At 43.4% G+C, this 71,757-nt stretch overlaps 1 protein-coding gene across 1 annotated transcript; it reads left to right on the top strand.

Moving 5' to 3' along the window:
* Positions 1–15,797: 15,797 nt before the first annotated feature.
* KDR (kinase insert domain receptor) lies at positions 15,798–45,405 on the top strand. Its single transcript, XM_086611338.1, has 30 exons — positions 15,798–15,849; positions 17,083–17,173; positions 17,674–17,870; positions 18,675–18,799; positions 19,113–19,281; positions 20,533–20,672; positions 20,880–21,048; positions 22,434–22,545; positions 22,639–22,802; positions 23,648–23,804; positions 24,899–25,019; positions 25,612–25,720; positions 26,460–26,804; positions 27,765–27,911; positions 28,063–28,194; positions 29,811–29,917; positions 30,318–30,453; positions 30,713–30,817; positions 32,053–32,166; positions 33,202–33,290; positions 35,006–35,162; positions 36,633–36,733; positions 38,076–38,198; positions 38,338–38,449; positions 38,842–38,941; positions 39,056–39,161; positions 40,969–41,120; positions 44,023–44,119; positions 44,228–44,316; positions 45,186–45,405. Exons 1-30 carry the CDS (start codon positions 15,798–15,800, stop codon positions 45,403–45,405), a joined length of 4,038 nt encoding a protein of 1,345 aa, XP_086467464.1.
* The last annotated feature ends 26,352 nt before the right edge of the window (positions 45,406–71,757 follow it).

Below are 71,757 nucleotides of genomic sequence, written 5' to 3'. Positions count from 1 at the left end.
GGTACAAATGCTTCAGTGGGATGGGTAAACTGTGGAGCTGCCAGATCTGCTGTTATGCCATGTCATCTCCCAAAGTAAATTTCTTCCAGGTTAAGACAGTCCCCAAATATCGTCTCCAAAATCTGATACAAAGATTTTCCTGCATCAGAAACTAAACTGTCTATCGCTGGATGTTGATGTTCATTTGGAAGAAAATGAGCTCTCTGTTCCTACTGCATAAAAAGCCCTGCCACACTTAAGATTAAATCTTTCTCTTCCCCAACTGATAAAAGTAATGAGTTCAGGTAGATGCTTGATGAAAGCCAACCATTAAGAATGAAATCTGACCTGTTCATACCGAAGAAATCTAGATTAACTCCAATGATAGAAATAACCTTACCGTATATTAAAACCAATTGTAGCTGAATTCCTGCCCTGAAACCACAACTTTTTAAGTTGTGGTTCTTCTTTTTATAAAAACAACAGATTTCTACAGGCAGTGCAAACACTTCATGATAGATGGAAGTCAATGTCCTTCTTTCCTTGGGTCCTTTCTCACATATAATACTGACCATGTTTTATTAAGAAAATAGGTCCGATATCAGCTCAAGGGTGAAATTCTTTTTACTGGCTGGTGGAAGTGTCTGAGGACAGTAGACACTGCACCCAGAAGATCGTATTTCAGATGCAGAATTACTTGGTGTTTCTTCTTTCATCACACTAAGCCAAATTAATTATTGACTTCAGAGAAATTAAGGGTTACTGATCTTGAGTTACTACCAGCAGAATAAATCTATCAGAAACATTGGGGATTTTTTTCTGTGTCTTTTGGTGCTCTTGGAGGGAGTTAGTTTTAAGCGGCATTTTAGACATGCTAACATTAACCAGTGAAGAATGTTCATGCAGAGTTTTCCAGTCTGCATCAGTGCAAAGGAGGACAGACCGGACTGATAGAAGCGTAATTCCTTTGGAAGCACTGTAGTTTCTTTCTGGAAGGCACTGGCCTTTTGTTCGGCTATGACGTGCGGTAAATAAATCCAAAAAAAAGCTTTGGTGTTCGGCACCTGAAGTACATCTGAACATAGTAATGCATTAACACATCAGGTTTCTGAGCAGCAGAACTAGCAGACGTTAGTTTCCCATGGACTTGTGTCCTCTCAGCAATCCGTGCAGCATGACCCCTGCTCCCATGCCTATTTCCATGTCTACTGGGCTGGACTGGTACCTGTGCTGCCAGTAGTTTGGAGCCAGGAACAAAGTGGCTGGCAGGCTGATATGTGTATGCCCTTTACCAATCTGGCTGCTGTCAGAGAGATTACCTGTTCCCTAGAGGGACAGAGTCTTTCTTCTCGGTCTAGCTGCCAGTTTCCACAAACTCAGTTATTTGTGATATTTCTAACCCCCGTTCAACTTTAACAGAAGTTGGTCAATGAATTAAAAAGCTCCTAAGGAGAGTGGGACTTACAGATGGACAAATAATGTGACGGCACAGTTTATTTCATTAGGACAACAGGCTAAATCTCCATAAGTATGGAATCTCTCCAAGAGAATCTCTCCCAAGAAGTTGACCTGTTTCGTTTGCTCCCCAGTTTGAACTGGGTGTGGAAGAAACAGCAAGTCCGCACATATTAGACCACTTCCAGTCCTGCCTAGGGAAGAGATCTGGCTGTGAGCAGTAGAATTTCTCAGTCAGAGCAGTGAGGTTTGGTTAGAGGTTCCCTGTTCCCACCTGGCCCAAAAGAGACACAGAACGATCTTTGATTTGAAAATGTTCTTGATGCCCAATTTGGATTCCTTCTGTGTTCGGCTGATTCATTTGTAAAACTCATTTTGTCCACATGTAGCCACAAGAACACAGAAGATGCTCTCAGCATCAAGAGAGAAGCAGTCCTAGTCCCTGTGCCTTGGTGATAGGGTTGGAGGGGCTGGAACTTGTGATTATTTCTAGGCAAAGGAGCATTTTGTGGTGAAGCTACCATGAAAATATTCTGGGCTCCCATGGCTTTCCAAAGTCACCAAGCAGCCAGAGAATGTTGTGCTACTCCTTGCTCTGCCTTGTCCTCTTGGGGAACACAGCACTGGGGACTCATCTGGGAGGACCCATCTCCACTGCTCAATCACTGTCCTTCAATGGTGCAGGCAACCCACAGCAAACGAGCAGTGATTTCATTTGTGTTAGCACCAGGATAGCAGCTATCCCATGAGATGAATCAATAAAGGGTGAGAAAAAGATCATGCTGAACTCTAATGGGACCAAAGAGGCTTTTTCATCCAAGCCTGAACATTTGGGGACAGATACATTTCTCCTCGTGGCTTGGCCATTTTAGCCTCAAATTACCTCCATGATGATGGTTCCTGCTCACCTTCCAGCCACAGCTATTCTCTTCTGTTTTCTCAGAAGAAGTATCTCATAAGAGAGATGCCTATGCTGAAAAAAAAATACCAGAAAAAAAAAGTGCGATTGAGGATATTGGACAAAGTGCAAATAATTTTTTTTTTTTTTCTGGCATTCGTGACGCTGGCATGTCCCTTAGAAGGAGAGGACAGAAGCGTTCAGAGGAAGGGAGCTCTGCTCTTTCACGCGTACTGTCACTGCCATGTGCCATTTCGAAAAGGCCAAGGTCCCCATCCCCATGAGGCATTCATCGTCCCACCCAAAAAGGCAGCAAGCACAGCGCTAAGTGTTTGTTGATTCCTTTTTCTACCGTCCAGCTATCCCTGCTGCACCTCGCAGTGGGAACACTGCTTTGTTTTCCAGTCGCAAGGACGGGTTGAGCCCAAACACGTTCCCGTCACACAGCCATCGTACGGGCCGGTGAAAATAACGAGCCCTGGCCACGGGGAAGGTACAGGATGTGGTTGTGCTAGCAGAGCCGGTGTGCAGGTGGCCAGCCCTCTCGGCAGAGGAGCCAAGGGTCAGGAAACATGCGGAGCTAAAGGGGCGGAAGAGAAAGTAGTGAGCCCTGACTCGGTTTTCCTGATGACATGCATATCCAAGAGGAAAGCTAGAGGCTACTTTCGCTGACTGCACCAGACAAGTGCTGTAAACCCCACTACTTATCTCTGCTCTCCTGGCTGGCTGGGGCCATGCTCAGTAGGTCAAATGGATTAAGGATGGGAAGCAGAATGGAAAGTCCTTTAACAGCTTTTAATCAGGACCTGTCATTTTTTTTTTTTTCCCCTACTACCTAGAAACCATATACCTATATTTTCCCACTTATTTCCTTTAATAACTGCATAATGTTATTATATCTCAGTAGGTGTGTTATTCTCCTAGCATATTTTGACATCTATACCTTGGGTTTGCCTGAAATATTTTTGCACCAGTTGAATCAAAATATTTTCACAGGTTCGGGTGAAAAAAAAATACCTAGTGACTAAAATGATGACAAGAGGGTTGCAAACCCACAGTTAAAACTGTGTGAATAAAGTAAATGAAATTATGGAAGAGTCAGAGGGAAAGGAATGAGGAGACAGAGGATTACTGAACATAGTGAATGTTCATGCATCTGTGGATGTTAGAGAGGTTCATTCTTCACTGACTCCAGCTGCTGCATTTTCTGGGTAAAAAAAAATAAGTGATTTTCAAGAATTTAGAAATGGCTGTTCTATACTTAGATTCTTAGTTTTTATAAAACAAATATACATGTATTTCCAAATCATCTAAAATAAAATAAGTCTTATTGGCAGGTATGAGTGACCCTGAGCTCAATGTCTTCCTTCCTTGAAGTGCTCAGTTACCTTTTTCTTGGCACACAACAGTCAGCAGATGTCAAAGAATAAGGAGGTGTGTGGTGCCAGCACTTCAGTGCTGGCAGAGTATTTCCTGCAATAAAGAGTCTAATTTCAGGCTATGGAGAATTCCTGCTGACTCTTATCCCATGGTATTTTATGAATGAAAGTCCGAAAACAGACAATCTGTTGTCCATGACAATCCTATAAGGTTTTCACCCTAAGCGATTGCTTGAACCACTCATTTCTTATGGCGATAGTTGTGGCTTCAGGAGAAAGTCCTTCCTGCCAGTTGAAGCCTGGAAATTTGGCACTGCTGTCTACTTTTGCACTTGCGTAGCTTGAACTCACTATTCCCATCTCACCTCTTCTCCATTGCCCAACATGACTCTGCTAGTCTCAGCTGGAAATGCTACTGGAGAAAGTGACACCGCAGAGGACAGCCTGGCAGTGCTGTATCACGTGGCCTCCTGTGTCACCAGTTTTCCTGATCTGTGGTGTTTTTTTATCCAGAACTTGCCTGGAAAATGCGATCTCAACAACAGAAAGGAACAGGGTTGGGCACTCCCCCAGGGTGCTCCCTCAGCTCAGGATGGGTCTCTAGGAAACCCTCCAGCTCCTCCCAAGGGTCTGGGCTTTCCTTAGAGCTTCCTTGGCCTTGTTAGCCTTAATCAGCTCCCTCTGAGTCTGGGCAGGAGGAAAGGAGCATCCTCATTGCTTGCTGTGAGCGTTACAGGGAGGGGTCACCTTATTTACTCCCGCAACCAAAAGGATGGGAACGATAATGCATTTCTTACAAGTGTTGAATCAGCAATTTAGTGAAATGAAAGAAATCAGCTATGTTTACTGTGTGGTTAATAAATGCTACACCAGTAGAATTCCAGTATGTATATATACATACACGTATATGCAGATATTATAACCCCTGTATATATAGGTATACAATTATTTTTTGCCTTTTTGGAATAATCTCAACACAGTGCTAAGGCTGCTATTATGTATGATCCAAAAATCCTCCTGGACAACGTGCAGGCTCTGAGCCCTTCACCAACTTTTCACCATCTGGCTCTAACTTCAGCCAGGCTCAAGCTGCTAGTAAATATTCCTCTTCTCTTCTAGTAGAATTTGTACTTAAATAACAAAGAATGGTGTCCCAGTGGGCTCCCTGTGTTGCCTGAGGTTTTCAAAGGTCAGACTACACGTCCTAATATTTCCTTTTGGCCTTAATGACGATTCTATGAATTTTGTGCATGGCTTGTTTGGGCATCCCCCTCTAGAAAACAAAGTGGAATGTATTTTTTAATCTTGGCTGGTGACAGGCCAGTGCCTGGTCACTTCCTTTCCTTTCCTGTTGATGCTTTTCTTCTGGGAGTCACAGTGCCACACATCAGTTACTAAATGTTCAGAGGATTCCTTTTGCTACAGTCGCAGCAGAAAACAGTGAGAAGGTGGTATGATATTTGCTATGATGTTTCTGCTTGGATGAGAGGTGCGAGAAAATAGCCACATGTTAAAAAAAAAAAAAGTGTAATGGATCAGTTTACTTGTTCACAAAGGCAAACTATGTAGAAAACTGGGGTTTGAGTTAGGGTTTCTGGTTTAGGGGTGAAGACTCTGGTTGTGAGAACTGAGGTAGTCTGCTTCCCCAGGCTGTTGGAAGGTGATTAGCACCCCTGTAAACAGAGGAATTTGATCAGCAAATAAGCTGAGACATTCTCCCTGTCCCTTTTCAAACCTGATTGATTTGTGTCCTGAAAGGGGAGTCTGAACAGAAACTGAGCTTGCTACTAGAGGAATACTTATTTTCTTTAGGACAAATGATGGCCAATATCTCATAGAAGTGGGCCTGAAGTAAAACACAGAAAGAGATTAACAGGTGAATAGGCAATTAGTTGCGATTAACTTTTACATTTTGTATTAAAAGGGTTTTTGGGATGTGGGTGTTAAAAATCAATTTGTGTGTTATGACTTTAAAACAATTAATCACATTTAAGACAATAACTGCAAATAAATTTTGACTATAGCATACTTGAAACAAGGCTTCCTCAGTGCTGAGAAAAAAAATATTTCTTTGCAGGTACTGTGAAAGCCAGATGTACTAGTACCTCAAAAACTGCTTCTGTAGCAGCCCTTGCTGCGCCCTTTTCTGCATCTTGTGGCTCCTTATGATCTTACACTCCTACATCGTGGGGACCCTAGATTATCTTAGAATCATAGAATCATAGAATGATTAGGGTTGGAAGGGACCTCAAAGATCATCTAGTTCCAACCCCCCTGCCATGGGCAGGGAAACCCTCCACTACACCAGGTTGCCCAAAGCCTCATCCAACATGGCCTTGAACACTTCCAGGGATGGGGCATCCACAACTTCTCTGGGCAACCTGTTCCAGTGCCTCACCACTCTCATAGTGAAAAATTTCTTTCTTATATCTAACCTAAATCTGCCCTCTTTCAGTTTAAATCCATTGCCCCTTGTCCTATCACTACACGCCCTTGTAAAAAGTCCTCTCCAGCTTTCCTGTAGGCCCCCTTTAGGTACTGGACAGCTGCTATAAGATCACCCCGGAGCCTTCTCTTCTCCAGGCTGAACAGCCCCAACTCGCTCAGCCTGTGTTCATAGCAGAGGTGCTCCAGCCCTCGGATCATCTTCGTGGCCCTCCTCTGGACTCGTTCCAGTAGCTCCATGTCCTTCTTGTGTTGGGGACTCCAGAGCTGAACACAGTATTCCAGGTGGGGTCTCACAAGAGCAGAGTAGAGGGGCAGAATCACTTCGCTCGACCTACTGGCCACGCTTCTTTTGATACAGCCCAGGGTACGGTTGGCTTTCTGGGCTGCCAGCGCACATTGCCGGCTCATGTTGAGCTTCTCATCCACCAGCACTCCCAAGTCCTTTTCCTCAGGGCTGCTCTCAATCCATTCTCCGCCCAGCCTCTACTTGTGCTTGGCATTGCCCCGACCCACGTGCAGGACCTTGCACTTGGCCTTGTTGAACTTCATGAGGTTCTCACAGGCCCATCTCTCCAGCCTGTCAAGGTCCCTCTGGATGGCATCCCTTCCCTCCAGCGTGTCCACAACACCACACAACTTGGTGTCATCTGCAAACTTGCTGAGGGTGCACTCAATCCCACTGTCCATGTCTCCAACAAAGATGTTAAATAGCACTGGTCCCAGTACCGACCCCACAAGACTATTCAGTTACCATTCAGTTCTCCTGGCTGTGAAAATATTTGAGAAGAAAAATAATTATCTGGAAGGAACCAGTTTAGACATTTCCCCAAATGCTGTTTAAATGGACTGGCAAGCCTTAGCTGAGAAGGAAGTCATAGAATCATAGAATACCATGTTGGAAGGGATCTCAAGGATCATCTAGTCCAAGCTCTCCTGGCAAAAGCATGTCTAGAGAAGATGTCCCAGCACCCTGTCCACATGAATCTTAAAAATGTCCAATGTTGAGGAATCCACCACTTCCCTGGGGAGATTATTCCAATGGCTGATTGTTATCATTGTGAAAAGTCTTCCTCTTGTGTCCAATCAGAATGTTCCCAGGAGTAACTTGTACCCATTACCCCTCCTCTCTTCCGGTGACTCCTTGTAAAAGGGGAGTCTCCATCTTCTTTGTAGCCACCCTTTAAATGCTGGAACATGTTGATAAGGTCTCCCCTAAGCCTTCTTTTCTCAAGACTGAATGAACCCAGTTCTCTCAGCCTTTCCTTAGATGGCAGGCTTCCCAGTCCTTTGATCCTCTTTGTGGCCTTTCTCTGAACCCTTTCCAGCCTGACCACATCTTTTTTGTATGGCAGGGACCAAACCTGAACACAGTATTTTAGTTGTGGACTGACAAGTGCTGAGTAGAGTGGGATAATGACTTCATCATCGCTGCTGGTGATGCCGTTGTTGATGCAACCTAGCATCCTGTTGGCTTTCTTTGCCGCAGCAGCACCATGCTCACCAATACTGAGCTGCTTGTCCACCAGGATACCCAGGTCCCTTTCCACAGAGCTACTTCCCAGTTGGGTAGATCCCAGCCTGTGCTGCACTCCTGGATTATGTTTGTCCAGGTGCAAGACCTTACATTTGTCCTTGTGGAACTTTGTAAGGTTCTTGTTAGCCCACTCTTCCAGCCTATCCAGGTTTTCCTGCAGGGTGGCTCTCCCTTCCGAAGCGTTCACTTCCCTGCTCGGTTTGATATTATCAGCAAATTTCATCAGGGCACGCTTGATCCCATCATTCAGCTCGCTTATGACGACATTCAACAGCGTTGGGCCCAGGTCATGCACTATCAACACACGCACTCTACACTGCTATTTGCAGTGATTTGGGAAAGTCGTTTTACATCATTTCAAATCATCACTATAAAGCACTGCTCATACTTCAGCAACCATTGACATATTTCAGAAGTCTCCATCAACTTGTGCCCTGAGGTCTTTCCTAGGAGTTCCTACCTGGAACTAGGGCTGTGTGAATAATGATTTGGAAATCAGTGGTATTTTTCAGTTTAGTTGCTGAACACAAAAAAAAGACAACAAATCCACTCACTCCAAGATACTTTCCAAAAAAAAAAAAGAAGAAAAAGTATTGTCTCGGACTGATCATGTTAGTTCTCTCTGCTGAAAAGAAATAGAAATACTGAATTGTTGTAGGCTGGATGAAATGTTATGCTTGACCCCATAAAGAAGTGCTCCATTTTGAGGCTGTTTTATTAAAGAACAGGAAACAACAAATTGTATTCCTATCAATCATGAATATGTGGGACCTGAATAAACCTGAGAAGACTATCTAGTACTTACTGCTATTGTAAGCCAGAATTAAATTTCATCCCTGACAGAGATCTATCAGACCCAATCTTAAACACCTCAACCGATGCCAGTCGCAGACTCCCCAGACAGCCTTATTCAGTGCTTAACTGCCCTGAGAGTCAGAAAATGTTCTACATTATCTGAGATAAATTTCCTGTCCAGAAAATTAGACTGATTATTTCCTCTCTTACCCTTCGTGGCTATGGGGATAGTTGATCAGAGACCTCCAGCTTTTCCCCACTGGAAGGCTGTTAGCACACCCATCTGTCTGATCTCCTCTTCTTCTATATTGAACAGTCTCAAATCTTTCAGCTTTTTCTCACAGGCTGGGTTTTCACAATTTCTGACAACACTTCTCTCTCCTTTGAGTTGCCTACAGTTTCAACTTCTAACCCTGTCCAGTGAAATGCTGGCAGTTTTTTCCAGTTGGTGTGATCTGTAAATTTTAGGCTGGTTTCCTAGGGAAATAGAACATACCTAATCATGTTTTATGTCTGCCTGTTTATTTTTTCTGTCTACTTGACTCATAATTTTTTAACCCTTCTGCCAGTTTCAAGCAAACGTTGACAGTGGTCAATTATCTCTAAGATATTATTTCATTTAAAAAGTGGTAGGATGTAGGAGAGACATCTTATTAGAGCCCTCACCAGTGAAAGGCAGCAGCATGATAAAACCCTTAGCAGACAGCGAGGCGACTCCATGGTAGAAAGGTGCTACAAATGACCCCAAAACCTTCAGCTGGAGATTGTTCCTTAAGAGATACAGGGGACACAACCTCCCTGGGAGCTGGGGTGAATTGCTTCTACTCCTAGTACAATGACTCGTAAGAATAAATTGGATAGGCTATCTCCCTGTCAGACACATTAATAATTTTTCATTATTTCTTAACAAACCAGTGATGTGTATTTTTGGCAGACTGTTTCCCAAACAGTTAGGCTTCCATCACTGTGGAAATTCACCTGTGGGAAGCCTGGCTTCAGGTCAGTAGAAAGCCTCAGGCACCACACTATTGAGGAGAGGCAAGAAGACGATCAGAGGGCTGGAGCACCTCTCCTGTGAAGACAGGCTGAGAGACTTCAGATTGTTCAGCCTGGAGAAGAGAAGGCTTCAGGGAGACTTTCTAGCAGCCTTCCAGTACCTAAAGGGGGCCTACAAGCAAGCTGGAGAGGGACTTTTTACAAGGGCATGTAGTGATAGGACAAGGGGAAATGGCTTTAAACCAAAAGAGGGGAGATTTAGATTAGATATAAGGAAGAAATTGTTTACCATGAGGGTGGTGAAACACTGGAACACGTTGCCCAGAGGAGCTGTGGCTGCCCTATCCCTGGAAGTGTTCAAGGCCAGCGTGGATGAGGCTTTGAGCAATCTGGTCTAGTGGAAGGTGTCCCTGCCCATGGCAGAGGGGTTAGAACCAGATGATCTTTAAGGTCCCTTCCAACCCTAACCATTCTATGATTCTATGGTTTCAGGTTTCCTGATGGCACTGTTCCACATTGAACAAAATCCTTAAATATTTGCAGGTGTGACGTCCAGAATACAGGTCTCTTCTCCAGGACCCTCTTCATGGATAGTGTGATGCTTGCTCCCTTGTTCTCCTTCTCCTTCAGTGAATATTAAAGGAATCAGCGTAAAAACACAGCCATATGGACAAAGTGACTGAGGATGCTGCTTTCCATTCCTGCAGCATGGAGGTGAGGAAACTCTTGTGAGTTGCAAATCTCTTCACAGGAGGGGACGCAATAAGAGCATGCTTCACCAGTGAATTATTGAAAAAAAAAAATTTGTCCTCCAGCAGTTTTGTCAACCTAGAGACTTTTTTCACAGACTATCAACTTTAAGCCCTTTCCAAAAAAAAAAAAAAAAAAAGGAAAAAGAAAAAAAAAACAGGAAAAAAGGAAAAAAAAAAAAGAGGAAAAAAAAATATTGCATGACACTTACTTCTGTGTAAGAATCTGTAGCTTGTCCCTGTCACCAGTTGCCCATCCATTACCCTGACTAACCACATGGCCAGGGGCCCAGGCACTGAATCACCCTTTGCTTCCTGCTCAGAAAGTAGTGGTTCAGAGCTGCGTCCTGCTGCAAGCGGGAGAGAAATTTCCAGAGACTTCAGCCACATAAACAAGTAAAGGCATTTGTCTCTTCCCCACAAAATTTTTGCCCCACAAAGGGTTTGGTGGGAAAAAACAGCTTGGTGGGGACGAAAATGAACAGCCTTGAACGAAAGGTGTGTAGGACTCTCTTGTCCTGGTATGAGCAGTTATATAGAGTTCTAGTACATGATAGGGGCAAGCAAATAAACAGTGAAAGAAATTGAATTTTTCAAAGATGTGTCCCTAAAATTCCACGTGCTTCAAACCATAATTAGGTGCCCAGGAGTGGAGAGACATATCCAAGGCAAGTTAGACTAGGTTGGGCCTTGGCAGTAATGAACTTGCTCCTTCAGTTTTGTTACCATCAGCATCCAACTGAGCCAGAACAAAGCTGCTTTGGGGATGTCCACACAGGCCGAACTCACACCTCCTGTTTGTAGCTATACATCGCTGAATACAAGCGAGATGTTCACAGATTCCAACAAAGGTGCCAATGTTTTTGGCGTACTCTGAAAATAGGCTAAAAGGTCATTCAAATCTCTACTTTTAGGCAACTCTGAAAATGAGTGGGTTTATGCTTTCTAATTTCTACTTCCCTGTCTGTTCTCACCTGGGACAGTTTTTATTTCATTTCTAGCTGGAAGAGTGGAATTTGTCCTTTGTAATGCCACTTGCATACCAACGCATTTTCTGGAGCCTACCCATGAAGTATGTATCATGCTAAATGTATTTCTGCTTTTGCGTGTGGTTCATATGAAAAGTGATGGCATTCCATACTAAATGAATGCCTTCTCGTTTTCTTCTTGTAGTGGCATCTTGAATGTGCTTTCACGTCTGCCTGAGCGAGGTTTATCAGTGTACCAGTGAATCATGCCTGGTCAAAGCCATGCTAAGACCACACTGTGTGGCTCCAGTGGTTGCTGCAAGAGTGTATCTTGTTCCAATGGTGCAAACTGCAATGTAGACAGAGCTGAAGGTAGCTTCTGTCCTTGTGTTACAGGCTGAGGTGCTTGCAGCCCCAGATGTGGCACAGAGGTGTGACCGTTAGCTGCTCTGGCTGCTGGCTGCTGCATCCCAGATGTATTCTGTGTGAGATGTTGACCGCTTGAAAACTTATTGAGCTACGTGAGCAAGGAAGCACATAACCGGTGTTCCTGGAGCCAGCCCTTATCTCCCTCCAGGTTGTTATTTGAATAATTAAGCAAACAAAAGGCAGCCTGTCTGCTCCTGCGGCCACAGTCGCTCCAGCCGGGCTCCTGGCAGGGCTGCCGAGGAGGCGCTGACGGAGCCGGTGAGGCCGGGGGAGTCGTGACAGGTCGGGGAGGAGAGGGGAGGGGGATTGTCCGGTTCCTCTGCTGCTTCGTGTTTTGTGTTTAATGAGCTTTCGGCGACCGGAGGAGCAGATGCATAAACAAAAGCTTGTTGGCCCTGTTTGGCCAAGTCGAGACTTTTTGCCTCCTCAGACGGGTTCCCAGGGACTGTCCCTGGACACAGAGTTTTCCCCACATGGGAACTGTAGCAGAAAGAGGCTGCAGGGAAGGAGGAAAATAACCTCAGGGGCTGGAAACATGGATTTCAGGACAGAAACTACTCTCTGAGGGGCTCTGGGAGATGCTGTGAGAGCAGGGAATTGATCTGATGAAACAGGGAATGATGCACGTAGTCTGACTGCATCCCATCTGTCAGCTACCAGCTCTCCTGCAAATCTCCAGGTCCGGTCCCACACTGGACTGAGATCTGCTCGGGGTGGTAGAAGGGGTGAACATTGATGGAGCTCCTTCCAGCCCCCTATTTCTTTACTCGCATTGTCTGACCAAGAGAGGGGCAGACTTTTCTGAATTAAACCAGATTAGAAATGTCTTGATGGGATTGCCTGTCATTTAAAGCAAGTGAGGACAAGTGAGGATGCTGAGACGAAGGGTGGGATAGACTTAGAAGCCATTTTGTGTTATTTTCAGGGTCCTGAGAAGTTTCACAGATTGAAACTGTTTCTGAGGAGGGAGGAAATCCCACCCTCTGCTCACTCAATAACATGAATATATTCAACTTCTCTCACCAGCTCCCCACTGTCCAGCAATGACAGTTTCTGGTGCAAGCTGGGCTGTGTGAGATACTCTACAACCCTGAAGGATACCACAAAGGCTGTGCAGAGATCATAGCCTAAAAGGCTGGATAAGAAAGCTGCCATCACTTGAATCACTGGGGTTTTGGTTTTGTAACCAGGCATCTATTGTCCCATAGCTATCACAGTAGCACTGCATTCAGATGAATCTTTCACTTGGACTTTAGATGACTGCCTTTCCTCTGTGCTTGGGCCGATTTTTCTCTCAGAGGTTCCCCATGGCATCTTCCAGTGACAACCCACTTCAGAAAGCCCCATCAAAGCTCAAAATAGAAAAATCGGTGTAGCAAAGCACATCTGATACCATACACCCTGTGTCAGTAAAGTCACTTCACATCTTTTCTAGTGCCTGCTTTCCCCAGACACCCACCCTTTCCAGTGATTCTTGACTATAGATTTCACTTGCTTTTGCTAGAGGATTAGTCCCACAAACACCATGTGGATAAGTAATTTGATTCAGATGAAAAGCCCTGCCTCTGTATAATGACTCTCCAGAGTAAAATTATTCTTGTGCGTAAATGTTTACAGAGTCGGGACCCCATTCGAGTATCTGGAGTGTAAAGAAGTTATCTTCACGTTTGCTCATTGGTATCACAAATGTCCCTGGTACTTTAAGGATGGCAATTCATACAGTGAAGCAGCAGCTCCTGCAGCGTTATTCTAGTTAACAAGATTATACTGACAGCCAGGCAAAGTACCAAAGGATTGTGTCTCATTTAGAGAACACAGTGTAAAGACTAAAATCTTATGGGTATCACTTAGGGAGCTAAAAACACTTTGTGCTTTTGAAATGAGCACTTTCCTGTGGATGCTCAGCATTCACAATGTGCAAGCTCCTTGCTACTGGCTGCTCAGTTTGATATCTGACCAGCTAAGAGGTTTGTGTGTTTGAGGGGTCAGCCCCTCTCCTTCCCTTCCCTTTCTCAGGACACTGCAGGGGAGAAGGAGGCAGAGGATACGGCAAATGCCAAAAGGCCTGGGGAGGGCCAGCATTCATCTATCTTTGCTTAGATATGCTTAGGGCAAACAGTGGGTATTTGTTTCCACAAAGCTCAGGCACCAAAATAATTTTCGACAAAGAGACCAACCACTCCCCTCCAAGCTACTCACTTAATAGCAACAACTGTGCATGAAAACAGAGCCTAAGTGGTAGTACAGTAAGCTCTAGTTGCACATCATCTGACTAAATTTCAGACACGACACTTAAAATCCATATAGTGGCATATTTTCTACAGATTGTATTTTTGGAATCTCATGTAGGAATGCAGAAAGCACTAAAGTGAGCTACCAGTGATTTTACTGTGTTCTATGGATCCTGTAATAATTTCATGTGAATATTTTTCAACTTACTTCTATAATTTCATCAGTTTTGTTGACTAGCTAAACTGCTTTGGAGGCAAACAGTTCTTGCAGGTCATCTATCCCCTATTGAAATTTTTCTCTTTGTAGTCAAACCTAACAAAACCAATATCATCACAAATAAAGTCATCAAAGCTGGCTCCTTAGCAGTAGGTACCCTTGGTTCTTATTAGGTATTTAGCACTGCCACGTAAACCCTATGTGCAGCCTGGTCTCAGCAAGCGTCAGTTTAGTAATCACTGCTGGAGTTCCCAAAATCACTTAGAAATGCCAATGACCAGACCTGCAGTATGATGGAGGTGGGGATATTAATGAGGGTTACTAATTTTCTGGTTTAAAGCTCACAGGAATAGCAAGAACATATTTTATTTGCTGACTTGCTCCCTCTTGAACCTCTTGAGTTTTCTTCAACATTTCATGGATTTTATTTTATCTCTGGGAAAAATCAGCATAGAAATTTGGCGTCTCCCATTCCCTGTATCTTTCTGTGAGCAACAGGGGTGTAATTTCAAAGGAAATTACACTCATCCCCCCCATACAGTAAAACAGCTGGAATTTCATAGTGTGCAAAATAAAATCACTGCTTCATTAACTCTGTCATTTGTGGACAAGCTCACATGCAGATTTGCAGGGAAAGAGAAAAATGCGGCATGTAGAAGTACATATATGTATATGCATGCATAGTTATGTACCCAGTTGTGTGTTTCTATCTACCTGATGATCTATTTATTTATCTATATACCTGTCTATTTATCTGTGTATCTACCTATGCGGATGCATTTATTACCCCCAGAGGCTTTATGGTTATGTGTATGGGTAAAGCATTAATAACCACGTGTTTATTTTTCCCAAAGGACTACCTCACACACTTCTCTTTCAACAGCCAGTGGTTAGCAATTTTGATTAAAAGGTATAGTCCCAGTTGTGGGGGCTTAACTTTTGGAAAAAAAAAATCAAACCTTTGTTGTGAAAGGGGAATGGTTACTGCCACCGGGTAGCATTGTGCAGAGAGCGGGACATGGCTGTTGGGGTCAAGAAGGATGACTCTCACCGGCAGCTGGGATGGGGCTGTTGTGGGGAGAGAAAGATGACTCTCATGGGCGGCTGCTGGGTCCCGTTATACGTGATGTAGCCAGTTAGGATGATTTGGGGACTCTCACGTTGTTAATTCAGCACTGATACTGCCAGATACTTAGGACCTGGTTGGATGGAGTCGCTGCCAGCAGGAAGATGGCTGCGTCTCACTGCGTGTGCCCTGTAGGGTTAGTCTTTGGGGTCATTCCTCTTGACGGGCTTTTAAGAAACCCCAAACACGTGCACTGAAGAGCCTGGCGACATTGAATTTCAGTGCTGACAGCCCTTCAGCCCGACGCCCTGCTGCCGCCGGGCACGGAGGGCAGCTCCCGGAGCCCCGCTCCGAGCCGGAGCATCCCCGGCGGGCTCCGCCGCGGGGCCCTGGGGAGGGGCCGAGGGGGCGGGGCCGAGGCGGGGTGGGCGGGGCCGTACTGGCAAGCCCCGCCCCCGGGCGCAAGAGGGGCGGTGCTGCTCGCCGGAGTCCCGCATCCCCGCCGTGCGGTACGGCGCGGCGCGGCGCGGCTCGGCTGGGCTGGGATCAGCTCGGCTGGGATCGGCTTGGCTCGGCTCGGCTCGGCTGCTACGCCGACGGCGCTGTCGGGCAGAGGGTTCACTTCGCGCCCCTCAGCGCCCGGCGGCAGCGGGATGGAGCTCCGTGCGGCGCGGCTGCTGGCGGTCCTGCTGTGCCTGGCTCCTGGTAAGCCCTCGGGGAGCCCCAGCTGCCCCGGGTCCGGCCTTTCGGGGAGCCGCTGGGGTCCCGCAGCCCCACGGGGCCCCGAGTTGAGGGGGCGCGGGGATGATCAGATGCCCGGAGCAGCCCGGGTGCGGGTTTCCCTTGGGGTTGTCGGGGCCAGTGGAGCGGGTGAGGCGGTGGGGTGGGACGGGGCGTTCAGTGCTGCGGGCTTGCTGTCCTCTTCTCTCCTGTCCTCTCCTGTCTGCCTGCCCTCTCCGCTCTGTCCAGCCGGTGCTGGCCCGTCGGAGCGGGCTGCCTGCCATGGCATAGTGTCCTGCTCGCTTGGCTCCAGCATCAGCCGTCATTTCCAAGAGCAAAATGTCCCTGGAGCCAAATGCGGGAAACCCATCATCAGCGATGAACCTGCTCGGAATGCCAGTGATTACGGCTAGGGGAAATACTAGGGAGATAGGGAAGGTCCCGCTCTGGTCTCGCTTTCTTGTTGCCCGTTGTAGCTGGCTGAGCTGTCCCAGTCGGGGCTCCTGGCTCGCCCAGTGAGGCCGGGTTCCTGGCAGTGATGGGAGCAACCAGGGTGGACTGAAAATCTCTCCCTGTCGTCCTCACAAAATGTCGCGCAAGCTGGGCTGTTGCACCCAGGTCACCACCTTCACCAGCGCGGGTGGCTGGGTGGCTCACGCGATTAAAGTCTGGTAGAAACAGATTTTTGCCTGACTGCTTGGGAGGAAAGAGATAACCTTAGAAAATCGTGGGATAAAGTAAATTAATGGGATCTCAAATTTGTGACAAACTGTGTATAGTAGTTTCTTCATATAACTCATTGATCAGCAGTCTCAAAGAACATAAGTATATTCAATTTATTATAAGAAAAGTCGGTAATCCCTTTCCCTAGGGAGTGAGATCATCAGATGAAGGTTCACTTCATTTCAATGTCCCACATCCTCTTGTTAGACCTTGAAGTTGGCAACGCAAGAAAACAGGAACTCCACCCTGGCTGTCTGAATTGTAGTGCTCTGCAGCTAGCTCCTGACCATCTGCCTGTGCTTCCTGTTATGATAGAGTTTTTGAACTTTCTGGGATGTGTGAAAAGTCATTATTTACCTCTCACTGCTAAGTGGGTGATGTGAAAGTGTCCGCTTAAAACATGCTGCATATTCCTGTATATAATGCTGTTCTGATTCAGTAGCGTTTACTTTGTTTATCAAGTTGATTTGAGGGTTTTTATATCTGTTTTCACAGGTTTATTTATTTGTCTGGATCAGCCAACCCTTAGCATCCAAAAAGACGTCCTCACAGTAACTGCAAATGACACTCTAAATATCACTTGCAGGTAAGGGCAAAAATGTCCAGCATGATTTTCATGGGAGTAATTTATGTAGTGAGTTTTTGTATGAAATTGCAGGTGATTCAGTCTCTCCCCCATCATCGCTCCTGTTTCTTCCTGTTCCCTTTGTGCCCCCCGCCTCGCTTTTCCCTGACAGGCTTTAGAGATTATCTTAGAGGGTTACAGCAAGAGAGAGCTGGGGAGCGCAGGGTGGCTGGGAGGAGGAATTGTCAGCCAGGTCCTCGTGGGGCCCGCTGGTGAGGCATGCTCTTGACTCTCCCTTTTGGGTGCTATGTCACTTAGATTCAGCAGAATATAAATCTCAGGTAGCTTCCTTATAGGTGGATTTATGTGAATTTATCTTATGTGGTGTGATGCTCTGTGTGCTGGGATGAAGCCTGTTCCTCTCTGCAGCCGTAGGGCTAAGCAGGGCTGGGATTCGCCAGCTTGGCATCAGTGCCAGTACTCGTTGCATGCTCATGCCCCTCTAACGTTTGCTTTCCCAGTGGTCAGAGACCACTGGAGTGGTCCTGGCCAAGCAACCAGAGCAGCATGGAGAAGCGTATCTCTGTGACAGACTGCAGCGATGGACCCTACTGCAAGACACTTACTCTTCTCAAAGTCATTGGCAATGACACAGGGGACTACAGGTGCCTTTACAGGGACAACCAGGCAGCTACAACCATTTATGTCTACGTTCAAGGTAAGGGCTTACGTAGTTCTTAGGTGGCTCTTCCCCTAGCATGAAGAGAAAAAAGATGTATCATGTATCTTCTTATTTTCCAAGTTGGTAATGATGACCTTAGGAAGAGCCTGTCTTCGTGAATGCAGGGCTGACCTCAGCAGGAGTTTCATATGAGGGACAATTACAGATATTCTGTATTATTAAACCAGACAGATCCAATTTCTTTTACAGTTTGTACTATCTAGTACCATTCAAAAAAAAAACCAACCCGAAACATAAACTTCCACACGTTTGCCAACTGTGATGGTAAAATCTATTTAGGCTTTTATTGTTAACTTATAGTTATCGTTTTGAAAAATGGGATGTTATTATATACATAGGTTAGCTTGTTTTATAAGGTCACAAACTTACTTTTTTTTTTTTTTTTTTTTGGTCTGACTTTGAAAAGGGTGCTGCCACCAAGGGAGCCAATGTAGCATGTCACTACTTTTAACTGATATTTCCTGTAATACTTATACAAGGAAAGGCACGCTGGGGTAAATCAGATTTTTGTCGGCACAAAGACTGCAGTGGCAGGAAGCTATTCTCCACAGTGCACACTGCTGTGGATAACTGTTTTGAGAATCAGGATACTACAAAGCTGAGGGGTGGTCTGTCAAAATATGTCCCCTCTGTTTAGTCTCATCGTTTAAGTGTTTTACCACATAGAAAAGAATAAAACTGATTTGAGAAGAAATAGACAGGGAAAGAACAAAACTGGATAAGTTTCCTCCATAATCATGTGACAAATAATATCCATTTACCAAATGAATATTCTTCTAGATTACAGATCTCCATTTGTGACCTCAGTTAGTGATCAGCTTGGCATCGTATACATCACTAAGAACAAAACTGTGGTAGTGCCGTGCCTTGGAACCGTATCAAATCTCAATGTATCTCTACATGCGGTAAGGAAGAAAACCCATTATTATTATAAGAGTTAGTTGAAATCATTGTGACACAAATACATTGCTTGAAGTATAAAAACTTTTTTCCGTCCTTGGGAGTTTTACAGCATGTGATTACAAGGTGAGTGCTGTAACTGTACTCGTCCACGATCCTGTGCTCACAAAGTGCAGAGTGATTGCCTAGGAAAAGGAGATTGCCTGAACTAGAATGTTAAAACTGGGACCCTGTGGTTATGGAAAATGTTGGGCTTGAAAATTCAGGGCGGTTTGATTTTTGAAATCTGACTATGTATTTTATCAATATTTTAAACAGAAATATCCAGAAAAGATATTCGTTCCTGATGGTAAATCAATTTCGTGGAATAATAAAAAAGGCTTCACTATACCCAGTCACTTAATCAACTATGCGGGCATGGTCTTCTGTGAAGCTAAAATAGATGACGAGAGCTATCAGTCTGTGATATACATAGTCGCGGTTGTAGGTAAGCCAAAGTGGTTTTTTTTCCTCTATAGCCAATGTTATTTTGCTCGTTACAACATACTGAACCAATTATGTTTGGTTGGACTCCAGGTTATTCAATACTGACAATGCAGCTAATGCAAAATGGATGTTGTGATATATATTACTTTTCTTTTAAATGCAATGTATTGTGTTCTTTCTGATTGATCATTGGGATAAGTGCTGCTATTTTTAGTGTTACATAGATGCCAGACATTTTCTTTTTTTTTTTCCTGACAATGCAAGCCTTTTTCCTAAAATCACTGTCTTCTGTACTTTATTCACTTATCCAGGATTCAAGTCATTGTTGAAGGGAACTAGAGGCAGGCATCCATCAGCAGCAGATGGAAGGGAATTGCTCTGAGGGGGTACTAAGGGAATGGGGGATCTGAAGGTCGCACTAGGAGCTACATTGTCTTATCTCCTTCAGACCTATGTCCTGACTCTGACAGGGGATTATGCTGTCCTGATATATTTTGCCAGGTGTTATATTTTGCCAAACCCCAGAAATAACTTGATGATTCTGTGGAGGTTCAAGCCCGAGCTGAAACTGCAGCTATTTCTCTTTTCACTCTGATACCACTTCGGGTGGCTGATTGACACCGAAGTGGCTGGCCTTCCCTTGCTTGGCAGGAAGACACAGCAGCCCTCCACCCTTCACTCTGTGCAGCAGGCTCTTGCTTCTCCACCAAATTCATCAGTCTTTGCTCTGATTTGGAGCAAATTCAGAATTTCTGCAGAATTTCTGCATTCAGAATATTCTGTTTTGGAATATTTTAAATATTTTATTGCACAAAGTAAACTTGGTATAATTTTACCAATGCCAGATGGACGTTCTTAATAAAATTCCCACTTTTTGCTGGAGGTGGGGAGGTGTCTTCCTCAGTTTCAGATCTCAGAAGGATAAGAAGAAGGTGTGTAAGGCAGAGGAACTGTGTGGGTTACTGTCTCCTGCCTGCTCCCACTGCCGTAGTGGCTCTCATCAAGTCCATACATCCTCCTGCGCTGTGTCTGACACAGCTCTGACATGTGAAATGCTCAGGGCAGGCATATCCCTTCCCTCCAGGCTCCTTTGTACGCCATCATTGTGCTGCACTGGGGAATTGTGGGGCCTCTTTGTAGCTGGGGTTTCGGCGGCAGTTTTGGTGAATTCGCCTGGGAAATTTGGTGCTGACTGCTGTAAAGAAACCTCCTCTTACCTCCATGTTTATAGTGTGCCTTTTTCTTCCTCTAGGATACCGAATTTATGACCTGACGATGAACCCGCACTACCAAGTAGAGCTGGCAGTGGGAGAAAAACTTGTTCTCAATTGCACCGTAAGAACGGAGCTGAATGTAGGAATTGATTTTAGATGGGACTACCCTTCCATCAAGGTAAATCCATAATAACTTAAAGGTGGCAACATCAGGATGAAATTTGATTTACTTATAATGTCATATATGTCACTCCCTCCTTTATAATTCTGACAAAGTAGATGATAATATGCAAAGAATTTGCCAGTATATACAGGTGTGCAAAGTGTGACAGGAGGAATAACAATAAAATTCCCAAAAAACACTTCTGTCTTTTATCTATTACAGGAAAAACGTGCCACCATAAGGGATTTAAAAACCACTGCAGGAGAAGTAAAGAAGTTCGTGAGCACTCTTACCATCGACAGTGTGTCCTTAACTGACGAAGGTCGATACACTTGCGCAGCATCCAGTGGCCGTATGAACATGAAAAACAGCAGTTACTTCATTATCCATGGTATGGCATCTTCCACTTCAGTTTTGCTGGTTGCTTCAGATTTGGGATTGTTTACTGGGATGCTGAAGGCATCTCAGTGATGAATCAAATGACAGAAATGAACCAAACTGCAGCTATGGTATTTCTCTTACACCCACTATAAGATTATTTGTATACCACAAGCTTAGCTAATAAAGATTTTAAAGGATGCGTTACTTTACTGAAAGCTGTTGAATCTAATAGGAAAATGGGCAGTAAAATAAACTGAGGTGAGCCTTTGATCCTCTTCTCTGTTGACGTCTTTGAGGTCCTGTAAAGCTGAATTCGTGTAGGTGGCTTTCTATAAAGGTTGCCTGTTCTCCCTCCAGGTGAACTTAGGCTAGATTCTGGTGGCTCTGTGGGACAAGAGCTTGGGTCAGCATGAATGAAGCTAGGAGAATACAACTTTCAGCTTTTACATTATGAATAGATGAATCAAATGAAGTTTTGGTCATAGGGAAATGATGCAAAGGAAGTGACTTTGGCTAAATGCATAGATAAGTAGAAGGCCACATCCTACAGCCTCTTCTCAAGCTGCGCTTGGGCACAGCCCCAGCAGCTCCACTGACTTTCTTCTAGAAAAAAAATGCCAGCGTGAGAATGGTCCAGTTTTAATCACTGATTCAGAGAAAGGGCTATATATTTTCAAGAAGACTAATTTTCCTGAGATCTGATTTCAGGAGCCAGAATATTAATGGCTCTTTTACTAACATTCAAACTTATTATGTGACATAGTGATTCAAGATAGACTCAGTTTTCTCCTGGGTTCTTTCTATTTCTCTTCAGGAGCCAAAACCAGATCATGTGCTATAGTGGGTGTACCAGATATTAAGTTGATACCATTCTAAGTCTTAGCCAAAATGCTAGTCCCTGTCTTAGTCTGAATGCAAATTTATAACTTGTAACAAGTAATGTGAATAATTTTAAAGTATTCTGTGACTGTAACAGTTCAAATACGTACTTGAGAAGAGGCTGAAAGTATCCAACTTTATCACATTGTAGTTTTGAATACTATTATTTCCTGGAATGAGTAGATCAAACCAATTTTATGATATTTACTTATTTATATATGTATATAGGTCTGACAGTGGGTACACCATCCTGAGAGCTGAGTCTTGTCTCTGCTTTACAGAGCTCCCCAGTGGGGGAACTGGTCCGCTCCTCTGTCCGAGGGCAAGGACTGGATTTTCATGGTGGGTCCAGAGCCCATCAGCTACCTCCAGAGCCTAGTTTGGAGCCAACTGTGCTTTATCAGTGGCATCCTGTCACTGTCCTCTATTTGTCATTTGCTGTTAAATGCTAACTCGAATGGAGACCACTTAGGCTTTTGTCCATGAGGAAAGAAAATTTCGTTTAATTTTTTCCAGAAAGTCCTTTTATTCACCTGGAGAGAATGGAGAATGTGGTCGAGACAAGGTTAGGTGATACAGTCAAAATTCCCGTCAAGTTTAAAGGCTATCCTCCACCAGAGGCGAAATGGTAAGAACTGGGACACAACATGTTTGAGAAACTGAGTTATTCTTAGTCAAGATAAATCTTTAAAGTATTCAAAGCGCTCTGTACTTTCTTCAGGTATAAAAATGGAAAACCCATCAATGCAAATCATACGGTTAAACTTGGCTACACGTTAGTGATCACTGAAGCAACTGAGAAGGACACTGGCAATTACACTGTTGTCCTCACAAACCCTACTAACAAGATGCAGAAGAGACATACATTTACCCTGCTTGTGAATGGTACGTGGCGTACAGGGGTACCTTTTTTTCACACGTGGAGGTTGTATATTACCATTCTTAGGATTAAATTCATCCCAGAGCTATGAAGATTTAAGTGGGGGTGGTGGCCAGCAGGAGAGCACTTGAACCTCAGCCCTGGGAGGGCAGAGGTGGCCTGTGTCTCCTGGCTCCAGGATGTGCTTGTCGAGAGGCTGCAGGCTCCTGATGTTGTTGTTGTGATGATACTTTGTGTGTGTTTTTTTTTGTTTCTGTATATTATTTCTTTGCTTCTGCATCCTGCTCTTTTCCTGCCTTCGTTGCTGGCTGTGCTGCTGGAGTCCTCCCCCACCCTGCTCCATCCTGGCCCTGTCCTGCCTCGCCCATCCTTCCTGCCCCACGCAGGCTATCCCTCCTCTTCTGCCCTGCCCTGTGCAACCCTTCTCCTCCTCCTCCTCCTCCTCCTCCTCATCCTCCTCCTCCTCCTCTTTGCTTCCCAGGAAACAGTCTAGCCCCTGTGCTTTGAAGAGAGCAGGTCTTGGAAAGGACAGCGAGGCTACCTGTGGTGGGATCCGAGCTGGGGAGTAGTATGCATTTAATGGTTGGGGATGGTGATGGGAGTTCAAGGGCTGCATTTTAAATGAAGGGAGATTTTATAGGAGGTACTAAGCACTGTGTCTTGAGGTCCTGATCCTCAAGGTGTTGGGCAGGTCTCCCCCTTCCCAATATGTCCTTGTTCCTTGAAGATGCTCTGTGTTGCCCTCGGATGTGGGGCACGGCCTGAATCATTCACTGTGGGTCTAATGCGTGTAGGCGATGCCACTGGGGAGCCGTTAGCGGGTGATGTAACCTGCTGCTCTCTCCTCCAGTCCCCCCCCAGATCGGCGAGAACGCGCTGCTGGCCCCTGTCGACTCCTACAAGTATGGCTCAACGCAGGTGCTCACCTGCACTGTCTACGCCGTCCCGCCGCCTGCCACCGTCCTCTGGCACTGGCAGCTGGAGGAGGAGTGCACTTTTAGCCCCCAGTGAGTGCTAAGCCTTTGCCATCTTCTGCAGCTGAGGTAGCTCTTGAGGGTTGTTTGGGTTGGAGGGTTTTTTTTTGTGTGTGTCCCTTGTCTGGACTCATAATCGAGAACAAACGCAATGGCCAATGAAGACTAACAGGCAGATCATTGCGGGCAGGCTCTGCCGAGGTTGTCATCGTTGGCAGAGAGTTGCAGAGGCGAGGGCCACCTGCAGTGAGGAGCCGGCAGCGCCTGCATGTTGCCATCGCGTCTTCTTGAAGGGCATCTTGGCTTGCATGGGGTTTTAAGTGCCGCTATCTGCGTGCCCTCCCCTCAGATCTTCCCGTGGGCTGCCAGCCCAAAGCTGCATCCCAAACAGAGGAAACTTGCTGTTTATGCTAATTACGGATCGTTGCGGTGTTTTTTTCCCTTACGCTCAAGTGCTGAGTGTGACAGTGCTCCTTATCTGTGTGAAAGTGTATCTTGGAGGAAGTGCACTGATTGATGTTGGGGGATGATAGAGAGAGTGCCTGACTGAGATTCACGCAGCTTCCCTTATCTGGACCTGCCATAAGCCCAGATTTCCTTTAAAAAAAAAAAAAAAGCCAGAAAAAAAAAAGCATTCTTCTTTCCTGTTGTTGTTTTTAAAATGATTTCCACTAGTTTCTTCCTTTGGTGCCTGGTTGCTTCCTACACAATGGCTACTGTCCTCCAGAAATTCTTGTAGGGAGTTCAGTGATTTCTATGTCTCTCTATCTTCCTTTGAACTAAATTAACTTGAATCATCCATTTATGAATGGAGGTTTGTTCCCAGAATAGCTGCTTCCCTCCAAGCATCCTGATTGAGCTGACACAGGCAGATTAATTAGGAAATTCACCTTTAAGCTTGGGGGTTCCTTTTTTTTTACAGAGCAAAAGGTCTCAGAAGGTTATAGGGTGCAATTTAATAGAAATGTTTCCAGAAGCATACTTTTCCCTCCCAGATGCAGGGTGTGGCCAGTGATGCATCTGATTTATAGATAAATATCTGCATATCATAAAGAGAACACAAATTCAGTCTCTTGAAGGGTGAATATTCGTCTTATCTAATGCATATGTCTCTACTTATATCTCAGGAAAGTTCGTTCCGGAGCCAATCCATATGCATGCAGGAAATGGAAAGTGATCTCAGAGAGAAAGGGTGGGAATCAGGTTGAAATTAAGCACCGAGTCGTTACTATTGCTGGGAAAACAAAGGTAAGCAGATGTTATTTTCTGTTGGTTGGTGAAGATTGGCCCTGTTTAGCAGTCCACATATCTGGAAATATATCACTAAAGATGAAACTTCTTTCACCTATCATTGAATTTGGAATCTACTGTTAGCTAGTCATGCCAGCTCCTACTGAAGCCAGTGGGCAGAGGTACACGATTTCAAGTCCTTTAGACACCGACCTGAAGTGAGTCTCCATTGAGGAGCTCCATTAGATTTCAGTGCTTACCTTTTAGGAGTCTGAAGTTAGGTGAGTTAATCATGACAATTAACTGTAATAGGGAGAAGCTGTAGAGACCGAAGAGCAGAAACAGTTGTGGGTGCAGCATTTGTTAACACCTATATCAAAGTCTGCCTTCTAGCAGGTTGCTTTTTCTTGTTTTCTTTAGCCTGATCATTACATGCTTAAGGAAAAAAAACAAAGTAGATGTCAGGAGGGGAGTGTGCTGCTGCCGCAAAGGGATTTGTGCTTTGGAGGGATTTTTGGCAGAGAACTTTGCTGAGCTGTTGGGGTGGTCAGGCTCACGTATGTACTTTAGCACTGATGCAGTATGAAATTGCTCGATTGTTCTTTCGTAGACCGTGAGCACCCTTGTGATTCAAGCAGCGAATGTGTCTGCTTTGTATAGATGTATGGCTACCAACAGAGCTGGGTCCAGTGAGAGAGTTATCTCCTTTCATGTGACCAGTAAGTATACCCTGTGGAGGACGGCCATATTAAATCAGTGCTATTTCGTCTGTTTTGCTGATGGTAGACGCTTCAACGTTGTTGTCCGATTCCTGTTCTTAATAGAATCCTTTTGTTCTTTAGAAATTTCCCTTCATTCTTTAAGTTTTCCTAAGGTTTTCCTAATGTAGCCTTTAAAGTCACCACCTAACTTCAGCCAAGTGGTTAGTTCTGCTGGCATCAGTGAAGTGGCAGTCCCATGAAAATGATGCAAAATGGGGACTGTTGTCCTGAGAGGGATTGCAATTGGGCTTCTGCAGTCCCTTAAAAGAGCTACAGCGAAATTCTGGTAGTGTCACAAAATGAGTAAAAGACATACTGTAAAAAGACTAAAAAAGTGGCAAAAAGCTTGAAAATCAGTCCCCATATTCACGTGCTGAAATAATATTTTAATCTAAATCTAAAAATTAACAGTAAGGTAATGCTAAGAATCATCTTAGATTGCCAGAAGTTTCTGTGGTAAGAGGAACTGTATTCATTACACAAGTCTTTCTTTGATTCATTTTAAATGTATGTTTTTTTAAGGAGGTTGTATTCTTTGCATGATTGATTGATTGATTGATTTTCAGTGTTTTGTTTCCTTATTTACAACTGGCCAAGATGAGGATAAGACTATATTTGTAAAATGACTTTTTCGAGTTACTGTTGGCAACAAAACATGCAACCTAATAGGAATTTCTTTTATTTTTTTAACTTGCAGGGGGTCTTGAAATTAATCTGCAGCCTCGGAATCAGCTTACAGAGAAGGATAACATGTCCTTGCAGTGCACGGCGGACAAGTTCACCTTTGAGAAGCTATCGTGGTACAAACTCAGTGCTCATGCTTCACAAACGCCCTTTGGAGGGCTGCCTATGCCTGTGTGCAAGAACCTCAATGCTCTCCAGAAGCTGAATGCAACAGTTTCAAATACCAATGGTGAAAATGTCACCTTAGAGCTCGTCCTCCGTAACATCTCCCTCCAGGACGGCGGAGACTATGTTTGCATTGCTCAGGACAAAAAGGCTAAAACACAGCACTGCCTGGTGAAGCACCTCACTGTTCAAGGTGCAGACCTCTTACTGTGAACCAAAATGGGTGGTTGTGTATGAAAATAACTGCTGTAGTGTCAGGTTTTGGTATCTTCAGGCCTTGCATGTGTTGACTTAATGGTGCACTCAGTTTGTTAAGTAGACTTGGACCATTTGTTGAAACATGCAGGTCTGGGGCTTATCTGGGCAGCAGGGACTTCCTATTCATCAGTACCTGTGAGGAAACACTGACCAAGCCACTGTGCCCTGCAAGGAGATGAGTTTGGCTTTTGCGCAAAGTGTCTTGCGTTTAGCTCAATAACTTCTCAATTTTACTTTCCAAAACACATTTTTCCCTCTAGCTGTATATACATATGCGTATTCATAGCATTAATGCTATTGCTTTGTGTCACTGAGGTTTGAAGTCGTGTCTATGATTTAAATCTCTCATGAAGTGAGGTGGATATTCAGGTGCAAGCAATGCAAGCTGATAATCAGTCAGCTTTTCACGCAAATAGTGATGACTTTGCTTTGGGACCTAGACATGTAGGCTCATTAGATAGATTCAGGAAAATACCTGTGCATGTTCATGGGCTGTCCTGAATGGACGTTTGATGGACCAGCAATATCAGACTTCTTGTGATGACCCTGGAAATCACAAGAAGTGGTTTCCCATAGAAGTCATCACCATAGAAATGTGAGGGAAGCAATTTCTCACCTATTCCCTCTTCCCTCAGCAGCTGGAGCCGTTACAAATTAAACCATCTAAAGCAGGTTACAGCAATAGTGTTAAAATTTTCTTGGCTGTTGTCACTTTTTTGTGTCATATGGAAGTTTAAATTATGATCTTAATGTGAATGCTGTGGCTGTTGGTATTATAAAAGGAGTCGAGACTTTGTTAGTGGGCCAAGCGTGTAGAGTGTCATCAAATGTTGTTACTGCAAAAATCTTTCTTTCTTTAGTGGTCAATAATTTTGCTTTACTTTCGAACCAACAGAGCCCATGGCACCCACACTTATAGGAAACCTGGAAAATCAGACAACAAACATTGGTGAAACCATAGAAGTGTCCTGCACAGCGAATGGCATTCCTCCTCCAAACATCATGTGGTTTAAAAATAACGAAACACTTGTTGAAGATTCAGGTGAGGATTGCTCCTTTGCTATGAATTTTCTGTCACTTAAGGGCTTTCTTTCATGGGACTCTGCTGATTTTCACCACAAAAAGTTTCATTTCGAATTTTTCACACAAAGTGGCATAAAAATAGCAGAACTAAGAATCATTATTTTTTCCAGGTATTGTTTTGAAAGATGGAAACAAAACACTAACCATACGTCGAGTGAGGAAAGAAGATGGAGGGCTATACACCTGCCTTGCCTGCAATGTCCTTGGATGCAGAAAAGCAGTGACTTTTTTTTCTGTGGAAGGTTAGCATTAGCTTCTTTCCTGATTGTGCGTGAAATCTTTAGAATCACTAAAAGGAAAATCTAGTGGCTATCCTGGTCGGAGATCTGAAAATACACCATGAGATTTATGAAAAGTCCTGACCATTCTTATCAAGCTGAAATTGGGTGCTGCCATAGTCATCATAATCCCAGTTGTCGAGGCTGATGCTTTCTCCTCCACAATGTAGTGCTTTTTAACAAAAGCTCCTTCTATCTTACTTGTGGTTGCAAAGAAAACTCTGCCAGTCTATATTACATGCAAACCTATACAGCAGAGCCTACCTAACCTGCAAGTAATCTGGGGCATCTCTATTGTCTTGGTAATGTAATTGTCATACTATATTTTTTAACAACAGAAACTCTGTAGAAACAGAGTGAAGACTTTGTGCAGTCTGTTGTGGTTGCCGTCCCATTTCAGTGATAGGAACAGGTAGCGTTTTTGCCTTAGTCCACCAAGCTCTGAAAGTAGCATTTGTGAGACCCATCTCTCACTTGTTCCAGTCCTGTTGTGGCACACCGAAGTGCAATTTGCAACAATAAGCAATAAATCCTAACAAGAGGTTAGTCTGCAGTCTGAGTAGCTGAAACCATGATGGAGTTTCCACTAAAAGTTTCAATGAGAAGCCTCAAACTAAAAGCTTCTTGCCCTTGATATTAGTACATTTGCAAAAGAGTCACTGAATCCTTCACAAACCTCTGTCTTATAAGTCAGGGAGATGGTCCAATTTGTTCCGTTAAGGTAATTAAAGCAGTATCCTGTTGTTCTTACAGGTCCCATTAGGATATTAAGATTTTGGGCAATATGTTTACATGGGGTGGAAATAATCTGCAGCAGACATCGATGTAGATTTCAGCTGATGTGGTAAATATGGCTAGGACGTGTCTGTAAGAATTGGAAATCCATGTAGGACACAGTGTTTCACTCCCGAGAAATTTATAGTGCAGCTCGTTGGGGTCATGCAATGGAGTGTGCTACTGTGTAGGAAAATCTGTATGGTGCAAAGGATGAAATACAGGAGCGTGGTGTGGCGAACGGGAGCTGAAGAAGAGAGCTGCTCCTGCACATTAATAGATGTTCAAGTGGTGTCTGCTGGAGACTATTTTACTTGAAAAGGGGTGTTGTAAATAAGACCTTATTTTCATGTGTAGAGCACGTTTTTTCATGCCCCAGCTGAAGCATGTAAAGAGACAAGAGAGAGATTGTTCTCTGGGTCATTCTCACAGCACTTCATTTACTATATGATAGGCTTTTTTTCAGTTTCTGGAGAAAGAGTAATTAATTTTCAGTATTCTAAAACAATGATTTCCTTTTAAAACGTGAGATTTTACTTTTTTATATTTGTCAAAGGTCCAGATACTGCCCTCGGAACAATGCTGATGCTAAGAAATTGGGTGGTGTGTAAACCAGCACGAAACTAGGCGTAATATTCCAACATAAAAATCCAAGCTTTTTGTTTTGTTTTGCTTTAGTTTCCTTGCTCCATGTTGCACTTTTAAAACGAACCTTCAGAACAAGGACCTCCATTCTCTACTTTAATGAATGAACAAAACCAATATACTTCCCACTATCACTCAGATATTCATTTATTTCTTCCCAGGCGCTGAAGAGAAAACAAATCTGGAGCTCATTATCCTCGTTGGCACTGCAGTGATTGCCATGTTCTTCTGGTTGCTTCTTGTAATCATCCTCCGGACCGTTAAGCGGGTAATGATAAAATTCTCCTACTGTCCTATCAGCACTGGTCTTGCATGACAAATGAGAGCTGACTTGAGGCCTTTTGTGTTGTTTCTTTCCATTGTTCTTAAATCAACAGACACATTTTTTCTCTCCATGCCGTAACATTCTTGCCTGGAACCGGGGACACAGAAATTTGTTTTTAATTGAGCAGGCCCTCACAAGAGAAAAAATGTTTCAGCTGGTTTTGTTTATTAAAAAAACAAAGTGCAAGTAATTAATGATGATCACACTCATGATGGCATGGCATAGGGAAACGGTAGCAGGGCATTTCTGGGAAATAATGGAACGCTACAAAGTGAGAAAATGGCACTTTGCCTGCACATCACCAGCAAAAAATCTGTACAACTAAACTGATACCATTTCCCAGGCCAACGGAGGGGACATGAAGACTGGCTACTTGTCAATCGTCATGGATCCTGATGAAGTCCCTATTGATGAGCACTGCGAACGGCTCCCGTATGATGCCAGCAAGTGGGAGTTTCCCAGAGACCGACTAAAGCTAGGTGCGTCTTCATCACACGAGCCATTTAGTGATACTGCAGCCAGCCCTGAGCTAGGGGGAACTTTCAGGTCCTAGTTTTCCATGGGGCTGCCCTGATGCAAGACCTCCAAGTGGGCTCTATGGTCCCATAGGATATAACGCATCCTCTCCCCATTAACAGCCCTCTGTTAGTTTCTGATACATAAATTCAGTTTATTCTGCATCTTTTGCCCACTGTGCCAGGGAAATAAATCGGAGTATGTTCATCTTCTCCCTTCAAGGTAAACCTCTTGGACGTGGAGCTTTTGGCCAGGTCATAGAAGCAGACGCGTTTGGGATTGACAAAACTGCTACCTGCAAAACAGTGGCAGTCAAAATGCTTAAAGGTAAAAATGATGACTAAAACTTCACCTTGAATACATGATACAGGGGTAATTGCCAATACTGTAGCCAGTAGATAGAAAAAGATCAAAATGTTTGTACCAATGGTATATACAAGTTTAGCTTAACAGTTGGTGTCATGAAGCAATGATTAGGGCAAGTATTTGCCTTTACCTCATCAATAATTGGAGCAATGCAACTGCAGATTCTTAGCCATTGCTTTATAGATCTCACGTTCAGAATATAAACTTGCTCCTGCAAGCAATTTGCACGTGTCCATTTTCGCCTTAAGCAGCCTGGTGGGAAGCTTTCTGCAAGCCTCAGACCATGGCTCAGACACGTTCCAAAATGAGTAATAGCTTTGAACAGCTTTCTCCTCACTTTAAATCATATTATAGTGCCTCGCATTCACCACAGGAAAGTTGAAAGCTGCAGTTCCCAGACACACTCTTCCTGAGGAGGACATAGCTGGGGCAGCGAAATGGGGCTGCCCGTAGCCAGGGGCTGTATCCCACCCTGTGATGTGTGGCAGGAAGGGTGGGAAAGCCAGGGGATTTCTAACAGCACAGTGTGAGCAGTTGCAAGCCCAAGCAAGACCTGTTGCACGCTCATTGCAACAGGATGAGCGTGCAGCAGTGACACTAAAATTTAGAAAGCCCCATCTCTCCACCTTCCCAGTGCTCAGGCAGCCTGCAGAGAGCTGCCTCCTCCGCGCGTCTCTCCCCGCTGCTTCAGCTCTTTCCTCTTCCCCTTCTGTCCCTGTGGGATGAGGACACCAGCCATGTCTCCAGGCTTTTGGTGACGCTGCAGGGCCAGGCATGTTTGACCCTGGCCCTGTCTCCCCTAGTCTGTGGACCCATTGGATCCTTTAGCGTGGACCCCAGCAAAGGCTATGGGACAATGTTTCTAGCTCTTCTGGTGTGGGAGGGTCAAACAGCAGAGTATAAACCGCTCAAAAGGCCCATAGGAAAAAAGACGTTTACTCATCTGGATTGTTTGTGTCCCTGTTTTGGTGTACTGCCCTTGGCAAACTTTGGAGGATGTTTAAAAGCAGAACCAAACCAACTTTGTCATGCACGTGCCTAGCTTTCATGAGTGTCCTGCAGCATAGCTGATCCAGCCTACCAACCAACAAGATTTCTCACTAGGTGGGCTGGAAAAATAACAGAAGAGAACACAGAGGAGGGGAAACACACTTCTGTCTGTGATGCTCCTGATTTGTGTTGTTTTACCTCTGCAGAGGGTGCAACCCACAGTGAGCACAGAGCACTTATGTCGGAGCTGAAGATCCTCATTCATATTGGCCACCATCTCAATGTCGTCAATTTACTTGGAGCCTGCACAAAGCCAGGAGGTGAGTAACTTCGCTGTGGATGGAAAGGTGCTAATGAAAACCCTGTTTCTGCCATTTCTGCTGCATAGAAAACTGAGTTGCAAAATTAAGATCTGGAAAAAATTGTCTTCTTTTTTCACAAAGAAATTTTGATAAGAGTGAACAGATCCAGAGGTGGAATAAGGGCTCAGAAGCCCTGAGTTCTACAGCCAGCTCCGTCCCTTAGTTGTTCTATTGCTGCTTTCCTGTACCTCAGATCCACTTTTGTAGTGAACACCCGACGTGTAACAGACTTTGGGTCCGAGTCTAGTGTCAGATTTAAGAAGCAGGTCCTATTCTTGTCACTGGCTACAGTGGAATTGCAAGCTGTGACTTCCTTTCCTGGCTTTGGATGGGCTGTAGGTGCCTCTGTGTGTGTGTAGGAGGGGGGATTGCAATTTGGAGTCCAGCTCTGGGTGGATGAACCTATTTTACTTTATAATCGGGGACAGATGTTTAACAAATCCAGCACTGCACGCTAATTTGGAAGAAATTTGGTGTAAAGTAACTCAATAATAATTTTTCAGGGAAGCTGACTTGTTGGCTTACTGTAGGATCAGAATTTAATTTGTAAAGTTCCATGACAGAAATGCAGTAGTTGAAGGAAACATAATCCATAAATATTTCTTTCTTTGTTTATTCCATAATAAAATAGACATGGCCAGTATCTGGAACCTAGGATGGAAATTTATCATTGTAGCATATGCCTATATGAAGCAATTTGAGCATGAAATACCATGTTTGAACTGTATATTAAGGCATCTGTATCTGAAACCGAGATTCCTGTTTTAAGTTTTTAGGACTTAAACTGCCTGCACGAAAGTGCGTGGATAATCATGTGTAAGGAATCATTTCCCTGTTTTGATAAGATTTTTTTTTTTTGTTACTGGTATTTTTGAAAGCCTCTGGGTAGTAGAATGCTTTTCGAAATGTATGTATTTCTAGGCACAGATCATGCTGTGAGGTAAGGTGGGATATAAATGGTCTTTCTAAGGAATTGCTTTATGTGTTATGCAGGCCCACTCATGGTGATCGTGGAATATTGCAAGTTTGGAAATCTGTCAGCTTACCTACGGAGCAAGAGGAGCGAATTTGTGCCATACAAGGTAAAGAGTCAAGGTTAACAGCATAATGTTTGATTTGGTGGGTTTTTTCCACACACATTTCTGTTTCTAGCGCCGACTGTTGTGGCAATCCCTGGGGATGCTGAATATCTAGTACTTCTCATGGGAATGAGAGATGGCAAAGACATCAGAGGTCATCTAGTCTGTCCCCTGGCCCCTGCAATGTAGCTCTTTTGTTATTGTTAGCTTAAAATGTGCAAAGGAACTGGGCTTCCACTATTTCCCTTGGCAGATTGTTCTACACTTGGCCGTATCTGTCAGGAAGTTTTTTCTGATTATCAGCTTGAATTTTTTCCTTTCTTAGTTAAGCTCCAGACCACCTTAAATAACTGCACTCCCTGCTTAGTGTATGTATGCATCAGATATCCGTAGGTATCTTCTGTCTCATGATTATCCTTTCCACTGTCCGCTTGTCTCGTTGCTGAACCAGGTTACACATTTTTTTTTTTTTGCAGTTAATCGTGTTGTATAATTGATGTATCTCATGAGTTTATGTTCTGCATTGCACTTCCCAAGTCCTTTGCAAAGAGGAGGTCCATCACAGCACCTCCGCTTTGCACCCCTGTTTGAAAAGAGGGGTAGGATGGAGATTGGTGTTTTCAAACTCATTTCTGGTCACCTCTGCCAGGGGGTTTGATTTCTGGAGAGGGTTGGGAGGATCCACCCTCTTCGAGTGTCAGACACTGGATGAAGAACATAGCCGTGGGTACCCAGCACTGAACATCATGCTCAGGACCCTACTCTTTTTCACCCACAGCTGGGAAGGAGGCCCCTGGGCTGTGCTCTGCTGTACTGGTAGACCTGAGCTTCAGTCTTCGTGCAGCTGCCATGTTTAGATAAGAGCTTCTTCAAACTGCTTGTCAGTTCTCCAGGGGATTATTTTTCTTTATCCTTGGAGTCATTGTTTACTATTTTATATTGGCAAAGGCAACTTGCTGCATCCTCTTGTGAGGTAAAAAGGATAAACAAATATCTGAGAGGCCTTGAAGGAAGAGGCAGGGTTTCACAAGGGTGCTGACCCTTGCTTACACAAGCGGTGGTGATGGGAATTGGCAACGGAAAAAACCAGCCCTGAAACTGAAGCAGAAGAAAATGGAAACATGGTGGAGGAAGCCTGTGGGGCTAGCATCCTCCCTAGAGGCATTCGGTCGCTTAGGGGAAGAAGGAAACAAATCAGATTTTGAGGGCTGCTCGGGTTTTGGCCAAGGTAGATGTGTAGCAGAAGGATCTTTGCAGCAACAGCAGGCAAAGCCATAGCAGTACGGAGAGGCTCAAGAGTATGAGAGGAGGTTCGGCAGTATCCACGCGTGCTTCACAAGTGGTGAGCACCAGGGGGCTGAGGTGGCCATCTCATCAGGGTGCATTTATTCCCAAGCATGTGGATATGTTGATGGGGGCTGGCTGGGAGGACGCGGGAGCAGGCTAAAGCCATGCTGTGGAGTGGCAGAGGGTGCTTGAACTGGTGAGCCTGTGTGGCCATGGGTTGGAGTTTGCCGATGCTGTCACCGCGCCAGCCTGGTGCCCCAACCACAGCTGGCTTGGAGCGGAGCAACTGGTCATGCCATTGCTGGGCTGCCCTCCTTGCCTTCAGTGGTGCCCATGGCACAGACCGTGGGGACCATCATTGCCTCTCCTGAGGAAGCTTCTGGCAGGCTTTCTGCTTCTGATTTCTCCCACCCTCCTCTCACATTTTCTAGACTAGAAGTGCCAGATTTCGTCAGGGGAAGGAGAACTATGTTGGTGATGTCTCCGGCGACCTGAAGCGAAGGCTGGACAGCATCACAAGCAGCCAGAGCTCAGCAAGCTCTGGCTTTGTGGAGGAGCGGTCCTTGAGTGATGTGGAAGAGGAGGACGGTAGGATATTTCTTCTCCTGGTATTGGAACAGCTGTCATTGGTGCGGGCTGGTGAGGGACATTGGGGACCATGTGATTTCCAAAGCTCCCTCAAAACTGTGTGCGGGGTATTTCCTGGATAACCAAAGTTCCCAAGCTATGGATCACCTAGTTGAGCTTCCCAGACCCTCAGCCCAATCCCAGGTAATGTCCCGTCTGAAAAGGATGTGTTTTTAGTGCACTGCCTTTTGGAGAGCCATCTGTTTATCATCCCAGTGTTTTCAGGGAAAATCGCAGAGCACTAACTCCAAAGGCAGCACACAGAGGGATGAGCCATGATGCAAACTCAATTTCCTCAATGTTTACCCAGAAGTTAAATATCATGAAATGCCATCTGCTTCACTGCTTATTAGAAGAGAGGTTGATTTGGCTTCTCTCTGTGCAGGTGGTTTCTCAGGAACAGGAACTCATTCAAAGCGTCCTCTGGACATACGTACCCTTTGCAGTGGTGTCACTGATGCGTTTGCCATGTTATCCTTTGGCAGAGATGGCACAAAGTGCCCAGTGCTGCCAACATGTTTCAGAGACTGCTGATTTCAGCAAGCAGTGGAATCGGACTGAACAGGAGGGAGGCTGTAGCTCAACTGCCTGTACTTTGATTTCTACTAAAAATCATTTAATGCAAAGAAAAATGTCAGTATATTAACAGGGAAGATGATTTTATGGTTTTGATGAGATCCTAATAAGTAATGTCAGGCATGCACTTTATGCATTTCCACACCATTTTGGTCCTTTTCAGACCTCTGGTGTAACCACTGACCCTCTGAGCTGGAATGTTGTAAGAAGTATGTAGACCTGAAGCAGGCCTTGAGATGAGGGGTTTAGCCACCAGTTGTTGTAGTTCTTGGCAGATTTCTTCTTAAAATCAAGAGCTGAGCGAAGTCGTTGAGTTATTTCAGCAGGAACTAAATGCCTAGGTATCTTTGTTGGATATGTGAGTACATTATTCCTCCAGGTCACTAAAGGCTGAGGCTGGGCTTCTTCTACCCTAAATTAGCAGAGCTTTTTGCCAAATTCAAGTCTTTCTCCCCATGGTATATTCTTCCCCCGTAAGGACTAGGTGGGGCCTCCCTCTCATCGCTTTCCAAATTCATCTGCTGAAACCGCAGCAAGCCTTTCCTGTCTTAGAAACTTGTGAGCTGAGTTTTGGTTGTTTTTCTTTTGGGATTGTTTTTCAAATCTTTCCACTGGTGGGAACTCGAAATAAGCAAGGAGGCCTGGGGTATAACTCATCATCTCAAAGTTTATTTTACACAGGACTAGTTTCATGTAAAATGGGTTGTTAGTGATAATTATACAGCCAAAAAAAGAGCTCAGTTTGTTCTTCTGGTTCAATGTGGCATAAGGTTAAGGTGGATTTTTACCTAAGAAGCAGTTATGGGTGAAATCAATGACAAAAGGCATGTTTGACTGTCGTCTGATTCTTTGCAGCTGGTCCTGAAGACCTTTGCAAGAACCCTTTGACCATGGAGGACCTCATCTGTTACAGCTTCCAGGTGGCGAGGGGAATGGAGTTCCTGGCTTCACGCAAAGTAAGGAACTTCTCAGGAAGAGTGGCATGTTATTTATTTGACTGTAGGAAGTAGTGCTGTAGGTCTGTAGAAGGAAACAGCATGTTCATCTTTGGATTAGCAGTCATCTGCAACATTATTTTTTTTTTTCCCTAAGACATACCTGAATCATTAGTACTACAGAGTGGAACAGCATTTATTGACACAAATGGTGGTGATCTGTATAAGGTTTATGGGTCACCGATTAATAGAAGAATGATTAAGCAGTTGGAGGAAGGGAGCTGACTTATGAGGACAATTAAAGGAGTTAGGGACAAATCCCTGGTAACCGGAGTTAAACTAGAGTAAAGGAGTTTGCTCTGAGGAGGTTGCCTGTAACTCGTGCAGCAGGATTGGAAGGGCAGTGTGAGGAGAGACGATGCTCGCCTATGAAACTTCATGGATTACTCCTTGGAGAGTCGCTTGCCAAAGACACCCTGGCAATCAAAAGCATCTCACCTGCATTTTTGCCTTCCAGATGTGCTTTTCTGTGGTTTGATCCTAAATATGTATAGTACACATTTTGAAGGATGTAAATTCCAGCAAAAGTGAGGAATTGCCTGCAGTTGTATAGAAACAAAATGTACTTAGAAATGGGAAAAGGAAACGGAAGCAGGCAATATAGCAGTGCTCTAGAGTACAGGCTAGCCAATCAAGAGCTGACTTTGGAGTCTTTCCTAAAAATATACATTTGTCTACATTTTATACATCCTGGTTGGTGTGTATATGTAAAAGGATGTCTTTCCAGGATGTGTATTTCTAGGCTATGCTAGAAGAAATCTGCAGCCACTTTCAGAGCCTGGCTTTATTACTTCAAGCTCTTGAGGCTTAAGTTTGGAAGTCTTTGGGTCGTTGGCTAAGCTGTCATTCTGCACAGGTAAAGGCATGGACTTTTCTCTCTGCAGTCAAGATTAGTTTGTGTTGGAATCAAATCGGTGTTTTAGAGTGGTATGTTTTTCAGAGAGAGTGGAGTACACAGATTTGAGTGAACCTAAGTAAATTTAAATGTAATCAGATCTGAACCTGTTTTGTGTCAGCTTCTTAGGATAATTAATTAGCTAACTTCAAAGGCCCTCTCTGCATAGTGGATAAACAGATGTATGTTTGGACTTGGGAACACAAGTCTCCCTGAGCCAAATCAGTTGTGACCATCAAAAAAGCACTTACAATCAGTAACTGTTGATGCTGAGGTTTCTTTTTCTTAAAAGGTTTAAAGAATTATCTGGCCTTTGAGGGTAGGAGAGCACATATGTGAAAGAGATCAGCACTGTGGATGGAGCTGTGACGACAGGCAGTATACGAAGTTGTTTACTTCTCTTTGCAGTGCATCCACAGGGACCTGGCTGCTCGTAATATCCTCTTGTCAGACAATAACGTGGTCAAAATCTGTGATTTTGGCTTGGCTCGAGACATCTACAAAGACCCAGATTACGTCAGGAAAGGAGATGTAAGTTTCAGATTCTCTATTTGAGAGAGAATTGATATGAAGTCAGGACTCTTTTTTTTTTTTCACCTTAAACGGTTTTGTGGAAACCCAGTGTTTTTGCTAAACTGTGATACCTTTTTGTTTGCGGAAATGCTTTCAGGCCAGACTACCCCTAAAGTGGATGGCACCAGAAACCATTTTTGATAGAGTATACACCATTCAGAGTGATGTATGGTCCTTTGGAGTTCTGCTGTGGGAAATATTTTCATTAGGTGAGTCTTTAATTTCACTGAGCCGTCTTAAATTTTAAGCAACAGAGTCTGACAAAAACAGTCAAAGTGTTCTTGAATCCTCTTTAGCATTTTGTTTTCACTTCTTGAAAATTTCCTGTTTATTTTCTCCATCAAAATAAAGTACTCAAATTTCCTTAAAAATGCAAATGTAGGAACATGGACTTGAAATGCTTCTTCATATAATTTCAGTGTGTGATTATGTGCCTCATTTACTCAATCATTTGCTGTTGCCATCATAAATATAAATTGTTTGCACATCCAAATAGACTGAATTACCTTATTAACTCAGGCCATAGTGAATTATTTGTTTGAAAATTAATCCCAGAATTTAAGAGTCTAATACATTAAAATTACTGTTACTCTCATTTTAGGCGCGTCACCATACCCTGGAGTCAAAATTGATGAGGAATTTTGCAGAAGACTGAAAGAAGGAACAAGAATGAGAGCACCAGACTATACGACACCAGAAATGTGAGAAACTTCTTCCAGCTGCCCACATTTACCTCACAACAATAGCAGGTGCTTGAGCAAGCCATAGGTGTTGTTTAATTTGTGCTGATATTTTAATGGTCTTTGTCCTTCTAGGTACCAAACAATGCTGGATTGCTGGCACGGAGATCCTAAGCAGAGACCGACTTTTTCAGAGCTAGTGGAGCACCTGGGCAATTTACTGCAAGCCAATGTCCGTCAGGTACATGAAACATATTCTTTGGTTGCTAAAACCAGTGGCCGAACCCTGCCTGTCCCACCGGCCACCGTGAAATCCCAAGGCTGAGTAGTGTCCACTGGAGCCATCAGGAAGCCTGGGCTTCTTCCACCGCTCCCGTTACAGTCAGGGCAACTTGCAGAGAAGAATGACTTGAGAGGGGAAAGATCGCGAGGTCTTCCCGGAACACCACCGCGGTGGTTACTTGGCTGTCTTGCCGGGGAGTTGTTGGCACAGGCTCCATTTCCTGCTCTGCTGCCTGATTCTCTGTGTGCTGCAGGTAGCTCCTGTTGATCATACTGTGCCAAAGATAGATATCTTAGTACATGTGAGGATGTGGGACGCAGTGTTTTTAATGACTCTCCTGGAAGGCAAGGATACAGGCGTTTCACTGCCTGTCAGCAGCTCCACGCGGATAAGTGTGTTAAGACTTGTCCGATATACAGGCATTGTGGTAAGAAAACCCACTGTTTCCAGGTGGGGTACATGAGCCTCCCTCCCTCCTGGGTCCTCTATCTTTTGGCTCCCTCTTCATGCACCACAAATGTGGATAAGGCCAGGGCAATAGATGCAAGTGCTCTGGATGAAGGAGGAGGGATTTTGCCACGTGCTCTCCTATTAGACTAGTTCTCCCTTTCCGATCTATTGGTAGTGATAGGAATTACCTGTCCTTCCAAACTATCGTGCCTTCTGTGCATACCAAAGCTCAGAAAGGATAGAATTTGTTCACTTTCCTACAGAGCACCTTGAATCTTAAGTGTCACAGAATCGTAGACTGGCTGAGGTTGGAAGGGGCTTCTGGAGGTCATTGGTCCAACCACGTGCTCAAGCACCAGTTGCCCAGGACCGTGTCCAGATGGTGTTTTAGTATCTCCAAGGATGGAAACTCCACAGCCTCCCTGGGAAACCTGTGACAGTGCTCAGTCAATCTCACAGTAAAAAAAGTGTTTCCTTGTATGTTCGGAACATACTTGATGTACATTTGCCCATAACCTAATACGATTTGATTACTAATGATTTAGACTCTCTTGTCATGACCTGTAATGTACTGTGACAAAAATTATTTGCTGTCTGATAACTAACAGCTCATTATACATGTGTCATATCGTAGTCCAAAGGGATAGATGCAAAAAAAAATAGAGAAAAGGAGGAATTTACAAAATGATTTCTTATGAGACTATAAATAGGTATACAGTACCGGCGGATGCAGAATCCATTTTTTCTCTTCATACTTTAGAACAGAAACGTAAACAAGTGGAAAAAATATTTTAAAATGTTATTCTTTTTATTCATATCATGTTAGATGCCAAAGTATTGACAGAAAACTTCCTTCTTTGCTACCTCCATTTCATTCTTTTTTTCATTCACTTCTTACACTTAATTTAGACTTTATGATTCATATGCTGTAGTCTAACTCTATCTCACTTTCAGTTTAAGGTTATTTTTTTCCCTCAGGGTCATATTCTTTGTGTCATTGCAATTCAAACATTACTAAAATTTACATAATTTATTGCAAAGACATCAAGAAAAAGTTCATTTTACACAACATTTACAGTCTGTCAAATCAAAATTTTGATTTTTTTAATTGAAAACTGCTTGTCAATGGCTCGTACTAAGTTTCCCTCTTTTAATGAAGCTGCTCCTGTGAGGGTGGTAAAATTTGCATGGTTTAAGAAAACAACCAAGGTAGCTCTGGACTGATGCATTCTCCATGTACGTGTGTGTAGCTGTTTATGTCTGTGTATGTCTGTAGCCTTATTTAATTTTTGTATTTTTTCACTGCATTCTACAGGATGGTAAAGACTACGTTGTCCTTCCTTTGTCAGTATCGCTGAATATGGAAGAGGATTCAGGTCTCTCTCTCCCAACTTCACCTGCTTCCTGTAGGGAGGAAGAGGAAGTTTGTGATCCTAAATTCCATTATGACAACACAGCAGGAATTAGGTATTTCATATGGTGGACATCCTACTGGGGCCTCTGGGCAGGTTTTGTTCATGCTGGGGGCAGGGAAAATGAAAGGAAGAGACTTCAGCTGCCTGGTCCATATTTAACCTCCTCCATAGGGATAAGAGTGGATCTGTAGAGATTTTGCAGGCAAAAACTAGTTTCTTACCTCCCCAAATACTAGGGGATTTATTTGGGGTTTTTGCTACTCTTTCTAGATCTGGTATTCTCATTCAAAAAATATTTGTTATTTAGTTTTTAAGAACTAGAACAAATACAAAGTTTTACCGATCCAATTCAGTTGTGTTCACACTTCCGTGCTACAGCTCTCTAAAATATTAATAGTAATAGAGCTGTCATTAATATCCCCTCTGGCATTTGGCCTCCTAAAGTGAAATGTTGGAAAATAGGTTGTGAATTGATAGCTAAGGGGAATGCGACCTAAATAGCATCATTACTGGATTTTTTCTGCTGCTTTCTTCTTGTGGGCTGCTGGGCCATCCATGATGGACCAGCAGTGGTAGATGCTGTTGGGTGTTGTGGCAGAGGTGACTCCCTCTGTTAAGGAGTTTGTGTTAATGCAATTAAGCAGGGCTTGTGTTGGATGTTGTGAGGACTCAGGCGCAGGATGTAAGGGAGAAAGATATTTTCTCATTCAGTGCTGCCTAAATTCAAATTCAACTACTTAGATGCTGGGAGTCCTGGGTGCTTGCTGCAATCTCAGAAGAAGGAGAAGGATAGGAGATGGATCCAACCATCAGAGCAGAGATGGACTCTGCTAGTAGTTTTCATGTGCTTTCCACAAAGTGGACCCCTCCCCCTCACTGCTTGTATTATATCCACCAAAGACAAAGTTCCCAATGATTTTGATTACTGCAGGATCAAATTTTTATGTGGTCCTGGAAAAGACTGGGTAGGCACAGTGCTTTTTGTGCTTCAGTTGAACTTGTGTTCCTAGAGCTGAACTCTCAACCTCGTGTTTTAGTAGTGGGGCAGTCCAAAATAGAAATATTTAAAAGATACAAAAGCATGCTTTATCACTGGAAACCATCACACCTATTTTCCACTTCAAATACTTCCTATATGGCTTTTCCCGGTCCCCACTTCCTGTTATTAACAGAAGTAAAACCTCTCCATCAACCTTTTAAACAGATTTTGAACCTTTTTTCTCGTCTTATAATATGACAAGGTTTGTGAGAAAGCGCTTGTGGAAACCATGCTATGAGAGGCAAAGTGGGGAGCTTCAGACATATTTTGGGGCTTTATTCTTCTGTTCTGGTAGCTGAACGTGATTTTGTAGGCGTGGATCTTGCTATACATGTAGTGGAAAAGAATAATCTGTTCAGTAATGTCTTTTTCAATCTCCTAACTGTGAGGAGAGGCTGATAAATACAACCTCTAAATCAAAGCTGGAGGAGAAGAAGCAAGCACAGGGAAAACACAGAGAATATTAAAGAATATTTAGATTGCTGAGGTATATTAAAATCAGCAGGACCTGCTAACATCTTTTCCCTATTTGGCTTGGGAAATAGATATGCAATTTCTGAACCTTGAAAGATTGTCTTTAAAAACAGTCAGGTGAGATAAAGAAGATTTAAGAAAGTGTAACGGTAATGCCTGTTTTTAGAAAAAAACAGAAAGAGAGTAACCTCGAAATCAGGTTAACTTGAATACTAGGAATGATCCTGGAATAAATGTCATCGTTCAATAATTCTCGTCATTCAAGGTCAGGTTGTCCAGGAGAGTAAGTGGACTAGATTGTCCATTAGATGTTTTTGGTTCTGGCAGGGTTGGGTGGGAAGTGGATTAGATACCGTTGCAGAGTAACAGGAGTAGAAGACATGGTCAGTGCAGAGATCTTGAAAGAGCTGGTTTTGTTAAGTCTAGGAAGAGAAAATGGAGAGGGAAACATAGTAACAATTTTCAGTATATGAAAAGTTGCTTGAAAGAGGACACTAATCAATTATTCTGTGTCCCCAGCAGTAGGAAAAATTTTATTTGCAGCAAGTACTTGGATTTAATATTTGAAAAACATTCTGAAGTGTGGTTGAGCACCTGAGCAGGCTCCATAGGGAACTTGTAAAATCTCCACCAGTTTAAGTAAGTGTCTGTTGGAGGAAGGCAGGACTCAGCATAGATAGACTCAAAGCTGGGAAGTGGGATGAACGATGCTCTTAATTGCCTCCAACTTTGCACTTCAAGTGGATGCGACTTCTCTTAACTCCATGGCTTTTTCTTCATTAGCTGTTAGGAACGTAAGTTGGTCCTGTTTGACTGGGATGACATTGATTTTATTCCATATCCACTTAGACAGAAAGCTGCGGGTTGCTGTTTTGTTTGCTCTGTTAGTACCTCCATGAAAGTCAATTTTATTTTTTTGTCCAATATTTGTTATGGATGTCATCCTGACCAGAGGGCTTCTTTTGGAGAAGAGCCTTCAAGAGAGATGTAGCACTCCCTGTCTCGATCCCCACGGTGTAAGGGCGGCAGTCTGCTGAGTCTGCTGTTGTTGTCCTAGGTCCAGCCAGGGGTCTCAGAAGTGCAGTCCAAAGGAAGAGATACATGTCTGTGCTCCAGGCTCCTTTGTTTATTATACTTCTAAGCGAAGCTTGCAGGAAGCAAAGCCCTCCAGTGTAACTGAGGAAAGGAGCTGTTTTCTCAAAGCCGTTTCTTAGAATTTGCTCAGAGATCAAGGTTGTCAGGAGCAGAAGGTCAGAAACATGCCACTTTCTAGGCTGTTAGTCCTTTTCAATAAATGGATATTTTGAGGTCTACATAATATGTTTTGACAAAAGGATTAACTTCTCTGTAGAGAGATAAAAGGATTCTGATATCATTGTGCTGTTTGCAGCCAAGTTGTGGATAGCAGACACAAAACTTGTTTTGTTTTGTTTCTTTTCAGTCAGTACCGACAAGGTAGCAAAAGAAAAAGCCGCCCTGTGAGTGTAAAAACATTTGAAGATGTCCCATTGGTAACCACTGTAAAAGTTGTTCACGAGGTGAGTTTGTCTGTTGTTGGCATGTCTTTTCCTTCTGTTGATGTCTTTTTTTTGTGGTGGGTTTTTTTTTATCCCTTTCCATTTAATGCATTTCTAACACCTTTGCAGGAAAACCAGACAGATAGTGGGATGGTTCTTGCGTCTGAAGAGCTGAAGACGTTGGAAGAGAGCGAAAAACAAGTGAAAATACCCTTTAGGTAAGGCTCAGGCTGCATGTAGGATTGAGTATGACCTTTTGCTTGCAGTATGTCAGAAGACTGATAGGTTTGTAAAATTTTTTACAAGACAAAATCTTTTCTTACTGTATTTTTAAAAACATGAAAGAAAAATTGTGCTCTGTATTCCTGGTCATCTGTATTTGGTACCAGGAGAGGAGACATAGTGCAACTGTTGGAAGCATCAGCCAGCACCACAGAAGAGATTTGTATTAATCAGCTGCAAAAGCATCAACTACCCCTCAAAGGAACTGAGCCGGTGCACACAATTGAGTGTGTTTGTGGGGCCCTGTTTGCAATGACAAAGAGCTCTTTTTTTTTTTTTTTCTTTCTTTTTTTCTAAAGCTGAGTCTTGAGTTTTCAGGATGTACCTGGGTGTATTTTCAGAGCATTGTACAGAGGTTTCATTGTGCAGTACACAGGAAGCACAGTGGCCTTCATGGAGCTGAAACCTCACAAATCCTCTCTGAGAGCTTCTCAGGAATTATTTTTCCAGGACACCTTCAGAGCAAACAAAGGTATACTGCAGTTACGATTGCACCACAGCTGAAATGTGTGAAGCCTCTCAAACTTTTCTCTCCATTTCATCTGTGGTCTCCGTCTAACTCCTTGTATTGTCACAAAATTAAATATCTTTTTCATGCATTAGTGAAGTTAGGGCGTGTAAAAAAGGTCTCTCTATAATCAAATTCATGTTTAAAAAGGCTTGAAGCCAGTTTTGCTAAGTAAGTGCACCACTTTGCTTTGGTGGTTCTGTGATGGAAAGCAGCTGCTGGCAGGAATTGCCCACTTGCCCTGCAGAAGACAGTCTCCACAGCGCTCTCAGTCCTCTTTCTGCTTGTTTTTCACAGCACACTGGTGCCCAGCAAGAGTAACGAGTCTGTCATGTCTGAAGCCTCCAACCAGACGAGCGGGTACCAGTCCGGATACCACTCGGATGACATGGACACCACCGTCTACTCCAGCGAGGAGACCGAACTCTTGTGCACCCAGGAGGCTTCGCCCCATCTCTGCCGCGTGCACGGGCTCACCTACGATGGCACCGCACCTCTCACTTCCCCGACGCTCTAGGACGAAGCTGGGGGCTCCGGGTGCCCCCCGGGATGTGCCTTCCTTGCCTGGACTGGTGGTATTCAGGTTTGATGTATAGAAAGACCACGTCCGTGAGACTAAGAATAGACGTTTATTTTTCCTGAAGAGGATGCAGACGCCTCTGACTGCAGAACTGCGCCGTGCCAGGCTGCGGGCACTTTCCTCGAGAGATGCTGGCAGCTGAGGGTGAAAAGCCCTGGCTGTGGTGTGTGGGTGCTCTGCTGACCCCATGGCGGAGGCCACGTGGTGACCGTTGGGACCCCAGTGACATGCCAAGCATCTGCCCGACGCAGGCAGCAGCACAGCGTTCAACTTAACGGTTTCTAGTTGTACGAAGTAATGGCGCAGCCCTGCTTTTTTTTATTGTTGTTGTTGGGGTTTTTTTTGTTTTTCCCATTGTGGCTGGACTCCAGGAAGGAAGCAGCACAGCACTGGCTTCTCGTTATCCCTTGCTTGCACCTCCACAAACAAAAAAAAGAACCTCCAGCTCAAGGCTCTGGCACTCACCAACAGCCTGTGACTAAACATAGGCTGGGCTAAATATAGGTGGGGCGATGGTCTCTGTCCTTGGCAGAGAAAAAAATTTGCCGTACCAGACCTCATGAGCTGCATTTCCTTGAAAGGCTTGCCCTGTGAGGTCGGCTAGCATGGAGGAGGCAGAGCGCCAAGCCAAGTGACGGGACGCAGGTGCTGGGGACATGCTTCACCTCTGGGGGTGGCCTCAGGGTGACTCTGCACCCCATCCTCCCTGCCGCCCTTGGCCCATGCCAGGCACCTGCCTGCTTCTGAGCTAGCCTGAAACGGCTGCACAAAACGCCCCCCGCTTGGAATCACCACTGGGGCAGCCTCTACAACAGGTAGAAAGTGCGATGTAATCTACCTTAGGGTTTCAGAGAGCCCTGGGGTCCTGATGGAGTGTCCTAAGGGCACCCTACCTTCTCATCTCACCCCCTCTCCCTCAGATGTAGGTCTGACTCCTTCACTTTGTAAACCCCAAGTTTGTTTGCACCGGTAGAGATCTTAGTTTATGTAGTCTTGGGAATCCATGACTGGTTTCATGGCAGCTCTGATCTTCTCCGAGTGGTGAGATTGCGGCTAATTGTTGGACAACTTCTTACCTGTGCTCTTGTAGTCCCAGAGCTCCATTGATAGACACGATGCAGACTACAAGGTTTTAAAATGTAAAGCTATTTCTACTGAGTCCTTTTTTGTATTTTTATAATTTTTTTTTTCTGTTTGTACTTACTATAATGTCAAATGCTGGGAACCATGAATATAAGGCATATACAGTATTTATAGCCTCTTTATGTAGAAATAAATGTAATATATTAAAATATAAATATATATATTATATAATGGATATTGTACTGTTCACATTTTGTATCAGGGTTCTGTAGCATTACAAGGGTCACAAATTTTTTAATAGCTAAATCTTTTCACTTTATTAAAAGGGACTGGAAATCTAGACGTGAGGGCTGTAAGTAGATCTGTGTGGTTTTCTTGCGTGTATTTTCTTATATCCTGTCTATTGACAGCAAAGTTTATCAAGTGCTAGTTATTTCAAGTGCCAATTAATGAATCTAGTTCTTTATACCATTGTACAGGTCTATGAACATTTCTGTGAGTACCTATAGTAAAGAAACTTCAGTGATTTTCAGTAGTTGGCAACAAGTGCCTTTAGAAAAATGGCCAGAGGAATAGACTGCTTGTGCAGACTGAATCTGCTCTGAAAGAGTTTATTATGTTCAGTTAGGGAATGGTTGATCTAATGGTATTGTGGCTCTTGCCTGGGGAGTAGCAGTTTCCCTTAAAGCCTTATTCATCTTTTCCCATTTGTGTTTCTTCAGTCTCACTTCTTATAGACCAAATGTTGTCCCTGCTCTTGTGTAACAGCGTCTTCCTTTGTTTTAAATCTGCACTTAAAGCTCCCACGTTTTCACTCTGTTTGACTTTCTCTTCTGCACTGGGTACACCTTTTTTCTTAGTGTAAGAACAGTGGCAGTGGCAGTGGGTACCAGGACTCAAAGAATCGTAACAGCTTATGCAAAAAAAAAGTGCAAAGGATGTCAAACCACAAACTGCAGACTTTAATTCAACTTCTCTTTATTACTGTTTGAAATGAGACCTTTCTAGATTTCTGCATAGTGAGAGCACTTGTCTAGGAAATGGGAAATCTCGCAGCTAAACTCTTCTCAGGCTGAATATGGGACCGATACCTTCTACCCACTGTGTGCATGCCCCAACTACAAGGCTGTGGGATGTCAAGCTTCAAATGTTTCTCCAATTCTCACCCTGAATCAGGAAAGCAGGAGCTGGGAGGTCAGGTAGAAAAATAAGGGGGAGATTTCCTAGATCTGCTGAAAGGGCTTCCAGGAAGGACTTGTATTTTCACGTATATATTTGACATTTCTCTTGCTTCCCAGGCAAGAGTCTAGCCAGTAGAGTATGCTCAACAGACAATGCTATGTTCTTTAACATCTACCCTCCCCAATATTCTTAAATATCTTTAATTAAAGTGTACTTCTATGTATTATTAAACAATAGACATAAAATACTGACACTGGCAGAATCTATGTAAGTACCCAGCTGAGCCACGTGTTGGAGAGTCCTGGCAGAGGGGTGGAAATCTATCATCAATGTCCCTCTGCCCTAGATCTGGAACTCCCCAGGCTATGGTGTTCAATTTAGACGTCTAAATTTGGTAGTTTTGTTTCCTCTCCAGCTTGGTGTAACACATGTTTTGCGCTACATATGTGTAGTCAGAGGCTTTCCTGTGTGTTTGTGGTACCTCTAAAACAGTCATCCACCATAATGTAGGCTGATAAAGTTGTAATGCAGCCATTTCAGCTAATGAGTTCTCATTTATGAGAACTTGTGAGCCAATGAAACTCTCTTGTGGGTCCAAATCATTTCAAAGATGCCTGGAAAATGTGGGAACTGGCACACACCTGCTTTAGGAAAGGAAATCAACTTCTTTTGGGGAAAAAAAAAAAAGCCAACAAAAAAAAACAACCAAAAAGCCACCCTCAAAGCCCCATATATTCAGTTTCAGGAGCAAGCAAAGCTTCCATAAATATGTTCATATATTTGGCATCCAGTAACACAATTCTTTTCTTAGACCATGGCCATTACATCCTTTAAAACACCTGGACTTTTTGTTGTATACTGAATACAGCATGTTCAGCTAAACCCCAGTCAGGCCACATCTGTCTTGGTTGATGCTCTAAATTGCAGAAAGGATATTTTCAATGAAACGACAGACATAGAGTGCACAGATCTGCAAATGCCTCACAAACCAGTCCCAGCTTTATCTCCATTCTGCAGCCATGCAGTGAGGTGTCAGCATTTGGATCAGCATCCTTAACCATGAAATACATGGGAGATTCCAGCCTGGATTTGAGCCCAATGAGCTGCAAACAGAAGGGATGCTCATGAGATTAGGGATCCAAATATATCATTGTGAGCAGCTGGGTAGGAGTAGGGAGAGGCAGTGATGGAGTTGACTCCTTTTGTTTAGAAGAACTGCTAGAATGGACTGGGAGTGCTGGTGGGTTTGGATGTGGGGAATCTAGCAGAGTCGTGCCTGAAATAGGTGGTTTCAGGGCTTGAAGATGGCTCGTGTTAGCTCTTATCAATGTAAACACAGCTCCTCTGAAGAACACAGGGGCATTCGAGCATGGTAGCTGGGTCCTTCCCCCTGCAAAAGATACTGTAAAATGTATCTTGTTCTTTGGATGGAAATGTCTTGGTGAATCCAGTCCTTGCTAAGCTTTTCTTATTAACGCATCTCCAATCGCAAGCAACTGTGTTTGACACGTGTCTGGGGACTTTTGGGACAGAGTGCTTGTTAGTTCTAAAAGCAGCGTGTGACTAAAAAAGACTACAGCTACAGAGCTGTTGAAATTGGGGACAAAAATTTCCTGCTAATTGCATCTCTTTCTGAGGGTTTTAAGTCTGGAAAACATAGTTGGGTAGCACAGATAGCCTCTAGATATAGAGTTGGAATTTGCTATTTTTATTTGAAACATTTCCAAATCGTGAATCATCTGAGGTTTCCCCTCATCGCTGATGCTTGAGTACACACCCTGTGTTACCTCGCAGCATGGGACCTCACGAAGCAATAGCAAGGGCAAGGAAAACAAAGTTAGTGTTTGTTCTTCCTAATTGACAAATTTATTAGGGACAGAAGTTAACCAACAAAGACCTTTTCTTTGGACTCCAGCCCTGGATTTTCATTCTGCCTGGCTGAGCGTTGCATTCTGTGTCATAATATATGTCCTCAGCTCCTCAACCCCTGACATTCAGGCTGATTAAGTCTTAGAAGGTCATTGGGAAACATAGCAGGAGCTGGTAACATATGGTGCTGATAAACATCTCGGCATCAGAGATAAGGAGCTGGTCAATGTAATCCTAGGAAGCTCAGGTTTTGTTGCCATAAAACTATACAATGTGAAGTCTAATCCCTACACAGATTTAATTAGCTGTTAAACATACCGAGTTCATGATGAAGGGTGTTCTGGTTACGTAGACGTTATTCACTGACTGCCACCAGTTGGTTCAAACATGAAGTATCTCTGCCTTGCAGCTTGTTAGGATGATGTGCTATGGTGAATGATGGCTGCTCTGTAAGTTTGCAGGGAGACTAAACGAATTCAATTTCCAGGTCCAGCTCTAGCATGAGACACGGACTCTGGTGCCAGGAAAAATGACAGGGTGATGTGGTTTCCTGAGTCTTGGTAAAAAAAGGCTTTCTTAAAAGGTAGAATATACTGGAACAGGTTGCCCAGAGAAGTTGTGGCTGCCCCATCCCTGGAAGTGTTCAAGGCCAGGTTGGATGAGGCTTTGAGCAACCTGGTGTAGTGGAGAGTGTCCCTGCTCATGGCAGGGAGGTTGGAACTAGATGATCTTTAAGGTCCCTTCCAACCCTAACCGTTGATTCTATGATATGATTCTATTATATGATTCTATGATTCTATTCATATGATTCTATGATTCTATGATTCTATGATTCTATGAACTGAGGTTTAATTCTGTTTTCCAGGGGGAGCTAAAACCGTTCAGCATCCCACAGAGCTGTTTCCCTGGGCTTCATGCTGCTTTCTCTTTGGATATAATCGTGCTAAGTGTCATGATTACTCTAGCGATGGTTTCACAAAAGCAAGCGGAAACGTATCTACTTTTAGTTTTATTTCTCTCAGTCTGTTTTTAGACTACAGTCAGAAGCATGATCATTGCAAAGAGACATAAGAGGTAGTTTTCATCCTGCCAGGCTAAGCAGCAATACCAGTGAGGGTTCAGCAGCCCGGGCTTCTGCTCGGCACAGCAACACCCATCAATGGTGGGGCATGCAGCAAAGCCCCTGCTGCTGGCACTGAGCTTGCTAGCAGAAAGCTGGCTGCAGGGTAGACCTCTGAACGTGCCGCAGTCACACCTTCAACTGCCGCACATCCACATCTAAGAATAACCACTGGGGTGCCAGTCATGTTTGGTTACTGGAGTGTCTTGCACTTCTGGGCAGACTGCACTAATGCATGATTATGACCGTGTCATGCACTGCGGTGGCAAAGATTATCTGTGATGTTTAATTTCTTTGGTTTCAGAACATCATTCCCACAATCTCTTCCCAGACTTGGTTGAGGCTGGAGATTGCAGTTTGTTTTCCACCACTGATTCCCGGTGTACCAGATCCCAGCTCAGTGGATCCTGTTTAACTTCGCAGCTGATGGGAACCAGCAGGCAGCAGTGGTGTTGGGTTTGGGGCTGACACCCTGCCCGGACTCAGCAATGCTGTGTTGGCGTGGAGCAGGGGAGAGAAGCAAAAGGCTGAAAAAATTTTAATAGTTGTGTATGTCCTTTCAAATATGCATAGGTCCTTGTACTCAAGAATGGTACTTCACACTGGGACCCCAGGATGAGCAAAGGAGTTTTGCTCATTAGAGACCATCAGGTCCCACCGTAGGACGGGAGGACCAGCATTGCTTACTGCTGGTCATCTGGAGGCTGCTTTGCAGTGCATATTTCATGCAGGAACAGAGCCCCTTTATCCCTGATATTTTCTAGGACTTCACTTGCAGACTTGCACAGCACATTGATTGTTAGAATCATAGAATGGTTTGGGTTGGAAGGGACCTCAAAGATCATCTAGTTCCAATCCTCCTGCCATGGGCAGGGACACTTTCCACTAGATCAGGTTGCTCAAAGCCTCATCCCACCTGGCCTTGAACACCTCCAGGGATGGGACATCCACAACTTCTCTGGGCAACCCGTTCCAGTGCCTCACCACCCTCGCTGTAAAAAATTTCTCTGTTATTATTCTTTGTTATTATTTCTCTGTTATTACTCTGTTCACCATGTTCAGGCTAGGTTTTAAGACCTGATGAGGTGTACAAGGAATTTGAACCAGCAATGGGCTTTTATGTTTAATATGCTTTGATGGATTTTGAACCCATGTAAAACCCTGTGACATCCTGCAGCAAGGACTCCTGCATGCAGATTCTCACTTGATGGCCCCAGCTATTTTCCAGTACACTGACCAAGTATTCCCTACTCATTTTCATTTTCTGCATGTTATTTAGGGTTTTACGGACAGCTACCCCCTCAGTCATTCCCTTTCGAGCCAGGATATTCCCAGCCCATAGTAAAATCTGTTTGCATCTCCCCAAATCCATAAATAGGGCCCCTTGATGAGAAGGTGACATCTGCTTGGCATGGTTCCCCAACAGGTCTCCACAAGATACCCGGCTTCCGTCGGGAGGAAGGAGGGTGTGGGACAGCCAGCAGAGCACGGCGTTATGTCAGCCAATTGGCGTGACGGATGTACTGCAGCATCGGCAAACATCGGTCAATGTCAAGATCTGACTTCGCTGGCATCTTCTCAGCCTTGCTATTTTTGGCCGGTGAAATGCTTCCAAGGGTTAGGCTGGACTCGTCTCCTGTGTGCGCACCTTCGCCCCGTTCCCAGGCTGTTTGCGCTGGCTCCTGGCTGGCTGCGGGGAGGGATAAGAGGCAGAAAGCAGAGGCTGTACGGCTCAAAGGCGGTGCAAACAGGGGCACCATTTACCACCGCAAAGGAGCAGAAGAGAGTGAAAGTGGGGCCTATCTTATCAGTTACTTACTGAGTTAAGACTCAGGGGTATAAAAACTCTCTTTAAACTCTGGGTAATATCCATAAACGGAGCCCTTACGAGATAACTTCACAAGTGGAACTTTTTGGGTGCACTTATGTGTAGTTTTAAATTACAGTCACAAAGACGTCTTTATATTGTCTGATAAACTTCTTAAATTGGCAACAACTATTTGATGTTACAGTTTAGTTAAGCACTAAACCAGCGGGGAGTGTGCAGCTAAAGCAATACAATCGTTAACGTATGGCTCGGTAATGCTAGCGAAACGATGGCTTTAGGCATTTCAAGCCTGCTCTCAGGCTAATGTCACTAATTTTTCAGGAGGATTATTAAGTTTTATTAGCAGTTTGCATCTCAGTATAATTATATGGATATTAGAGAAATCAATATCGTATAATGTAGAGTCCCTTAATGGCTATACAGTTTGTTGAGTATGTTATGGGACCAACATTGAAGTCAATTTAAGGAGGAATCTTTATCATTCTGCTGGAATTGGGCTTTCCATGATGAGATAGATGCCTTAGACATTGAAGAGTGGATTGCAAAATCTGTCCTCAGTCTTGAATCTTTGCATTCAAGCGACAGTTTTACAAGCAGACTACAGAAAATCATTACTGTGTGTTTAAACGTCTTCCCTCCATTCTGACTCCTAAACCTCATTAAAATTCCTGACCACTACATAGCTTTCAAGCAAATTGATATATTCGTATAAATATGTATATTTGAATCACCATGCCACAAACATGTTTGTTACCCATTGCAAAAGTTCACGGATCTAAGGTGATCTGAGATGGAGAACTGTACACCACAGAAGTGTCTGTGACAGATTTCTCATCTGAATCGATTAAGTGCTTTTTATTTTTCATTTGACAGTGTTTTTTTCTTTTTATAACAGCACTTCCTTGGGTCTGGGCATGTGACAGTTTATCAGAGCTTAAATATCATGACTTTCTTTTGTGTAAAAAACCCAAGTGCATCTCAGGCAGCTTTCATTTCATGTTTTTTTAGTGTCTTCCAGTAAAGAACTAGTGAGCATCAGCTGAGAGTAACAGGGGACAAGTTCAAAACCAGTACAAGAAGATAGTTTTCATTTGTGCTCAGTGAGCCTGTGAAATGCTTTTCCACAAGTTGCTAACATTTACATCAGCTCAGAAAACTGTGGAGCAATTTAATGAAAGAAGTAGGCATTCAGAGGTACTAAATATAAAGATGCCATCACAAGTTCAAGAAACCTCTGAGCTGCAAATTGTGGGAAACTGAGATAGGATACTGGGGAGAAGTTTTCTATGTGCTTATCCCGCTCTTTTACTTTTCCTTAGGCTTCCACTATTGACTACTAAAGCTCCTAGAAGGGTCCTTTTCTGGTATACTGTGGTATGACCCCCCTGAAGTTTTAATAAGTTAACTTGTAAGCTCTTATAGCTAACTAAAACATTGGCTTGACATATTAATTCTCTGCAGGAGTGACAGTTTTCAGGCTGCACGCAAAAGACCGTAAGTGTGTGTTTTTCAACATATACTTAAACTACTCTGCACTGAGCACTGTGTGGGTTAGTATAGGGAATTCTGCTCAGATGGCTCTAAGTGGTCCTAACCTCTTGGAAAATGAGCGTGTCTCCAACAAAGGGGCAGTGGATCGGACACGGTACCTCCCTCGCCTGAGTGTCTGCAGCCTGCGGCCTGATTGCAACGATGCTTCAGCACCCCTGTGTACCAAGAGTCATGCAACCTCTGGGTGAGAGACTTTAGGCCCTGATTTTCGGCCTTTTGGCTGCAAATAAACAGTGCATTCCTGACATTTCAAGTACATAGTCAGAATATCCTCCGCTCTGGCAGGCTGCTGACAAGTTGTGCAGAGGAAATCTACTACAGCCTCAGGAACTGATGGGTTTCCTACTCATTCTCAACAGATTGACTAGTGCTAAATATATATATCCTGTATTTCCACACAACCTTGGCAAAGAAGTCAACCTGTTTACTCTTTTTTTAAGACAGAGAAAAACATAAGGTAAATGTAAAGACGTGATTAATAAAGGGAACATCTAAATCACATTTTTCTTACCGCTCCATGCTTCTAGCTTAAAGTTTGATGAACGCTAAATCAGACCACACTCAGCAATGCACAGAGAGAAAAAACTCATGGACATAATTGGGAAACATGTGTAGTTAGCAATTTTAAACGGAAAAATTTCCTGGAGACTAAAGCATGGAAGTGGTAAACAACTGCTGAAAGTCCACGAGTCGCAGACGTTGTTTACTTCAGAGTCTTCGGATGCTGCCTTGCTGTATTAACCTTTAAGAGATACTCAGATATTCTGGCCTGGGGAAAATATCCAGTGGCAAAACATGGTTAAGTACAGTGAGCTCAGTCCTGAACCTGCTGGGACTTGCACATCTGCAGCTTCTTTGCAGACAAATAAACGCCCAGAATATGAGCTTGAGCAAAAAAAGCCCAAAGAGATTTGAAGCCTGGTATTTGGTGCACTTGAGCATCAAATATCTGGCAGCATTTCTAGAGCTCCCTCAGCCTGTGCACAGCATGTAGGTGAGCAATCTGGATCCAGGAATTGTACAAGCCATGTGTGATGCGTACGGGTAAGAGACCTTCAGAGGTTCATAACGCAGCAGCTAACCTGTCTGACTTCTTCCAAGCCATTCCCATAAAGCTGAAGAAACCGAGCAGACAGCCTGATAAAGCTGCTCTCCAGAAAGTCCAGCTCCCTGTTTCAGCTTACACCTTGCTATCTGTGTTCGTTTCCAGCAACCCACTGTCTTGCTTTAAGTCTTCTCCCATGTGAGAGATACCACATGAGCTTGTAAACAAGTTGCTTCTGCAAATATTGATGTAAGTCTCGGGTGGAGCCCCAGGAACTTTCAAAAAAAACTTATTTGCCTCCCCCTTTAAAAAGATTCTATCTTAAAATAGGTGTTATGTATTCAAATATTTTTTTTCTTGCTGTCTTACTCCCTTGTTTCACATGCACACTGACACCTCAACATTTCTGTCCTTTTCCCATTATCTTTAGAGCAAGGCTGTATAAACTTGCTCTAGTTTTCCTTAATTATTGCGGGGGATATATGTAGATGCAAGTAAGGTTGTGACTGACATTGTCAAAGCAGGAGGTAATCAGCCCCTGGGAACAAATGTTTACTATTCTGCTAGGAAAGCAGTAGGGAAAACTCAAGTTACAGCTGAATTTCTCTAAACTCAGCCCTCCCTAGATAAGGGCATTATTTTAAAATAAAACTTGTTAGAGGAAGAATATGTTAATGTTACCTGAGACTGGAATAAAAAGGAAAAGCAGACAGGTCTGTTTGAAGAAACACAGCGAGAGAAACTGAGTCGAACCCCCATTGCCGTAGCCTGATCTCTTTAATGCACTTAGAGCTCAACCTGTTTTGCTACAACTCTGTGGTCTTTCCTGGGAACCTTATCGACCCTGCTTTTCCTCCAATAATTTGTGTTTTGAGCTGGGAGCTGTGAGTCCTTGTGGGCGGATGGAGCTGGGGTCAGGCATGGGAAATCCCTCAGCAGGAACAGCTCCTCATCTGCCCTCTGAGGCTGGAGCCAGCAAAGCTGGACAGACTGTGGCTCCTGCGTTCATGGTCAGATTTCTCAGTGCCTGCTAACACACAAACTCCATTTGAAGCCTTTCCCCAGTGCTGGAGTATATATAAAATAATAAAATGGAAAAATAATGGATTAAAATGGTCAGTGGATTAAAAAGTCACTGCAGGGGGCAGGAAGGAAGGACAGACAGACGGTATGATTACATTGGAGTGATTTCCTGCTCGAGGTCTGCAAGAACCATCAGAGCAATGTATGCAAAAAAGTTAAACGCCATACATAATGAGCCACAACCATTGAATACTTTTTTTTAGAGAGTTTGGGGAAAACTTACATATTTTCTCTGAAGTGCTCTAGATTTTTGACCTCATACAAACCTACTCCTTATGAAGAACATCATCCTGTGAAAAGAACTGTGTGAAACTCTGTCCTCATTGAAACCTGGAAATATTTCACCTTTGGTTTTAATCCAGCCAAGATTTTGCTTGTTGCTATCTCTGTGAGATCTCACAAATTGTGCATAGAAAAATCACCTTTCACTGGTCTCACAGTTTCTGACCCCCATGGGACAGTATCTGTGGAAAAAAACAACGAGGCAAATTAGACAACAATAACCCAGGCTTCTCCCTACAAAACAGCAGTCCCCTCCCAGCCCAGCTAAAGGAAGCAACAAGCCAGATGAGGAAGGTAAACTTGGGATCTGAAAGGAAAGAGTCTCTGGTATTTATAAAAGTCAGAGGTTCACACGGAAACTTAGCTACAGCGCTGGTCCTCTCCAGCCTATTTCAGGACATGCAGCCCTTTTTCAGCTATAGTTTTTGACTCATTGGTGTTGGAATACTTCTCCTTTTTTTAACTCTTTGAGTGGAAAACCTTGTACTGATTTGAAACCATATTGACAGCTAGAATATATAAAGTAAGAGCTGAATACTGAAATTCGTTGCCTGAGTGAGAACAGAGAGAAAACTAACTCACAGCTTCAGCATGTGACCTGTAAGAAAGAGTCACTTGGCCCATCATGGTCTTCCATGATTAACAAACCCATGGCATGCAAAAAGAAAAAGGGAAACTGTGTGCAGCAGGCGTTGTGATGAAGTGCAAAGAATGCTGATGCACACTGCATTTCAAATGCTAATATCCCCCGAAGGAACAGCATGGACTGCATTTCATGCCTTCTTACAGGATCATGGGGTAACTCAGGTTGGAGGGGACTGCAGAAGGTCTCTAGTCTGGCCTCCTGCTGAAGCAGGGTCAGATCTGAGATGAGATGAAAGAGCACTTCATTACTCCCTTGAGGTCATTGATAAAGATGTTAAACACAAGAGATTCCAAAATAGATCCCTGTGCTACCCCACTCATCACCAGCCTGTAGGTGGAGGATGACCCATTAATCCCCTCAACCTGATTATCAAACAACTTTTTAATCGTCTCGTTATCCACCCATCCACTCTATAATGTCCTAACTTGGGATACAAAAACGTTGTGAGCGACAGTCTCAAAAGTCTCACTAAAGTCAAAGCAAATTACATCCACTGCTCTCGTCTTATCCAGAAATAGAGTTATCACAGAAGACAATTGAGTTGTTCATACATGACTTAGTCTGTTCCAAATCACCTTCATTCCCTTATATGCCCAGAAATATCTCCCAAGAGGACTTGTTTCAAGATTTTCCCAGGGATCAAAGTGAGACTGACTAGTCTGCAGCTCTCTGAATTGTCCTTTTGGCCTTTTTTGAAGATGTGTGTAGCATTCGCTTTTCTCCAGTAGCTAGAGAGAGAGTCTCCCAATTTCCATGACTTTTCAAAGGTGATAGACAGAGACCTTGCAATGAAAGCAGTCAGTTATCTTAACGCCTTCAGATGCAGCCCAACCGTCTTTCATTTGGCAAACATTTAGGTTCTCTATATACTGGTTGTTAGTACTAGCAACCTGCAGTAGCAGTAACCATATTGAGAAATTGCTAAACAGGATGCTAGAATTGGAATAAAAACATACACAAAAGGATTGTCATTGTGACAGTAGGTGAGTGATGATGGCTTTCTTTATCACCAGAGAAGTCAAACTAAAGCAAAGGTTGATCTCACCATCTGTTCCTTCAAATTAAAAATTAATCCACTGCCAAGGCTTCACAATGGTGTAAATCTGTAGTGGCTCCACATTCTAACCAAAAGTGTTTTCACCTCATTTAGTGATATGGCTAACACTGAAATACTTACCCCTATTAAGGGTAGTTGAGGTTGTGAAATTGTCCCTTGGTATTTCATAAAATCCATCTTCCTGACACCAGTTGAGGACATCGTCTATGCAGAATCTTTTGGATAAGTCAGCTGCTTTTGATATTCATCTCAGTGGACTGTGGCTACAACTTCTTGGAGGAACCAGAATCCTTTAACCACAGAAAGCCAAGAAAGTATTTAGAGGTAGTTGATCCTCAGCCTTACAAGCTCCTGTAGGGGCTACCACAGGGTCTAACCCCTTACATTTTCTATTTAATGTGTCTATGTGATACTAGATGGGCAAATGAAAGCTCTAGTTGTGGCGATATATAAATGTCAAACTACAAGGTTAAAGGATCAAACTATAGATGATACCTGACTCTTAAGTTTCTGTGTTTCCTTTCCAGATTACACCTTGACTCAAAGGAGTCACTACTTTTGTTTAGAAAGAACTCAATATGGAAACCTCAAAAAGAACTACATGCCTCAATCCACGGAAGAGGAAACATGCCTTGTTGTACTGCAGGGATAATTAGGAAGCAAGTGAGATACCCTAATGAAGGTGTATGGCTGTTTATAACCCAAGAATAAAATGTTTCTAGTTGCTGAATGATTCATGTAGCAGCTCCGGACAAAACTGCTCATTCCATCCATGGATGACTGTAACAATTGAATCTGGATTATTCATTGCTGACTTGCACTAACCGCGATTCGTGTTTGGATTGGCTGCACTGAAAGACTAGGCTCTGCACTGCTCTCACCCTGCCTTTTGTGAGCTTTCTGCTGCAATTAGTGCGGAAAGCAGCAGCCAGCCCAGGCAGAGGCCACTGTTGCATCCTAACATACATTATACCATTATGTAGACCCTACTGCCTTTCAGGTACTGGGAGGAGATCGGTATGTGCAATTTCATGTTTAGATCCTTGGAAAGCTCAGAACAAGTGTCTGAATCCTCAGAAACACTGAGGATCCCACATCCAGTTGAGATCCATAAAAGAGATAAGTCTGGTTTTGATTTGACCCCATACTATTTCTGAGAGCCTTTTTCCAGTCATGTGAGATACCATCCTGGGAAGGACAGGTTCTTCAGCTAACACTCTGCTGTGTGGAGGATACTCTCCCATGCAAATGCTGGTTAGGCATGAAAAAGCTGCAGGCTCAAATTTAATCTGTCAAAAGGTGGGTAAGTCTTTCATCACCCTGAAGAATATTTCTTGGCTTTTTGCCATTGTACCTGGGCAGTATCATGAGAGTAAATACTCTTGGTTGTGCTGACCAACAGAAATTGTCTGTAAGGCTATGTGTGGTGCCAGGGACTCAGTGACCACATTGTATTTGGGGAGAGGACATTGCTTTGAACTGTTTCTAGTTTGGTCTCTGAATGCCCATCAGTGGCTGGGACACGTCAGTTGTGTTTCCCAAGCTCACCTTTCTGTCCCATGTCATCTGAAGGGACCCCAGTTTGCACACTCCATGATAGTGACCCAATGTGACCAAAGTGTTCACCCACGGGGGAGTGGAAGATTTGTTTCCAAAATGTTCCTTCAAAAAGGAACAAAAATGCTGATGTAGGTGCAGCCTGAGTTGTTCACTGTGAATATTGTTCTTGACTGTAGGAGTTTCCATATCACTGTCAGTCCAGGCACCTCTCCTTGCCTGGCTCCTTCTTGAGACTTGTTAATGTAAGCCTTTAACTTTTCTCAACAAATTGGTTTGAACTTTCTAAGCTCAGAGGTTAAGCCTGTGACTCAGTGAGTATCTTATATTATCTGCCTTTATAAACTGGAAGAAGGCCTGTGTCATCCCAGCCATACATGTTTGCTCCGCTCCTGGCAGGATTTTAAAATTGCAAGTTACACCTGTTTAACATCTGGAATGAGAAAAGCAATGTGACTCTTTCTGTAGCAGCGCTGTGTTTATCCAAGAGCTCAAGCTCAGGATCGCAAGATCCTCAGGAGACCACGTTTCAACTTGATACCCTGATTTGTGGCCTCTAATTGTTTGTTTTGAAAACAGAACTGTCACCAGCATCCCTTGAAAACAGAGCTCTGGGCTCTAACTATGTTGTAGCAGTCACTTGATATTACTGCTAAAATGAGAGTGCATGTCGGTGTTAATTGAGGTCAGCTTCAGATGTGTTTTATTGGCTTCTGATTGCTACCATTACAACTGTTATTACTGCTGCTTACCTTTCTATACCCTCCTTGCTTATCCATTAGGTAGTAGATCAGTTAAGCGTGTTTCTTTCCATCTTAATAAGTGGCAAATGAGAGATAATAAGAAAGTTGTCTGCTGCTCCTTGAGATTAATGGAAGTGTTGTCATTTCTCTAGCATAATATTGAGCTGATAGTGCTGAAAGAGGTATTATAGTATTTCCTTATTTAAAAAAAATAAATAAAAGAAGAAAAAGGTATGCATTTAAATCAGTCCTAAAATTTAAAAGCCATAATTCCTAAAAAGAGTAAGGGAAAGAGCAGCACCTGTCAGCACCATCACCTCGAGCAGTCCTGGCTTCTGGTCTAATAGTAAGCACTTTTCTCTGCTTTGACTTTGGGAAGACATCCTAGTTTCTGAATGCCTGAAAATAGTCCCAAGGCACATGCATTCACAAGCACATTCAAGTACAGTTGTGTTTTATGAAAAGGAAACAAAGCAGTATGATGGTCTATACATGATGCTCAATACCTGTCCACAGACGAAGCACACTGACAATCACTAGAAGTTAGTATGTCTGTCATAGTCTTAGGGGGTTCGATATACAAGTAGCATGACGCATTGGACAGAAATGCTGGGGATTGTCATACCATTCCAGGCCGTTCCAGGTCACCTCAGGCAAGATCTTGAGATGGTGGAGGAATGGGCTAACATGGGCTAACAGGAACCTCGCAAAGTTCAACAAAGACCTGCAAAGAACTGAGATGTCTGGCATCCTAGTGCAGTAACCCCACACAGCACCACGGGCTGAGACCAGTTTTGTGGAAAAAAGGGGACCGATGTGCTGGACAAGAAGTTGAACATAAGCCAGCAACGAGGAGATGCTGAGGGAGCTGGGCTTGTCTATCCTGTGGAAGCAAAGGCCCAGCGGGACCTAATTGCTGTCTTCAGCTACCTGTTGTGGCATAGAGAGAAGTTAGAGCCAGGTTCTTCTTGGAGGAATAGTGTGAAAGGACAAAAGGCAATTGTCACAGGTATGAGCAAGAGAAATTTCAGATGGGTATAAAGAAAAGCTCTTCACCGTGAGAACTGGAGCAGGCTGCCCACAGAAGCAACCTTGCAAATTTTACAAATTCTATGGAGACGAGGCCCTGAATAATCCAATCTAACTTTGAAGAAAATGTTACGTTGTATTTGGAAAATATTTCAGCAGAAAGTTTTCCACAGAACAATTCTGCTCATGTAAAATTGAAACTATTTCATAGGACCATGTGTATTTTGATATGAAACTTTTCAAAAATCTCAAGAACACTTTTGAACAACTCCAAACTGGAATAGGACATATTATTTCAGTTGTTACATTTTCTGTATACATTTTTTACAAATTCATACTATACATATATATTCTATTGTAATAATTAACTACTGTGAAAAGGAACGAATTCTACATTATCAAATGACTGTGATAAGATCTGGGTGATGTATCCAAACTCACACTGCTGGGAATATTTTCTGCAAAAGTTTACACAATTTATTTTCTGAGGAAAAATGTCAGACTTACCTGAAAAGAGACAGATAGAAATTCTGGCATCTATAAATCATATACTAACTCACAGAAGTGATAAAATATATCATACCAAATACATCCTACTTGTATGTTGCCTCACACAAAAGCCGCTCGTGTTTTTGTTACGGGGAGAAGATGTGCCATGTTATCACTGATTGCTTTCAATTCCGGTCTCTGTATCATCTGAGTGATAAAAGGGGTGTATCACCAAACTGAGGCAGAAACTCTTTTTCTGCTTAATGATTCAGAGGCTATGCCACATCCCCTTTTTGAAAAATTTGGTGAATTTCTCTAAAGAAATAGGATCTGCTTTCACATCAGCTGTTGAAATCCCAGGAATCCGTCCTTAAAGGGAAAGATGAACTCACCCTTCTGTGAGCTGGGCAGTTTGACCAGCCCTAGGTTTTGTATGTGGCATTGGCACTCTGTCAGTCAAAAGCGTTTCCCAACATTGTGTTCCTCATTCTGTAAAAAGAGATGATTTCTTCTCTTTCTGCTCCTGCTAGCTTGCATTTATCTGTTTGTCTGGTGTTTCTTCCATTTTTTTAAGTCAAGTTCCCGTTGTGTTTTTACTCTTAGCAGTAATTTTGATTTATTTTGATTAAGTTTTCAAAATTTTATAAGGGAGCATAAGAGGAGAAAACTTTTGCAATAACCCAGTTCACATTTTCAGGGACGTAACGGAGTTTGAAATCATGCTTGAATGTTTGCTTCCCTCCCCCTGATAAGTAAGGCTGAGAAGTCACCAACCATGGGCTCAGGGATGGAGACAACTGGCCTGGGAAAATGATGTCCTGTCCTTAAATGATGTCCTTCTCCTTCTGGATGAAATGAGGACAGGTAAAGATGAGTAGGCAGGGTAGCAGATATGTTTCTGCCCAGCTGGACCTACCACCCAGAGAGACTGGAGGAGCACAGTGAAAATGAGCGAAAAGTAACAGTAAGAAAAAGGCTGCCTCATTGCATTGGCCAAGTTGAACGTTACAGTTAAGACAATGTCCTCAAGAAGCTTGGGAAGACAGAAAAAAATGTAGAGAAAAAAACCCAAACCTCTCACTCCCTTTCCTCAAGTCAGTGTGGGTAGATAGAAACGTCATTTTCTTTTTCCTTGACTGTCTTTTCCCACACAGCACTAGTAGCGAATTAACTGAGAAGTGCGACCAGGACAGAGCTCGCTCTGGATGATCAGGGCTTTACACCCTAACCTGCACGGACAGGTCCCAGGGGCTGAGGAGTATGAAGTGAAATGGAATGTACTTGGAGGGATGAAGTTTTAACACTGAGCCGTGTCCAAGGCACTTAAAGGATAAGAGTTTCTTGACTTGCACATGGACAAACTGATTTTACTGTCACCATTCAGATGTCATTAGCGCTCACCTCGTCTCTCCTGGAATTAAGCTGCATCCTTTTAAAATAAAACATTGTGTTTATCTACTTAATAAAAAAGACTGGTCCTAATCTTGAAGTGTAATATTTTCACAGGGAAAAAAAAAAAAGTTTGACTAATAAAAACTGGTAATTAACAGCAAGGAACAAGTGATTCATTCACAGAACAATTGAGCATAACTGAAAAATGGTACCTTAAATCGATCTGTTGAAAGACCCTTGCAAAGAGAAAATCATCATTCATCTTTGCATGCCTTTGATTGAAGTTACTTTAGAGGTTATCTTTCAGAAGGAAAACAACCTTAGCGTATAAACTGCTTTGGCCAATGTTTATCCAAGCCAAAGCATGAGGACACAACTTAGGTGTGTATAAACAGTTAATTTCATGGGGAATTAGCCGGCATTTTAGGGATCAACAGGGCAGCAAGGTACAGTGTGCCTCATGCTGCCATTGAAACTCAGAAATGTCTATGGCAAGAGTTTTAGTAGAATATGTAATGTTATGCAGAATACTTATCTTTGTAGTCATTTTTCCACTGTGATAGAAGTTTTTATCTGCAACGACATGCAGCAACAGTTGAGGTAACAGCAAAAATGGAAAAAAAAAAATGAAAGAAGGTGTACTTGTGCAGGTTCCCATGAAGGTATTCATGTGAAGGTTTGAAAATGTCCTCTCCACCTTTTACAGGTAGAAAAATTAAGTGCAGAGATCAGAAATGACAGACTGAGCCCATCGCTGTTCTGGCAGCCAAGCCCCGTGCGAGCGTCCGTGCCACTTCTGGAGCTAGATGTATTTCAGCAATGGAATAAAAAGACCCACAAGCCAAAATTTGCACCATCTTTAGTGACATTTGGAGACCGTTGAGCTTCTTAGGCTGGAACATACCAGGAACCACCACTGCCTTCAGCAGTGAAAAAAATCTGCACTGCAGAAAAAGCTGTGTGAGAAATGTCTTCCAGCTTCCTCACAGGTCTTTTGTGCTGGGATCTTACCGGGAACAGGACAATCCACAACTGCCCAGATGCTGGAGGAAAACTCAGAAAACTCACTTTCCTTGCCTTGAAAAACCTGAGAGAAGGACTTGAGTACAAACCACAAGAGGAAAAACGTTCAAGTAATATTAGATTTTTTAAAAATGAAATTTTAGAGAAAATCTTATATTTGAAGAAAACCTGTGTCCCTTTTAGGGAAAATATAACCCTCATTTTAGTCCTTCCCAAGTAGAAAATTACAGCAGCATAAATAACATTTGCACTATTTTTTTTTTTACAAAAACATGCATTTGAGCTATGATCAATAGACAAGAAGGGACATTAATTGAAAAAGTGTATTTTCTATCTCCCCTTTCGGAGACTAACAGACTAAGTTGATGAGAACCAAAATCAAAAGCCACCTCAGGTTTTGCCTGTAGCTACTCTTTTTTTCAGTCATAGGTTTTAGAAGTTGGAAAGGTGAAAATCAGATGAAAGAGTATGAGATGCAATCGGGAACATGACTTTTCTCTGGTCTCTGTATTTGGGTGACTCTTACTCACTGGGCATTTGCCTGCCAGCGTTTAAGTCCTTTTATAATCCCAATTGCTCCATTTTATAGCAAGTTTGTACTTGTATTTGTCTGTTGTACATATGCAATAGTAATGGACTACCGATGGGCTAGCAGGACAAAGAAATTACTATTTTAACTTCAGCTGAGGCTGAGATATGCTTTGCCTGCTAAAATCAGCACGTGAGCCTCGCAGCTGCAAAGGAAGAGCTACCTGCCCCATCTCTGAAGGTGGCCTTTTCCTTCAAGAAAACTCTGCCAGGAGCTCACAATTACCCATGGAGGGGACTGTTCCTCGCATCTGAGCTGCAGGGCTTTGACATGAAGCTGCACAGGTAAACCTGCCTTTTACTGGCTGAGAAGCTGATAACAACAGTGGACCATGAGGCTGTTGTGGTCTCCACAGCTTCTGTTAGCTGGAGTACCATGCTGTAGAATCATAATGACGAAGGAGGTGGTCACAGGTATTATCTAGGGGAATATTTGTCTTGTTCCTACCTACTTATGACTTTTAAGGCTTAGATACTTCTCTGGGGGCTCCGAAGTCAGTCTTTCACATCATAGCCTATAGCGGTATCTTTTACATAGAAAAGTATTACTTTAAAATAAATACAAAAGAATCAAAACAAAGTATAAAATATACTGTATAAATTTTGTTATTCAGCCAAATTTCAAATAAAATCAGGAGCTGACTGGCTGTGCTTCTGTATGATATGGCATCTAACATGAAAAAAACAAGACAACAAGACCATCAGGGTTCTTACTTCCAGGAAGCAATCTATTTTTAATATTGTAAACGCTTTCCTGTTTTCTTTGCTCCAAGATTTCTCCAGTGCATATGAGATTCAAGGGTTTAAACATTTAGTTTTTTTTCCTTGGGCACAGTATGCAATCAGGGGAAGAGATCAACATTTGTTATTTATTTTAAGAAAGTCTCTGCCTTATATCAACTGAGCGGGATAACGTTGATAGGCTTTATGGTTCACAAACGTCACCCTTGTTCTAGGTGAAAAGCTACTGCTGCTAGGAAGCTCGTGCACTGCATGTGAGTCTAGTGTACGTGGGATACATGTTCTGAGACTGAGAGCGGTCAGGATATCTACTGATCTGCAATTAGATTATCCATGTTATTATTTTTAGTTCTTATTGAATTGGAAGTAAAGTGAGCTCAGAAAGAAACCATCAAATGGCTCCAACTGAGATCAGTGATAAACAATTTTTTTTTTCACACAGCAGAAAACAGAGTAAACACAGCCCACATTTGCTCTGGTAGCAATGCTTGTAATGCAGCAAGAACATCCTTTTCAAATTCTTGTCCAGACTGCTGCAACCGGCAGACAGCAGGGTGCGTTTGGAGAGACTTCTCTGGGCTTTACACAATCTCAGTGGCAGCTGCAGTACAGTCTGGAGGTGCCAGGGGAGCAGAGAGAAGTATGGATATGCATGGTTTCATGTACAACAGATACCCTTCTCATATATATGGTTGGCCAACATGTGGGGTCCTGCAGATCAGGAGGAAAATCCAGTGATGGAGCTGATTACTTTTGTTGGACAGTGAATAGCTACACGATAATCACCTTGTTTCAGCTCCACCAGAACTTTGTCAGCTAAAGCCAGGCAAGATGCTGGTCTCAGGGTGCAGCTTGATCACTCCCCAGTTTTGCTTTGCAAGGTGCCTTTCTCAGTCAGCAGATGCTATAGCAGTTTCTGAAAGCAGGTCAACTGGCTTCACTGAAAATTGCTCACACATTGCACAAACCACTTTTTAAAAATAATCTTCATGTTTGGATTTGCCAGTGTATTATACTACTCCTGACTTCTATTACAAATTCAGAAGCTGTATTGCTGAACAATGAGATGTCTGGTTTTCAACTTCAGTTTTTTGCCAGAATCCCTCAGTTTCCAAACAATCTTTCATGTCTTGTCTTTTGACTACAGTTTGCTATTCTTATGCATTGTGTACTCAATAGTGAAGCACCTACAATTGCTTTTGACACATCCAGAGTTAACCATAAAGCTGATTTTTGTACCTTCAGATGCTCCCCCTTCAGCTCCATATCCCTTCCCTTGTTCAGTTCAGAGAGTGATTTGTGTTTGTAATGCTCCATCTTCTTCTGCCTTGTGACCACTTCATTATTTTTGAAACTGAATGATTGCCCATTACAAACTGAATTTGTTTTCTGGTTCTTCATGCTTTGTCATGAGTCATACCAGAATTGCTGATTCTCAGCAAGGCATAGAGCTGGAGTTACTGGGCTCGTAATGATCTGCACCCATCTTGCTCACTAGCACCTGCTTCCTTTTCTGGTGCACTTCTACAACGAAAAATGTAACATGGCAAATTCCAGAGCCATTTAGAGTCATTTGGCGTTCATCCACTGACCTTGGTCCATTAGCAGGAGACCAGCTGAAAGCCTGTAAATTGGTTCATTGCCAGTTTATCCTGGAAATCCTTGGTAGCTTTCTTATCCGCTATGAATACGTGACTTCGGTGGTCCTCCAGCAGCTCAGGTAGTCATCTGTTTCTCAATCCCAGGCCCCTGTGCCTTTGTCTTCACTCTCAGCTGTTTCCCTGGGTTGCTCATAGTGCTGGCTGCCTCCAAGCCACACACCGATGGTCTGTACACCATCCAGGTGATTCAGTCTGTCTTCCAGCGGACTGTTCTGCAGCACTGTGAGAGGTGCACCGTTCACCCAAGGGCATTGACAGGCGCTCCCACCCCAGGAATGACCTACATGATGGGACAGAGTGCACACTCACGAAGTTTGCACCATACAAAATCAGGAGGAGTGGTGGATACACCAGACCATTGTGCTGCTATGAAGAGGGACCTGAACAGGCCAGAGAAATGTGCTGACAGGAATCTTATGAATTTCAACAAGGGAAAATTAGAAGTCTAATGCTTGGAGAGGAACAACTCAGACACCACTACAGGCTGGGGTCCAAAGAGCTGGAAAACAGCTCTGCAGAGGTGGCCTGGAGGGTGCTCATGAGATATCAAGTTGAAGACGAGCCAGGGATGTGCCCTTGCAGCCAAGAAGGTCAACAGCCTGCTCTGGGAAGAGCGTCTCCAGTAGGCTGAAGTAGGGGATCCTTCCCCTTCACTCATCACTGATGAGACAGGTCTGGAGTGCTAGGTCCAGTTCTGGGTGTCCCAATACAAGAAGGACATGGACATTCTGGAGTGAGTCTGGCAAAGGTCCATGAAGGTGATTAAGGGACTAGAGCATCTGACATATGAGGAAAGGCTGAGAGCTGACACTCTTCATTCAGCCTGGAGAAGAGAAGGCTCATGGGGTCTTAGGCATGTGTATACATACCTGATGGGAGGGAGTAAAGAAGAGGGAGTCAGGATTTTCTCAGTGGTTCCCAGTGACAGGACAAGAGGCAACGAGCACAAACTGAAACACATGAGGTTCCCTCTGAACATCAGGAAACACTTTTTTAATGTGAGGGTGACCGAGCGCTGGCACAGGTTGCCCAGGAATGTTATGGAGTCTCCATCCTTGGAGATACTCAAAACCTGACTAAGCATGGCTGTGAGCAACCTACTCTGAACAAGGGGCTTAGACTAGATGATCTCCAGAGGTCTCTGCCAGCATCACCCATTCTGGAATTCTATGATTTTTGCAGTATCTGAAGTGGAATGATTCAATATCTCCTTTCCATTCTTAGAAACAGATTGGAAAATAGTCATAATAATCATAAAACTGACCTGATCCTTAATTCTTGTGGTTAACTTCTACAATAGCCTGCAAAAGTTTTGATTTCCTTTGGGAAATACTTCTGCTTGTTTCTTAAATCCTTGTAGGAACCCACTTTGGCTAGCAAGAGCCAAGTTGGGCAGACGTTTCCTAATGCCTCCGTATTTCTACTCCATAGCAGCCAGGTTGCTGCTCTTGCTTTTCCAAACTGGGAGTGTTACAGCTGGGATTCCCATTTCCCCAAGAGTTTGTTGATTTTATCCATGCTTAAAAAATGCATCCCAGGCAAAATACCTTTACTCTGCTGTTTTTGTGAAGCTTTCAGATTCTGTTTGAAACTCTTCTGCTAAACATCCAGCAGTTATTGGGGTGCTTCTTTAAACTCATACATCACGGATCAAGTTTAAGGTATGGAAGAAAGTCTACCATTTGTTCATTCTTGGTTCAAGAGGACCACAAAGTCCTGCTATCTTTCCACAAGAAACCAGTCACAGTCTTTGACACTAGCTAATACTGGCTGAAGCTCAGGGCTCCCCAGGAAGAGAAAATCGGGATAGAGTCAGGTATCAGGTACAAACTTGTAGATATAAAGAGATATAAACTTCTCAAGAAATGCATTGCCCCTTTTTTCTGAATTTTCCTGAATTCAAATAGGAAAGAGATTAGATCTTTTACCCAGAAATCCAAACATTTGTCTTGTCCAGTTAGCTTCACCTCCTCTGGGAGCAGTCATATGAAAGTTCAGTGTTTACTTCTCCTGTATCTTCACAATTAGTACCTCTTGCCTTTCTGCTGCTTTTCTCACAATATCAGTTCAAATAAGCAATGTCTGTCCTTTGGCACATGGAAACATACAAGATGAGCCATTGAAATAGGTGAATGCTTTGATTAAAGCCTTCTGTACCCTTCTGTTTCACAGTGGCTGCTTTGACCTGACTGTCTAGAATAGCTTGATATCTTCTTTATACTTTTCCCCAGTAAAAATAAACCAAGTATAAGGAAGTTGTCCAACACATAATAAGGTGTACTTTACTATCATGGACCTGGGTTTGACAGACTCTGGACTTGGTAAAACTCAGATGTCACAAGCAATGCTCTGTTCCTCAGACCTCACCTATGTGTGTAGCATCTGAAACTTGCAGAGATAGTGCACTTTCAAACAAGAAATCATTAATGAAAGCATTATGGATTTGCACAGATTCATCCCAAACCAAAATACACTGAAGTATCAATTATTAAGTAATAATTTTTTTTTTTTTCTTTTCATTGTTCAGGAACTTACACCATAGAAGTAACCCAAGTGTCTAGCTGATTCCAAATTACTGACTCCCTAACTGCAAAGATTTAGGCACTGATCACGGCTATTCAATACAAAATATGGCTCTGCACTGGCATGTGCAAGCAAGTTTCTGTGGCTGACATTCTCTGCTGTAGGCATTAATTTTTAATTCCTTCACTTTCATTATCTACAAGTAGTGATTTTTTCATTATATTTGTAAACGTGCAGCCAAGAAAAAAAATGTACGAAACAACAAATGGCCACTGGGCAGGAAATGAATCACTCTGACTTTGAGTGTGTTAACTACAGATACTGCAAATATACAGAAATATTTTGAAAACTTTCCAAGGACAATGCTCTGTTAAAACTATAACATGTATTCTGGGGATCTGGATGTATTATTACACAACTCTCTGAAAACAAAAAACAAACGATGCACGCAGTAAAAAACCTGGGGACGTGTTTGGATGCAAACGTTTGCTTCAAATGGGCTGATACCTACTACTCTGAAGCAGCACACTGTAGCCAGATCTCCATCCTCCTTTCTAAGAAGGATTCAGCAGACTACTGAATGAGGATCAGGTTAACTCTAGCCAGAGAACGGTCTTTTTTTCTGCACATCAGTATCATCCTCAAAGGATGCTACAGTAACATGTTGCCAGGCAGAGATCTCTTTTGTCAGACAATATGTGACTATTTTTTTTTCCAAAAGGAAAAGTAAGGGGTTTCTCCACGTCCTGTTTTCAGAGCATGTCTGTGGTCATTTGCCATCATATTGACAATTTACGTAATGTTTCCAGTTTGATTTGCTTGATGGGATCCCACTTGCTCAAGAGGGCTGAAGATCTATATTAAAATCAAAGGTTGTCTCAGGAACTTTTCAGTCTCCTCTACTCACACACTGTAATCAGAGAAGAACATTCAAAGAAAAATTACAAGCTATGAGCAAAATTCAATCATAACTTGTTCTCCTTGACTCAATTTAAGTGATGAGGAACACACGCAGTTCGGATAGGATCCATCATTTTCCAAAATTTTACACCATGTCATTAGTAGAGATTATGTTTATTTCATTATCTTTTTAGGTATGTGCAGAAGATTATCTAAAAATCTAATAAACTATTGACCTTCTTTTGGACACTTCTTCATTGTGACTCTTGTTTGAGCTGGCCAGATCTGGTCTGGATAATAGGTGACTCAACCAGGGCAAAAAATTCTCAACAAAGTAAAACATCTGTGGTTCATTTTGAAAACATCATAACAAACAACATAAAGTGTGAAAGTTCATGCAGCTTTATTTGAACAGCCTCACTCAGACCAAGCTTGCTGTGTTTCTTTTCCCTCAAATCGCAGCACAGAATTAGGTTTGTCATAGCTGTTTGGCCTTCAGTTGGGGCTGCAGCTGGGTCAGTTCTCAAATGTAGATTTGCTGGAGAGTTTGTTATTTAAAAAAAAAGCCCAAGGGGAGAGAAAACAGTAAGTAACAGCTGTTACTTACTCAAAAGAAAATTTTAAACTAAGATATTTTGGCCGTGTTTCAGACACAAGCACGGCAGCAAGAGTAAGGAGTATGCGGGTTTGGGTGTTAGCCCAGGATATGGGGCAGTCTCTTCCCCACTTGACTGCCTGGGCGTAGGTGGCCAAGGAACTGTCACACAAACTACTTCTAACCAGCTAGCACTCCTGGTTTTTCAGTAGGATGCAATGGCTATGATGCCTCAAGGACCTTTGATGACTCCTTTGTACCCAGCCTGGCTCTACTAGTGAACTAGAGAGGATCATTACTTC

The sequence above is a fragment of the Tauraco erythrolophus genome, chromosome 5 (genome assembly GCF_009769465.1).
Source record: "Tauraco erythrolophus isolate bTauEry1 chromosome 5, bTauEry1.pri, whole genome shotgun sequence".
Classification (NCBI taxonomy): domain Eukaryota; kingdom Metazoa; phylum Chordata; class Aves; order Musophagiformes; family Musophagidae; genus Tauraco; species Tauraco erythrolophus.
The sequence above is the reverse complement of the archived record's forward strand: the minus strand, read 5'-3'. Positions and strand labels throughout refer to the sequence as shown.

What these genes read in the sequence shown, in the direction of transcription:
- KDR (XM_086611338.1), top strand. Translation starts at nt 15,798, where the DNA reads ATGGAGCTCCGTGCGGCGCGGCTGCTGGCGGTCCTGCTGTGCCTGGCT. An exon ending in AACACTTGTTGAAGATTCAG is followed by an intron (nt 27,912 to 28,062) that starts GTGAGGATTGCT and finishes TATTTTTTCCAG; the next exon opens with GTATTGTTTTGAAAGATGGA. An exon ending in CAGAGACCGACTAAAGCTAG is followed by an intron (nt 30,454 to 30,712) that starts GTGCGTCTTCAT and finishes TCTCCCTTCAAG; the next exon opens with GTAAACCTCTTGGACGTGGA.